This window comes from Aulonocara sp. 'chitande type north' Nkhata Bay, linkage group LG15 (genome assembly GCF_057382095.1).
Source record: "Aulonocara sp. 'chitande type north' Nkhata Bay isolate Kocher_YH1m ecotype deep benthic linkage group LG15, A_spYH_male_GT1.1, whole genome shotgun sequence".
Lineage (NCBI taxonomy): Eukaryota > Metazoa > Chordata > Actinopteri > Cichliformes > Cichlidae > Aulonocara > Aulonocara sp. 'chitande type north' Nkhata Bay.
Window position 1 is genome coordinate 41,391,991 of NC_141358.1, and position 70,554 is coordinate 41,462,544.

At 41.6% G+C, this 70,554-nt stretch overlaps 5 protein-coding genes across 9 annotated transcripts in view; 2 read left to right on the forward strand and 3 right to left on the reverse strand.

The window, feature by feature from the left end:
* The first annotated feature begins 806 nt into the window (after positions 1-806).
* LOC147313731 (uncharacterized) lies at positions 807-5,053 on the forward strand. Of its 2 annotated transcripts, none has more exons than XM_086264830.1 (4): positions 807-895; positions 1,082-1,138; positions 1,225-1,376; positions 4,593-5,053. In XM_086264830.1, exons 2-4 carry the CDS (start codon positions 1,104-1,106, stop codon positions 4,904-4,906), a joined length of 501 nt encoding a protein of 166 aa, XP_086120956.1. In that variant the 5' UTR covers positions 807-895; positions 1,082-1,103; the 3' UTR covers positions 4,907-5,053. The 2 variants fall into 2 exon arrangements, with proteins under 2 accessions (XP_086120956.1, XP_086120957.1); XM_086264831.1 differs by having other exon boundaries at positions 827-897; positions 1,085-1,138.
* Positions 5,054-6,938: 1,885 nt separating this feature from the next.
* LOC147313732 (calcium/calmodulin-dependent protein kinase type IV) lies at positions 6,939-30,901 on the reverse strand. Its single transcript, XM_086263502.1, has 11 exons — positions 30,043-30,901; positions 27,095-27,173; positions 26,670-26,732; positions 24,247-24,329; positions 23,060-23,132; positions 16,370-16,460; positions 15,378-15,452; positions 14,238-14,313; positions 13,800-13,926; positions 13,064-13,216; positions 6,939-12,474 (listed from the first exon to the last, which is right to left on the reverse strand). The coding sequence occupies exons 1-11, from the start codon at positions 30,147-30,149 to the stop codon at positions 11,962-11,964; spliced, it is 1,440 nt and encodes a 479-aa protein (XP_086119628.1). The 5' UTR covers positions 30,150-30,901; the 3' UTR covers positions 6,939-11,961.
* A 1,796-nt stretch (positions 30,902-32,697) lies between these two features.
* fam174c (family with sequence similarity 174 member C) lies at positions 32,698-35,567 on the forward strand. The gene is made up of 3 exons (XM_086263503.1): positions 32,698-33,131; positions 34,540-34,662; positions 34,960-35,567. Exons 1-3 carry the CDS (start codon positions 32,872-32,874, stop codon positions 34,961-34,963), a joined length of 387 nt encoding a protein of 128 aa, XP_086119629.1. The 5' UTR covers positions 32,698-32,871; the 3' UTR covers positions 34,964-35,567.
* A 5,825-nt stretch (positions 35,568-41,392) lies between these two features.
* On the reverse strand, positions 41,393-44,017 carry LOC147313734 (T-cell acute lymphocytic leukemia protein 1 homolog). Its single transcript, XM_086264704.1, has 3 exons — positions 43,887-44,017; positions 43,468-43,532; positions 41,393-42,659 (listed from the first exon to the last, which is right to left on the reverse strand). The coding sequence occupies exons 1-3, from the start codon at positions 43,925-43,927 to the stop codon at positions 42,226-42,228; spliced, it is 540 nt and encodes a 179-aa protein (XP_086120830.1). The 5' UTR covers positions 43,928-44,017; the 3' UTR covers positions 41,393-42,225.
* A 5,998-nt stretch (positions 44,018-50,015) lies between these two features.
* kdm4aa (lysine (K)-specific demethylase 4A, genome duplicate a) overlaps positions 50,016-70,554 on the reverse strand; it is a 20,928-nt gene continuing 389 nt past the window's right edge. Inside the window, exons 1-22 of one of the 4 annotated variants that reach the window (XM_086263505.1) lie at positions 70,312-70,466; positions 68,333-68,497; positions 67,504-67,679; positions 67,303-67,417; positions 66,476-66,669; positions 66,124-66,173; positions 65,013-65,116; positions 64,756-64,893; positions 64,411-64,646; positions 62,943-63,229; positions 62,156-62,574; positions 61,671-61,770; positions 61,305-61,489; positions 60,126-60,330; positions 59,596-59,672; positions 58,307-58,362; positions 57,551-57,659; positions 55,654-55,842; positions 55,377-55,547; positions 54,222-54,341; positions 53,746-53,838; positions 50,016-53,645 (exon numbers count right to left, since the gene is read on the reverse strand). In XM_086263505.1, coding sequence (XP_086119631.1) covers positions 53,505-53,645; positions 53,746-53,838; positions 54,222-54,341; positions 55,377-55,547; positions 55,654-55,842; positions 57,551-57,659; positions 58,307-58,362; positions 59,596-59,672; positions 60,126-60,330; positions 61,305-61,489; positions 61,671-61,770; positions 62,156-62,574; positions 62,943-63,229; positions 64,411-64,646; positions 64,756-64,893; positions 65,013-65,116; positions 66,124-66,173; positions 66,476-66,669; positions 67,303-67,417; positions 67,504-67,679; positions 68,333-68,470 — 3,303 coding nt within the window. In that variant the 5' untranslated portion in view covers positions 68,471-68,497; positions 70,312-70,466 and the 3' untranslated portion in view covers positions 50,016-53,504. Of the gene's footprint in view, positions 53,646-53,745; positions 53,839-54,221; positions 54,342-55,376; positions 55,548-55,653; positions 55,843-57,550; positions 57,660-58,306; positions 58,363-59,595; positions 59,673-60,125; positions 60,331-61,304; positions 61,490-61,670; positions 61,771-62,155; positions 62,575-62,942; positions 63,230-64,410; positions 64,647-64,755; positions 64,894-65,012; positions 65,117-66,123; positions 66,174-66,475; positions 66,670-67,302; positions 67,418-67,503; positions 67,680-68,332; positions 68,498-70,311; positions 70,467-70,554 lie in introns of those variants that run through there. The other 3 variants (XM_086263508.1, XM_086263506.1, XM_086263504.1) reach the window with 3 other exon arrangements.

Below are 70,554 nucleotides of genomic sequence, written 5' to 3' on the forward strand. Positions count from 1 at the left end.
CGTATTTTCCTGTAAGCTGCTATAACATGAAAATTTCTTTCAAGACAATCTTACACCATTTTAAAAACTCAGTACAAGATGGTAATAAAATTACAAATGTGTTTGATGCAGAGCTGTTATACTTCTGGTGTTTTTTGTGTTTGTGCTGTAAAACAAAAATCAAGTGAAATGTTAAATGAAATGTTTAATCACACGTAGTCTTTTAGTTTTATTTGCTCTGAAAGTTTTTGTCCTTAAAGTCCCCAAAGTAATTTTAGTATGTTTTATGTGAAATATTTTAAAAATACTCATCAACTCTTTTACTTGAAATAGGAAATAAACATTCAACATCAAGCATCTCAAGAAAATTATAATCAAAAACGTAATTGCCATAGTTACAATCAGCGCTGTATTTATTGCCAGTCTCCTTAAACTGTCAGTAATCTCTTGCATCAGTTACATTTTATTTAAATGTAACAAAGATCATATGTAACTTGAACTATATTATATTATATTATATTATATTATATTAGATTAGATTAGATTAGATTAGATGTTGTGTTACAGTGTATCTTTATGGGAAATGTTCAGCTAATAAATCATAAAAACAGTGTTTGTGAACATGCAAACTGACGGTTTCACTGGGATCTTATTTAGGGTCCAACAGTTGAATTAAGAAAAAACTGAAAATTTCCTGTTTTTCTGTCCTTCACCAACTGACTAAACCAACGGTCGATGTGATCCAAGAGCAGTTTCTCTCCTCTGGAGACTGTTGTTGTTCTGCTCCAGCAGTTTCTCATGTTTCTATTTTCCAGACCCTGAAGTTTCCTGATTTCACTGATGAGAGATGATACGACACAGGAGATCTGTGGGCATCAGAGTGACAGCAGGAACCACGGGGACACACTTATCAAAGGTAAATATCTAAGGTCGAGGCAGCTGAGAAATTAATATCAGTATTTAAGGAAAACGATATGATTTAGAAATGTTCTTGGAGTACCAGACTTTAATCTGAAAGATGCACAGGTATTATTCAACAGCATTATGAGTGGTGTAGGCTTTTTACTTTAATCTTTGTTTACCAGGATTTTTCTCTCTTCAGCTAAATCTTTAGTGGAATCGTCATGGAAACTGCAGTGACTTTCATCATCCTCATAAGGTAAGATGCTGCACAGAATAGTGAACTGTTCCTTTAACACTCACGTTTGTTCCACTGTTAGTAATGGTGGTTTGCTGCTGCTGCAGCTGCTGCACTGTTTGCTCAGTTCCCACCAGACAGACTTTCTCTTTTTCGATGGTTTTTGGCCCTGGGACCCGGCTGGTGGTGCATGTTGATGAAGAAGTGGCTGACTTTGATGCTGATGATGACCTTCTCAACCATCAAAACAAGTCAACAGGTACAGCTCCACTAGACAAACTGCACCACGGTCAGCACTGTGTTCGTATTCTGTTTGGATTTTGAAAGCTTCTCTTTAGAAACTAACAAAAACATGGAAACATAAAACAAGATGAAAGATCGTCTTTGTTTCTTTGTTTTTCCCTTTAGACCAGTATGTCAGGGGTTTAATTATCTGTAGGGGAGACCGGGGATAGTTGTAACATTTTTGACATTTCTGTCTGTAAATTGAAGCTCTTTTAAGGTAGTGGATTCAAAATGTAATGCAAAGTCTGCTATTAAATAGTGCAGCTATTTTCTCTGCAGCACAATTACCCATTGCATGGTATGGCCTCAAACACAAAGAGTGAAATGTTACAATTAACCCCATAGTCTGGGTTAGTTGTAACATATCCTGGGGTGAAATGTAACACAATGAAATAAGGGTACTAACAAAATATTAACATGTAATCTTTGTTTATTCAACACATGAATGCACTTAGAGCCATTTATGTAGCTGTGTGTGTGTGTGTGTGTGTGTGTGTGTGTGTGTGTGTGTGTGTGTGTGTGTGTGTGTGTGTGTGTGTGTGTGTGTGTGACAGAATGCAGAAATCTAGCTTTTGAACATATTCCAACCCCCCAAAAAAGACAAATTATAAAATTTTCTGCAACTGAATATTTCATTAATTTTGGTTGGTCTTCCTTGAGTTTGGCCTCATTGGCTCAGTGGGCATTAGAACCTACAACTCTTGCACCAATTTTGAACATAACAATGAAGCTGAAAAAATGTAGCTGTTCACCAGCATCGCAATTCCATTACTTTTTATCCTGGCTTACCTTGGTGTGGTTTGCAAAGTGCTTCAGAAAGATGAGGAAATCTGTTTCTTGCACCCATCCTGACTTATTTCCACTACCAGTACTTCCTACTGGTCCATCTCTGACACAGTGGTCTGCATAATGTATGTGTGGGAACACAAACAGTGGAGGAATTGTGTTGCCAATGGCATTAACCACATATACAAAAGCGACCAGTGAAGCTCTCTCTGCTGATGCCGTTGCCCCAACTTGTTTAATATAAGTTAAAGTAATAGTGTGGTAACTTGTAACATCTGCATTATTGTTACAACTAACCCAGACTGTTGCTGTTACAACTGACCCAGACTCCTATAGCCATGAACTAGCTAACATTACAGCCAACGGCTAAAACATTAGCACTAAAGACCTACACAGAATATATCCCCATAGACATACAAATAACATAATTCAGGTCTGATGAGTTTAACTGCAAAGCAGATAATGCTATTAGAAATTGAAATAAAGTAGAAAAACGTACTTTTTGGCATACAAATTACTTTTTTTCGTGTTAAATTGTCTGTGTTTGACAAAATGTGCTGATTTTTCACATGTGATAGCAGAACTGAGTTGGGCATGCACAGGATGAGTCACATCATTTGAAACTTAGCCCTGATTGGAGAAATTGGAAGTGTTACAACTGACCCACGTTACAACTATCCCCGGTCTCCCCTATGTTGAGTCCAGGCCTCTCTGGACTTTAGAACTGAAAAACTAAGAATACAATGCCACGAATGGCTTGTTAAATATTTCAGATCATCAAACAACTTTTAATAGAAGACAAAGATAACCAGAGCAAATATAAAATGCAGTTTTTAGATGATGATTTCATTGAATAAGGGGAAAGAGTTATCCAAACCTACCTGCCACTGTGTGAAAAGAAATTTCCCCCTAAACTTAATAACTGCTTGTGCCATCGTTCAAGGTGTTGTGAAGGATTTTGCTCACTCTTACTTGTAGAAATACTTTAATTCAGCCACAATTGAGGTTTTCCAGCATGCACAGCCTGTTTAAGGTCACTTCAAAACATCTCAGTCTGATTTACGTCCAGATTTTGGCCACTTCAAAACTTCATTTTGGTTCTCTTTGGAGCCACAGATTCAGGGGTTGGACTTTGCGGTGAGTTTTGGATCCGGCTGCATAACCCAAGTCTGCGTGAGCTTCAGTTCACAAACTGATGACCAGAGATTCTCCTTCAGGAATTTCTGGTAGAGAGCAGAACTTACGGGTATGTCCAGGAAAGAAAATTGCCCTGAGGCAGCAAAAAAGCCCAAGACCATCACAAAGCAGCCCCGAGACATCACCCCCGCGTTTGAGTCTTCATAGGATTTTCTTTTTATGAAATGCTGTGGTAGTTTTACCCCAGATATAACAGAATACAAACCTTCCCAAAAGTTCGACTTTTGTCTCGAGAGTCCACTGAACACTTTCCCAAAAGTCTTACAGGTGTTGATGTTTTTATTGGAAAATTTGAGATGAGACTGGAAACCCCCCCATTTACAGCGGTCCAGGAGAGCTTTTTCCGGACGATCTGATATCCTCGTGTTGGTGTTGTTCCCTCGTCATCATAAATAATTTTGTTCCAGGTTCAACATTGCAAGTGACCAATCACCTTCTGCTGAACAAACGCCTTAAAAAAATCTACTTCACTTGCGAGAAGAGAAAGCGCCTCTGTAAGGACAATATGTATAATGCTTACTGTTTATGAAAGGAAAGTATCCTGAAATGCAAAGAATTCAAGTTCCTGGATCGGCGGACAGAAGCGGTTTCTCTTCTCGCAAGTGAAATTGACTTTTTTTAAGGCGGTATTTTTCAAAGGCACAAAAGGGGGACATCACAACAATGTGATTGGTCACTTGCAATGTTGAACCTGGAACAACATTTATTATGATGATGTGGGAACAACACCGACACTCGGATATCAGATCATCCGCTTTTTCCACCCTTCATAGATGGAAATAATCATTTTAAAACTATTTTGCTTTGACTTGGATAATCTTAAAATTTATGCAGCTTTGACCTTAAAAGATGTTTTAACATTAATCCCTGAGACAACATTGTTGAACTTTTTCAGTTGAGTAGCTACCACTTCCCCTTCTTTATCTAATAAGGGAAGTTTGAGGGTCTGACACATGTAACTATGCAAAAAAGAAAAACCCATTAAAACTCAGGAAGGGGGCAGATACTTTTTCATGGCACTGTAGAAATCACAGTAAGCAGTACAAAGGCGCCTGTCTGGGATCTGATGTTTGTGTTGTTGTTTCAGTGCATTTTACCTAATAATGGAAGTTTGGAAATTCATCTAAAATATTAAACACATCCATACAGTTCTGCCATTTTCTTCTGTTAACATGGAAAAAAATACTACAATGTTCTTTGTTTCCAGGTTCCTCCAACACGCCGTCTATTCAGTTGTTGTCGTCCGTGCGGCTCTCTCAGCATCCACGATCTGCTCCCCTCCTGGTCTGCCTTCTGACTGGACTAACCTCTCCTCAGCAGCACATCCTGTGGGGCCTGAATGATATGGTGCTGACATCAGTACGCCCTGAGCGGCCATGGAAGAAGTCAAAGCGGGGCTACAGCGCCACCTCAGTGAGGGAGGTGTCAACGGCAGACTGGAGGCTCACATCTTCATACTGGTGTGGAACAACGCAAGGAGGGAAAATGTACAGACAGAAACTCTGCTCAGAGGCTGAGTAATGGCTTGGAGGCCACAGGTTCAATTCCTGGAATGACATTTAGGCGTCCTTGATCACGATTTGAGCTCATATTACTTAAACTCAGTATTTTTCTGATGGGAACGTTTATATAAGGTAAAACAAACAAACATAATTATGAGGAATAATTCATGAAACAATAAAACTGATGGTAAAATTGTATTATTACAATTGCTGTTTCTCAGATTCTCTGCTATGAAGGTGTAGAGAGGAAATCACAGCAAATAATTAAATGAATCCAAAGAAACCTTAAACTGGTATTCTTACTGGACATGATGGTCAGGCTGATATCTTCTGTTTGAATTTAATTAATGGGCAGCACAGTGGCACAGTGGTTAGCACTGTTGCCTGGGTTCAATTCCACCATCAGGCCAGGGTCTTTCTGTGTGGAGTTTGCATGTTCTCCCCGTGTTTGCGTGGGTTCCCTCCGGGTACTCCGGCTTCCTCCCACCGTCCAAAGACATCCACTTTGTGGGGAAAGGTTCACTGAAAAATCTAAATTGCCCATAGCTGTGAATGTGAGTGCGAATGGTTGTCTGTCTCTGTGTCCCTGCGACAGACTGGCGACCTGTCCAGTGTGCACCCCGCCCCTCGCCCTATGACAGCTGGGATAGGCTCCAGCGCCCCCCGTGACCCTGAAAAGGATGCGCGGCAGTGACTGGATGGATGGATGGGTTAATCGGTAACAAATCCAGGCTTTTATACAGAAAGACACACGGTAACCTGAAGCACATATTTCATGTTTCATAGTCATATTTAGTGTGTTATTTAGCCGCAGCATGATGGAACAGTGGTTGTTGCATCACAGCAAGAAGGTCTCAAGTTTGATTCCACTGTGTAGCCAGAACTTTTATGTGTGGAGTTTGCGTGTTCCCCCGTGTCTGTGTGGTCCCATGCAATTAGTGAGGGTAGGTTAATTGGCTCTAAATTGCTCATGGGGGTGAGTGTGAATGGTTGTCTGTGTTAACCTGTCCAGGTTGTACCCCACCTCTCTCCCTGTGGTTTTCATGGTTCAAAGGAGAAAGGGCACGACTTCCACTTGCATTCTCTGGTTGCTTACCAAGTCCTCAGTGTGCCCCTAGCATGGGAAACTGTACATTTTAACACTGGATGACTTCACATGTAGTCTGTACTAAAAAGTTGTAACAAAAAATCAAAGCAATCGATTCTGTGATGTTGAAAACGTCACCGTGCTCTCTGATGCATTTTGTCCTAATCATTGTTGGAAATGTGAATGCAAGAATTGTTTTATATTATCTTTCTATAAATATGAAGAAAAGTTAACAGAAACTCTCAAAACGAAACCTTTGACCTTTCACCCCGAAGCCCGTGAGCTAACTGGTCAACACACAGGTCAGGTCAAACAACAGAACCTGGTCAGGAAAGTTCACTGACAGAGTATAAACGTGGATATACTCAAAGGCATGTTTGCATTTCTGTAGATTTTTCTCTAACCAACAGATAATGCTCAGTGGGTTAACACAAATTACATTTTATTATTAGTCTTTTATTTATCCAGGTAAAAATCTCATTGAGATTAGAAATCTTATTTTGAAGAAAGATCTGTCATCATGGCAACAGAAGTCAAAAATAAACCATATAAGTACATAGCATTTATATTTGTTTTATATTTATATGTTATTTTTTATTTTTTTACATAATTGATTTACAATCAGGTTGCACTGACTCTGTGTAATATCCTGAACTTAACCCATTCCAGCCTCCTCTTTCCTCTTTCTGATTCTAAATCTTTCCAAGGAATTCTATTTTCTGTCCGATTATATTGAAAGCGACACTTGAATTTAGACGCCATGATAGCATTTTCACACTAGAATTCTCTATTTTATTTAAAAGTAGAAAGAGTATGACGAACAAAACGTGTGTATGATGAGCACACTCATTTGTCACCAAAAGAAATACCAGAAAATACCAGAATACCGTCAACACTGTATCCGTCTGTCCTCCAAACGTCTTTGGCTGACAGCAAAGGTGTGGAAAGAAGACCAGAAGCAATGAGTGATTCATATCCTTTACTGTACATGTGATGCAAAACCCTGCCTGAAACATCCTGCAGCAAAAGTTCATTCAAACAGACCTCAGATCAGCTGAGCAGCTGTTACAGAGTCCTGCAGGATTCAAACTCCCTGTTTGCTTCTTCAATCTGATGTGATCAAAGGAAGTTAAATAATACATGCAAAGATACACGTGTAACAGCTCAGACTGTTACACTGTCACTTTATATGTCAGCTGTCAGAATCTTTAAAAAAAGGTACAATTATACTCAAACACAAAACAAATACCATTTACAGTTGTAGCCCCACCCACTTCAACCCCACCCTGCAAATCTCTAACAGGCTAGATAAATAGAAGCAAAATGTTCATGTTCTTACAGAAGCGTATAGATATAAATCAAATATACAGTTACATGCGTTCACCGTGACTGCTAGTTATCCAGTGTGTTCCGTCTGGCAAGAAGCTTTAAACACCTGTGCTCAGGTAAACGTGGCATCCAGCTGTGACACATCTGTCCAACGGAAAACTCGTGCTTTAACTGAATGGTTTAAAGAGGAACCAAATCACAAACTGAAATTCAAATCCAAAATATATGTTTTGTGACTGACAGTCTGAAACTGCAGGTTTGATATTTCCTTTTTAATGATTCATTACTTCCCATGTAACCATGTGAAAACCCGGGTGAGTGGTCTGAATTGAAGAGAATGATTTGATGCATAAATGCAAATATATTTTTTATCTAAATAAAATATGGGACAGCGATTAGACAGACTGTTGAATTTATGAGATGGTAAGCTTGTGATCAGCATGTCCATCCATTCATCAGTTTTCATCAATTGTGGGAGCAGTGTTGGTTACAGCTGTGGGTCCTCTTTAAAAAAGAAAAGCCCTTCAGGAACAAATGTGCTCCTCTTCATAATCTAGGATTTTGTATGGTGGCTGAGACAGAACACAAAGCAGAGACCTTTAGGCAGCTGTAAACACCACAGTTTACTGCTTAATGAGACTTTACTGCATCTCTTCACATTTCTTCTTAAAGTGCTTTAAAATGAGATTCTTTTAACTCAGTTCTGAAAAGAATTGAGTCAAAAGAATCAAAAGATAGCTAAATCACATACCAGATATATGCATTGCTTCAACATATTAATATTATTTACAAATTTGATATATAATGACGTTCATCCAGCCTGGTGTGCTGCAGACATAATTAGCTTCTTTTAAAATAAAAGATTTGATCCTAAAATCAGCAGGGTGTCTGTGTGGGTGATTTAACCGCTGAGAATCAAAGCTGTGAGATATTAGCTTTAGTTATCTTCCAGACATGATGCTGTGATGCAGGTTTGCTGTTTGCAAAGTGAAAACGTCTCGATAAAGTAGAGACTGGACTGGTTTTATGTGAAGCGGTTCACTGTGGACTGAGCTCTCTGCTGAGAAACAACTGGAGGCGGATTCAACTGTAGATGATGTCATTCAGATGCAGTTAAGCATCCTTCTTTCACTTTCAGAAGCACAGTGAGAGAATACTGCATCATTCACCTTACGCTAATGGATGCAGCTTACGAACCAAGCTTGCTAGTGTCAGCTGATACATGAGCTATCCACCCTCTCATCTATTCAAAAAACCAACGTCGTGTCCATTCTTCATATGCAGTACAAGAAAACTGCTTGCCTGCAGTGAGACAAGGAACGAATGCAGAAAACAATGAAGTAAGAGGCATCCCGGCTTGGACATCTTGGCAAGGCTCTCCATGATTTTTCGGAGATCGTGGCCTTGCTATCAGATGCTGATAAACAACATCTGAAGCAGCCAGTTCATCGCGAGCCTCCTGACCAGCCTCACTCAGTGATTAAGCAAACAAATGAATTGCTCTGTGTGAGCATATGTGCGGTCAGTTAAGAGGAATTTCCTGCACTGGCTCGTGATAAATTCAGGACTTGTTGACTAATGAGCTGTGGTGTCGTGAGTGGACATTGGACACATCAAACAAAATGTTTGAGAAACCGCTCGGTAGCCAATGTAGTGTTCTTACAAACTCCTCTAACATCTCCAAAACCTCACAGCGATTAACTACTGTGGAACCAGCAAACAGTATAATGTTTCCTGCTAGGTAGCATACACTGTTGGCTGGCTTGCTTGTGTTTTCTCAGACTTTCTGTTGGTTCTGTCTTGGCCACCATAACTTTAAGTGTAAATGTAAATTGGATCTTTCTTGTCTCATCTCATTTTCTTTCCAGATCTGCATCTTTTCATTTCATTTTGGAAGCCCCTGTACAAAAAGAGGTAGAACGTGTGGTTTTAGATCGGATGAAAGGGGTTTATTTTCCACGAAGGTCAAATTTGGTATATTTGGGAGCTTAAACACTGAACATGTTTCTTAGCGAGTCGAGCAGTAAAATTGTTAGTAATAACTTGTCTAAAACCAAACTACAGTATGTACAGTGCAAATAAGATCGCATCGTCACTGCTGATAAAGTGTAAACAACACAACGTTTTACGAGAAGATCACAAACACGAGTTACTTACCTGAACGCTACACACTGGAGGAACTCTATTTACTCATACAGCTGCGTAATCACGGCAGCGGGTGTCGGCGGTAAATAGTAAAAAGGATTAAAAAACTTTTACAGCAACATGAAAGTCTGAAGCGTCTGAGCGCGCATGCTAAAAAAAGGGATGCAGAAGAAGAAGAAAAAGCCGAGAAATGAAGCTGCGCTCTCTCTCCTTGTCCATGAATAAAGAGCATCCGTTCATGCAGGTGAGCGCCAAGTCATTGTGTACGTTTAATAAAATACAATCAGTCTCTGTCCTGAGCATCACAGGAAAAGTCCGCTTTCTGCGTCAGGAGAAGAAGAAGCCCAAACATAATACTCAAGTCTCAGTTTGTCCCAGAGCAGGACTTAAAGGAAAAGATCAGCATGGATTTCAGTTTCATGTTTTTGTGTTAAGTATGGAGGAAATTCCACCTACACCTGCCAACAGACAGAAAGCATGAACATTAAACCTGGGATAGGATAGAAATAACTGATTATTGCCTCTTTGTGGAAATTGAACGAATTCCTTTTTCTTTTCAATTAGATTGTTAAATGTTTAGCTGCAGTAAAGGTCGGCCTGCGGTGCCACTCAGTTAGAGAATCCATACATTATCTGAATGTTGGACTTGAACTTGATTTTGTTAAACCCAAGCTGTGGTGCAAATCTAAATCACAGCAGGCACAATCACAATCTAGGCCCACAAACAGTCAGCTCTTTGCCAGATCTCACCCAAATGTTACCACAGAAACGCTAAAGAAAAGAAACAGAGTCAAAATTTGATCCTAATTCCTCAGGTACCGGATACATTCATCAAGCCCACATGATAGCAGTCCAAGTCTGTTTACGAGATCTGGGCTGTTAAGTCTGAAGGTGGTGGAAAGTGGACTTAAAGCTAGCTGCTTCTTTATTGCCAGTATTATGCTATGCTAAGCTAACTGTAGGACATGTGAGTCATAGTCAAATTTAGCAAAAGTGTTTGGTGCAAAATGTTGTAATGTCCCTTTAATGTGGGAGTCTGCAAAGACCAAAATAAATGTTTGCAGCAAAAATGAAGCACTTTTTTCCTCCCTGAAGAAAACCTGTCGTTTATTTCTCCGGCGATTAACCTCTTTGATGTTAGATGCAGATTTTGTAGGTGAATCTGGGTTATTAAAAACTCTGTATTAATAAACTGCTCAGTCAATAACTGCATTTAGTTGCAGTAATCCAGAAACTTTCTGGGTGTTAGTTTTTACTTTTCTAATGTGTGCTCCATTAAAGTTTACTTTGAACGCCACAGTGGCCTATTTCTGAAGTTTCCCCAAATCTCTACAACTGAGATAGTAAGTGCAGAGTTAGCAGAGTTAAAAATACTCCTCAATTCATCCTGTCAGAAATGAGCTATTCATCCGTCCCCCACACCCCCACCCAAAAAACACTTTCTTCAAATCTGCTAACTTCTGTAAGCCTGACACTAGGTAAGCATATACTGCCTGTAGCAGATGAAAACATAAAGATTTTGAACATTAAAAAATAATACATTTAAAAAGAAATACAAAAAACAGCAGAAAACAGTTTTGAGTTCTGAGTTTTTTGCATATATGGATAACTTTTACATACGTTCACCTTTTTATTTGAAATGTTAGCCATGTTTAATATTAACAGCTCAAACTGTAACATATTACAGAAAATAACAAAAAATAAGAACTTAAAAAATAATAGCTCCCTTTTGATACCGGTTGTAAGTAAGAAGGTGTGATAACAGACGCCATCGTCCAGTGTCACTGATCGAGTGCTTCATTTTGGTTGTAAACACACACGTCACTGGTTCATTTCTGTGGTAAGACAAATAAATTGTAGCTCTTACGAGTTATTTTATTATTCGAATTTTTTCCAAATATGTTGAGTCTTTGCAAAAATATATTGAGTCTTGCTGATGTGCTGAATAATTCAGAGCTACTTGATGAAGTGCTGTAGTGGGTGAGCTAAATGCTAACACACCCTCCAGTCCAAATGTGCACGGCCTTGATAACTGCTCCCCAGCATGCTGGTTATTTGTCACTGACTTAGCTTAACACGTCCACTGTCTCAGTGAAAATGAGCAAACAAGCTCGACAGTGCTGCTGAGATTGAAGTGCTTAACAGACAATTCACATTTATTACATTTCTTGTGTTTTTAGTCAACCCTCACATAAACGAGTGCTGATGGGGGAAATTATTTTTACTTCTCCTAAATAATCGAAGGCCTTTATACTTTTATACTAAAAAACAGAAGATAAAACACCTGCCCATCTTCAGAAATGTCCAGCGACCCCTCCATGAATCCGTATCTGTTAGCATGTAAGCCAAAGAGATCCCAGACGTGTGGTGATGCGGGTTAAATGTGAGCTGCAGATTTTGGGTTTACTGTAATTTGGTCCAAATAAGTTCATTTAGCTGCTGAAAGCTGAACGTTTTTTACTTCTGTGTGAAACTGAAGCAGAGTCGAGAATTTTTTTAATTTTGCCATGTGATCACTGGCAGTGGGTGGTCTTACTGGTAGGCTCCGCCCCAGATGTGAAGCCATTGCTGAGGTTGTTGGGACTCGGGGGTGAGCCCAGTGTGGGTGTGGCCCCAACTCTGGGGGTTGGCTCTATGACAGAGCAGCTTTTCTGCGGCGGCCGGGGTTGGACCAGCATGCTTTTAGGGATTACAGATACTTGTCGCAGCCCATCAGCGCGCAGTGGCGGTCTGGTGGGGATGGGCCCTGCGGGTATGACATCAGAGCTGGGTAGTTTGGGGCTGTGTGGAGGAGAGGAGCTGAGAGCGTTTGGGTCAGCAGACTTCGATTCAACTTCCTGTGGCAACTGCTGGTCAGGAGGTGGAGCCTCTTTGTCTTTTTGGGTGGAGCATGCAGACTCAGGAGGCGGGTCCTGCTGCATGCTGCTCTGCCTGGAAGCCCCTGAACCTGGAATGTCACAGCTGTCTGTGCGACGCCGCGAACCTTCATGCATCCGACTTGTGGCCACGACAGCTTTCATGGCCGCCTGTCAGCACACAGAACAGTGAGTGAGCATTCAGGATCTTTTAAAAGTCTTTAAAGCAGATTTGTCAACTATGTTGAGTTGATATTTGCTTTCAGCTTCCTCTTCCCTGTTAAATATGTTTCTCTATTACCCTGTCCTGTAATTTCAATAAATTCAAAATGCCATGTAGAAAAAATATGATTTTGTTACCAACTGCCCGCTCGAATGTAAATCCTGTGATTGTTGAATTTACATTTTTATGCTGCACCCAGGCTCACCAGAGCCAGCTTTACTAAGATCTTTACTGACCTCATTCATGAAGTTTGAATCATCTGAAAGCCAACTCTTGGTGGGTGGAATCTGGAGCCCCGGTGAAGTTTCACCTGCAGTTTAACTAGTCTATGTGTGTGTATATAAAAGTTTAGGCCACATAGTATACAGGTGCAGATGCTCTGAGCAGATTTCATTTTGGGCTTTATGTACAAGAGTCATTCCCTAGTTTATCTCCCAAAATGTCAACTCAAATCTTAAAATGACAGAAAAGTCTTCTATGACCTTTGATGCCCACAAAACCAATCACTGTGAAATGAAACTATGACAAAGGACCAGCCTTAAGTTTGCGTCGAGCGTTGAACTCCTGTAGTTTCCTCTGGGTAGTATCCATATGAGAGAACCGGGCAGCTTTGCCCAGCACCCAGGGGTGCTGCAGGGCCTCCCGGACACTGAGGCGCTTGTGAGGGTCGAGGACAATCAGCTTACTGACCTGCGGACAAATCAGACAGGACAAACCGAGGCCTTCAAACAAGTCCAAGTCCAATCTATGAATAAATGTTAAGATTCAAGATGTAGAATCAGGCTCATGTGAATTATCAAGTCATTCACTTCATTCTGAATTCAAATCACACCAAGAAATGGATCTTTAGTCATCCAGAGGTAAAGGCCAAGACAATTTAGTGTGTCAAGTCATTCCATAAATCTCAATATCATTTCAAACAAGTCTCCACTCAAGTCAAGTCTAGTTTTAGTTTAGCATAAGCCTTAGTCGTGTTAGTCGACACCAACCAAAGATCCAACATGTACCAAGCCGTCCAAAAACAGCATCACAAATATACATCCAAGTCCAAAGTGATTCCAGACAAGTTAATATAAAGTGTGAAGTCCCAGTGATGTCACCAATCCCAGTCAATGCCCAGTATAAAGTCTTTCAGGTCAGTTTAAGTTTCTACTACGCTGTCCTGGGCAGCGAGAGTTTAAAACATGTCTGAGAGCTTTAAAATAAAGTGTGAGGTCCTGCACTTCTTCACATTTAACATAAATAATAATGTCAAATCATTGGTGTAACTCACCAGATCCTTAGCATTGAGGGAGACCTCGTCCCACCACGGAGAAACAAACTCATAGTCACAGTTGAGGATGCGACTATACATGTACTGATCCCCTCTTGGGTCGAAGAAGGGCTCAAACCCACAGAGTCTGGGGAAACAAACCAAAGGAAAGAGTCTAGGAAAGGACGCTTATTTTGCCACATCCCTTCTAGATGAGAAACCACAGCAGTGTGTCGGTCTCAGATCCATTTGAAGGCAGCATTAAAAGCTTAATTGCTGTCTGAGGAAAGCAGATAAACAGGATGCAGACTTTCACATTATGTCATTGTGTTAAATGGCTGTCATGAATCAGATGGGCCATAAAACTTATATACTGATGAGAGTGAGTCAGCGATGAATATTTCAGTATATATGTGTGAGTGTACGCTTGGACTGGCAGCAAGGTGTTAATGGACTCACAGGATGTAGAGGATCACGCCCACCGACCACATGTCCACCTCAGGGCCGTAGGCATTTCCCCGCAGGATCTCTGGAGCTGCAAGCAGAGGAGTCTGTTAGACAGCAGATGGCTGACAGAAGCTCTAACAGAGAGTTTTTGAAATCCCACAGAGAACACGCCACAGAGAACACGCCACAGGGAACGCCTTACTGCCCACTCGCATATATCACTGCAACGCAGGTGAATAAACACATCTACTACTGATACTACACCTACTACAGCAACATCTACAGACACCATCCAGAGCGTCAGCTGCCATATCGTCACCACTTTAACTTTCCCCACACCTCAAAGTGCTGCTCATTGGCTGTTACTACACCACCAAGTCCTGCTGCTGTGCCATGTCGTATCACTGAGATTAAAGGTCCCACACTATGCTGGAGTGTTTGAGTCTTCCTCAAACACGATGTGCTGCTGTGGGAGAGACACCATCCAGTCATTCTGTGTTTGGTCCTAAAAATCTGGTGTTTAAACAGAAATCCTCTCTGGATGGTGTTACATGTCCAGTACTACCGTGAGCAACACTGCAGTCGTTTTTGAGGATGTACTAATTAACTGACAACATTGTCAAAAATAGAAGCATCCTGCTCAGAGCAATGCTGAAAAATAATTTTAACGTTGTAACTTCTCATTATCTGGTTGTCCTTCAGCCTTCAGCCGATTAGAAGGATCACAGTGAAAATTGAGAATTTTCACATGACACTCGTAGCACTTCTCCATCACTCTTCTCTCATTCACTCGTTTATGCTTCTTTGCAGTAGTTTGTGTTGTCCTGTTTGTTGTTTCTGTGAGCTGAGTCTTATTTTTGCCATCGACTGTTTGCTCTGAGCCCGGGCTGGTCGCAGCAGATGGCAGCCCCACCCTGAGCCTTTTTCTGCTGGAAGTTTCTTCCTATTAAAAGGCAAATTTTTCTCTCTCTGATTGCCAAGTGCTGTTTATATCGGATCGTTTGACTATTTTGTGCTGTAGGCTTTCAACCTACAGTACAAAGGACTTTGAGATGACTAATGTTGTGTGATTGGAGGCCATATAGATAAGAATACAGTGAGCTTAAGTGAATGTGGTATTCATAGCTACGCTACACCAATTTTTGTACTCACCGCAATACCCCGGAGTACCGCAGACTGTCTTCATGGTCACCTGGTCATCTACGATTTTTGAAAGACCAAAGTCAGCTGTAAAAGAAGAGAATATTTTCTTTCATTCAGACTGAAGCGAGATAAAAACCTTGTAATGCATTTGTTTTGTTCAGTTTCCTGTTTCTATATTAAGAGAAATGAGGGGGTGAAGCAGTGGAGGTGGAGGAAAATGTGTTTTTCTGCAGGCAAGTCTCTGAACTAAAGGAAGGTGTTGGTGGAGAAGAGTTTCACTCGAAAGGAACGGAGGCTTCCATCTGTATCTGTTAGCCGAGGGCTCGCTGGCCATCTGGACGCAGGAGCTCCTCCAAAAATGAACCAAATTCTGAGCCAACAATATGTTTCTGTGAGTTTTTACCTCTCGGACTCAACAAGCTCGAAATATGATGCAGTCACAAGTTTAATGCCTCAAATGCAGCCAAAGACACTGAAGGTTGAGCTGTATGCAAAACCTCAGTTTAAGACTGATGCTAAATCTGTATGCAAATGTTTGGGCTCTCACAGCAAACTCCAGTGTTCATGCATATTTTCAGGGCCACAAGACGACCACGGTTTGTGGTTATTTTAAGAATGCTGATTTTTATTTTACATACAGTATAAGCACAATAGGAGCTGACATAATTGAGATGATAGGAGCAGATTTGAAAACAGTCTTTAGGGCAGTTACTGACATGTTATTTGCAAATGTTTAAAATTGAAGTAAACAAAGCAATAATTTCCTGTTGTTATGAGCCAGGAAACGAGTTTTGTTTTACTTTCATGTGTTTTAGATCATCGATGTCTCATCACAGTCATACTCGGCATTTCCAAACTGCACTGTTTCACCACTGATGATAACAGACAGCGTGGTCGATAATAACAGAAAAATATTTTCCACAACTTGTGTTGGAACATGATAAACTTGTCATTTCATTCTGTTGTATTCAGATGTGGAGGGTATGTAGAGAGTTTGTTACCTATCTTCAGCGGAGCATCCAGAGACAGGTCGGCGTACAGCAGATTCTCTGGTTTAAGGTCACGATGCACAACACCGTTCTCATGTAAATACTAAAGCACAGAGAAGAAAAGCATGAAAAACGTGGGAAAGATGATCCAGTTGTTGCCTCATCAAGCGGAAACTTCCTGGACTGAAAAATGAAGCCAGAGCTTAAGTGCATTTACTCTAATGGCCACTTGAAGCTTGAGGCTGGTCCAAAAGCGAGTCAGTCCCCATGGACTCCCAATTTAAAATCCCCAACTTTGCAGCAAAAATAAACACGTTTCTAGCCTTAGAACTGGAATAGAGCCCAATATCAAAACTTTATCAAGGCGTAGTTTGCATCACAGGGCCATGGCCTCATCTCTTGACTATTCTTGTGGTGATGGTGCCTTTTACAGCATTTTAGTGCAATTATCTGGTAAATAACAAAACGGTGTACTGTTGATTATTCTAAAGGACCAGGGTTTTTTTTGTATGTTATTTACAAATAAAGACAAGCAATCTAGCTGAAAGGGTGTTTTTCTTGTTTCCACAGACGCGCTCTTGTTTTTCTTTCCACAGTGACACACAGTGCTTGTTCATAGGGCGATCTTTGATTGTTGGGATTACCTCTGTATCATTATAGGGTCTTTACCCTGCAATATAAAGCATCTCAGGGTAAATGTTGTTGTGATTTGGCATTATATAAATGAAATTAAATAGATTATAACAGCTAGATGTGCTTTGTTGCTTGGTTTGGAGACAGTGGCACTTTAAAAAGACAGGAAACTGAGCTGGAGGTGGCTACGGTGAAGATTTTCCAAAGAGCTGGATGGACAGCATTAGGAATGAGTACATCAGAGGAACAGCTCAGGTTGAGCAGCAAAGATGTGCGTAGGAGAGATGGTTTATATATAGGACAAAGGATGTTGAAGATTGAGCTGCCAAACAGGAGGAAAAGAGCCACAGAGAAGGTTCACGTTACGGCTTGATGTTGAATCACAAAATCAGTTGCTGACATTGTGAGGAAGTCAAAGAGCCTCCTTCATGCTGGTGAAGGTGTGGGGTTGTAATTCAGAACAGGCAGACGGGCTCTGTGTCGTTTTCCACTTCTGCTTTTAAATATGGATTTCTTTTTATATTTTGTTTCTAACTTCAAACACAACCTTGTAGGGTCTTTACTCAGATGCTGAGAATCTGCTGTTAAAGCTGTTGCTGTGTTCAGGGGCTGCGGGATGTTTCTGTGCTACAGATTAATGCCACTCACATCACATACAACAAATACAACAGTACTGTAATCCTGCCCCCCCACACACACACACACACACACACACATAAAGGGGCGTATGTTTCTCTTGTAGATGTAGGTCAGCTGTGGTCAGTGTGTGCGAGTGTGTGCGTGCGTTAATCCTCTCTGGTTTTAATCTGTTCAGCAGCAGGATGGAAGCAGCTGTTACATAAGAGACCTGCAGCCACTGCACGCTGCTGCCATGTGCAACAACACTGATACTAGCAACACCTGCAACTAAATCAACCACGGCTACAGCAACTCCTGCAACTAAACAGGGTAATTTATGCAATTAATAATGTCACTTGCTATATATATAAATTACTGTAACTATGCCAACCACTGCAACTCATGCCGTACCTCCTACTAGACATGTCAATTACTGGCACTAAAACAAACCTGGTAACTACAGCAACGTATGTGACTTTAAATTAGCCAGCTATGTAACCAAGCAACCCAAAACACTTGCAGCTAAATCTAATCTATTGCTACAGCAGTAAGCCTGGTACCAAAAATCGCAAATCCTGCCAAAGCAGCAACACCTGCAAGTAAACATGGTTAATATCAAAATGAATTAAAACCTTGCAAATATAGCAACAACTTCTGCAGCTAAACCAACAAACAAACAACCTCCTCCCACAGCTAAACATGGTCGTTACCACAACTCATTCAACCTTTGCAACTACAGCAATACCTCCAACTGAGCCATGCTCAGAAACTATATATATATATTAGGGGTGCAACGATATTCGTATCGATATTGAACCGTTCGATACAGTGCTTTCGGTTCGGTACGCATATGTATCGAACAATACAACATTTGTAATTTATTTTATCAATTTTCCTTCTGACGATGCTGTCTGTGTTGAGCGCTCAGTGAATCTGTGTTCGACTACTCCGCCTAGGCTGCACTGTCGAGCGCAGATCCACTGAGCGCTCAACACAGACAGCATAGTCAGAAGGAAGAGCGCAGGGCAAGCTAGCGAGACAGAAGTTAAGCTCTACTTGCAACAGGCAAATTGACCCTCATTCAGTTCTGGCGTTTGGAATTATTTTGGTTTTCATGTGACGTATGACCCTGAAGGTAAGCGAGTCATGGACTAAAGTAAAACAGTATGTTGGATGTGCCATGCAATGCTCAATTACATGGGTGGGAACTAGTGTGTTAGCGCAGTTAGCTCGTTAACGTGTTGGCCGTCTAACCCCATGCACGGAGCGATCGGCGGTACCTCGTTAACGGAGATTTGCCGTGTTGTGGCGTTAAGGTCATTTCAACGAGATTAACCTGAAAGCACTAGTGGGAACACAACGAATATGACTGCACATTTACGCCGACATCATCCTAGTGCAAAGACAAGTGGAAGCAGACAAAAAAAAGCAAGCATGCTACTAACTTTAGCCGAGTCATTTAGACAGCTGTTAGCACGTGATTCTCCTTATGCTGCTGAGAATATAGCCCAGAAGAAGCGGATAGTATAGCTTTTATTTTGGAAAGAGACATTTCTCTGTAATAAACTCTCTTTTCCAAAGATGAGTGATTCCTCAATCAGATACAGGGCTTGCAATATCGCTAGCCCGACGTCCTGGAGCTAGTGATTTTTTTCAGTCGGGCTACCAAAATCTATCTCTTCCCTGCCCGTCGGGCTATTGTAGGAAGGAAAAATATATGTCAATGCTTTTGCATTCTTTCAGAAATGTAGCTGGGTAATTATGTCATTGGCATCGGTGAGCCACTGTCAATATGTGACATATTGAAGTCGCGTTTGAATTTGCGCTTGTTTTTTTGCTTTCACTTTGCAATCGTGCGAACTGTGTATAGAGAGCGACAGCACTGATCTGTGAGTGATGATAATTTGTGCACCAATTCCTCTGACATCGTCTTATTAATCGTTAGCTTACTATGCAAACATGACAAGTGAAATCTCCCGCAGCTTACACATGTGAGAGGTTGATCGTGCAGAGAATCGCTGAGCGTTATGTGAGTGTGTGTGTAAAAGCAGCAGGATATATATTTTAGTTCTGCTGAGCCAAATAAGACAGGTCAGGGTGAAGAAGTGACAGCCAAAGAAAAGCTTACCACAAAACGGAGAAGTTATGACAAATCAGACTATAAGGCAAAAAGAAAGTGCAGCTTTATGGTTTCATGGACAAAAGAATTTCTGTGGCTGCAATATGACGAGCTAAATAACCAGGGCTGCGCATAAGTGGTCCGCAGGTGCGCATTCGCTGTCAAAATAAAAAACACGCACAAGGGTTAGGGTTAAATTTAAAAACTGTACTTTTGAGTTAAAATATATATTTATAATTTTAATAAATGACAAATTAAAAATGCATGAACATTTTTTTGTATCGAAAAAATATCGAACCGTGACACCAAAGTATCGAACCGAACCGAACCGTGAATTTTGTGTATCGTTGCACCCCATATATATATATATATATATATATATATATATATATATATATATATATATATATATATATATATATATATATCTAGTGGGCTACTGGAACAAGAAGGCAAGGGACGAAAAAAGGAGGAGATAGAAGCCACTGACATAAAGACAAGAAAGCTCCTGACCATGCATGGAGGGTTTCACCCCAAGTCCAGCACCCTGAGGCTGTACGCTAAGCGGAAGGAAGGGGGCCGGGGACTGGTGAGTGTCAGCACCACAGTCCAGGATGAGACAAGGAACATCCAAGAATACATTGGGAAGATGGCCCCAACTGACCGAGTGCTCAGTGAATACCTCAGGCAGCAGAAACCCAAGAAAGAGGAGGGAGACGAGGAACCATCATGGAAGGACAGGCCCCTGCACGGTATGTACCACCGGCAGATAGAGGAGGTGGCTGATATCCAGAAATCCTACCAGTGGCTGGACAAAGCTGGACTGAAAGACAGCACAGAGGCACTAATCATGGCAGCACAAGAACAAGCTCTGAGTACAAGATCCATAGAGGCTGGGGTCTATCACACCAGGCAAGACCCCAGGTGCAGGCTGTGTAAAGATGCCCCAGAGACAATCCAGCACATAACAGCAGGGTGCAAGATGCTAGCAGGCAAGGCATACATGGAACGCCATAACCAAGTGGCCGGCATAGTGTACAGGAACATCTGTGCCGAGTATAACCTGGAAGTCCCGAGGTCAAAATGGGAGATGCCCCCAAGGGTGGTGGAGAATGACCGAGCTAAGATCCTGTGGGACTTCCAGATACAGACGGACAAAATGGTGGTGGCTAACCAACCGGACATAGTGGTGGTAGACAAACAGAAGAAGGCGGCCGTAGTGATCGATGTAGCGGTTCCGAATGACAGCAATATCAGGAAGAAGGAACACGAGAAGCTGGAGAAATATCAAGGGCTCAGAGAAGAGCTCGAGAGGATGTGGAGGGTGAAGGTAACGGTGGTCCCCGTGGTAATCGGAGCACTAGGTGCGGTGACTCCCAAGCTAGGCGAGTGGCTCCAGCAGATCCCGGGAATAACATCGGAGATCTCTGTCCAGAAGAGCGCAGTCCTGGGAACAGCTAAGATACTGCGCAGGACCCTCAAGCTCCCAGGCCTCTGGTAGAGGACCCGAGCTTGAAGGATAAACCGCCCGTAGGGGCGTGCTGGGTGTTTAAAATTATCTCAACAGTATGTTTATACATCAACAGTATAAACACATCAACACCTGTGTTGGGTCCCCTGAGTTTGCCTTGACAGGCAGACACGCCTCTTAGCCTGAGTGTGTTTTGCATTATGCTTACAGAAAGAACCGCAGCTGCAACAAAAAGCTTCAGACGATCATCAAAAGATTGGGATGTCTCATGCTGGCGATAATGACATGTTATTATGATTCACTCGCTTCTTTAATCAGCTCATTCTGTGTGTCTGTGTTCAGTACAGTGTTGTATAAGCATGTCAGTGAATGCTTCTTGGTTTTGTATTAAGCATAGCACGCTGACCTTTAAATATGATTTCTTTGCCACTTCAACATTTGATCAAATCTGTTGAGAAACAGGAAGATTGTGATTCATCAGTTGGAGGAGGGCTCACGCCTACACGAGGAAAAAAATCCTCTTCTGAATGGCAAGATAGCAGACTCCTGTTAGAGCCGTATAATGTTTCTGTGCTAATGAAATGTCACATCTAGTTCTTTCAGATAAATATCAGCTTAATACGTTTCTAGTCAGCCTGTGACCAAAAAAACGGTAAATTAGCTCCATCAGATGAGGATAAAAGCCCAACACCTTTGACAGTGTTGATTTAATTTTACATACATTGCCTCTACGGATTTGACGACCTGCTCTCCATGAAACCTTTCAGATCTATAAACAGACTGTTTAAAGCTGAGGTTTGGTGTGAGGCTGCACAGACTGAGCAGAGCTGGTGGGGGCGAGCAGTAATCTAATGAGCAGAGGGGTGGATGGAGGTAAATGATCCACAGACAGCAGAGACGCTGCAGCTGATTGATCAGAAGCAGAAAACCCAGACAGAGCTCAGGTTCCCAGACCTTCTTCCATTTTAAGCCTTAAAATAACAGCAATTACTGCATGTCAAAAGAAGCTAAACGTGGAAACTACTGCAACTGAATTAACGACTACATCAAAAGAAGCACCTGCAACCAAACATGGCAATTGATGCGACACTGTAACTAAACATAGCAACCACATCAAACAAACAAACTAGTGGAATGACAGAAGCTGGAAATAAATATGGCAACTACTGCAAAATAATGCAGCCAAACAACTACGCGTCAACGGAGGAAACTGCAACTAAACATAGCAACTGCTGCAACCACACCAAGCAGTTACGAAGTATAAAGTATAGCAACACCAGCCAAATAGATCAAATTGAGCCTCAATGCCAGCTGTCAGCAGCTACTCTAAATAAACCTGCGACTACTGAAAATGTGATTAAGCATCACTACTGTGCAACTAAACCAATTACTGTAGTATCAGCAGCACCTGCAGCACGGAAGCTACTGCAACCAAACAACAACCATGAAACCAGCTACTGCAGTGGCAGCAAGACCTACAGCTACACAAGGAATCCACTCCAACTAAGCCAACCAATTTAAGCAACACATGTAACCAAACACAGGTCAAAAAATAAGCCTCTCCTGCAAGTACATCAACTACTGTAACAAAGGCAGCACCAGGGATTAAACATGGGAAGTACAGCAACTAAACCAAACAGCAGCTAAAGCTTTGGTTTTAAATTAATAACAGCAGCATTTGGGCCTGTAAGGGTTATTTATAGGCAAAGAGTCTGTTTTTGTAATTCCTCTCAGGATTTCTGTAGTTCCTCTCATTGCTCGTAGCCTGTAGAGGCCTTTGTTTCCACAATAATTCAATTTTTTATTACAATTTAATAAAACGTTGTCAAAGTCAAACCAGACACTGAATACAGCATCTTACCGCCACAGCCTCCAGAATCTGCTTGATGACATGAGCGGCATCTCTCTCACTGTAGTAACCACGTTCCACAATCCTGGAAACAAAAATACAGTCAAAGATAAAATGACATGAAAATCAAGAGCAGCATCTCTTTATCTGTTCTCTGATTGGTTACACTTTACTAATGTACGTGTTTGTCTGGTTCGGTTTTCCAACAGAGATGTTGGAACAAGCTGTTAGTTCTTTCATTCTCTTTGACTTTTGCATCTCAGTTTGGAAGTCTCAGGACAAAATGAGCAAACCGCTGTAGCTGTAGCTGTTGTAGCCTGTAAAAATGGCAACTTATGCAGTCAAAACAACCACATCACATTACACCAACAACGCCACCGAAACACAGCAACACCTGCTTCAACTAAACATGTTAATTTATGTAAATGACCAATCGCTGACACGGAAACTTCAGTAACACCTCCAGTAAACATGACAAGTTCTTTAATAACAGCATGAGTAACTTAACACAGGGGCCTCTGTGCCCAAACATAGAACTTCAGTTACAGAAACGTCTGTAACCGGACACAGCAACTCCTAAAACCCCCAAAGTACAGCAACATCTAACCATGGCAACCACTGCAACTACAGGAAAACTGCCAAGTTAAGTGATTGGTTCATTAGCAGGAATTGTGCTCTTAACTATAGCAACCAAACATCACAACTTTTGCAGCAAAACCAGCCTCTGCCACTACAGCCACACTGCCAACCCTGAACAAAACCATATACCAAAAATAGACGATTGCAACTTTCGCTACTCCACCAATCACAACAGCTGCTGCAGCAAATCTAAACACACCAACTCAACATCTGTAACTAAACATAACAACAAAATGGATCGAGCCAAACTCCACTATTCACCATCTCGATCAACACCTGCAACTGACCAACCAACACAACTGATGCAGCATGTGCAACCACTGATGATACAGCAATGCATATACCTACACACACCACTGAAACTAATGTAACAAATGCAGCACAGCAACTACTGCCATTACAACTGCACAACAGCTACTGTAACTGAACTGCAGACTACAGCCCAACTTGTAATCAAAGATTTCTCAAACTAAGCCAACCAGTGATACTTTCAATTAAACACAAAAACTACAGCAATGTCAGTAGGACAGCTAAAGCAGCTAATGTGAGTGTGTACGTACCGGTCAAAGAGCTCTCCTCCAGTCACCAACTCCAGCACCAGAGCAATGTCTGTGTCTGTCTCAAAGATCTCCTTCAGCTGGATCTGAGCCACAGGAAAGCACAAGAAGCCAGAAATATATTAAAAATGCATGAGCGAGTACTGAGAGTCATATATGTAAATAACAATGTCCATATAAAAATAGAACTTCTGTGGGACTGTTGTTATTTGCTCAAATTACTGGTAATTGAATAATTCACTGTAAGAGTGCAAAAATGTCCAGTTTTGTCAAAGCCATTGGTGTTCCTCAGTGACACATGAAGATGTCGTATAGAATAGCATCCTGGGTTTGGTTGTGTCATTCCCAACTCTAATGTGAACGATATAAGCACAATCTTTTCCTAAACCCTTTCAGGATTTTAAGTGTCTGAACCTACTAATTATCTATCAGCGTAAAACCTAAACCTAACCTAACTAAGCACTTTATAGAACCTAATCTTAACCAAGTTGTTCCTATTCATCCATCCCTCCATCCAATAATTCATTTCAGGGTGGATTAGATGTTAATTAATACAACTTAATCCCAGCCTAGGCCTGTAAACCTTTTCAAGGATCCTTCAGAGCCTAAACCCAGCCTTTAAAGCCTAAGTAGCTTTTAGTGCCAAAGCCTAACCACCAGGTAAACAACAGGCACTAACTGAAACTGCACTAATAGTGAAGGCAAAACCAACTGATTCTGCCTCTGGTACATAAACACTCAATATCACTTAAAACATGCTTGAGAAGAGCAAACACTTTGAAGTATTTTTGAACTTTCCAAGCAGGAACATAGTAACGAGATTTTTTTCATGTTTCCAGTCATCATTGTCCCAGATTCAACAAATAAAGAAACAAACATGAAACAGACAATAGACAGTTCAATACTTAAAGTACAATAAAAAAAGCACACACATCACGTACTTTGATGTGGTGCAGTTTATCGACCTGCTTTTAAAATAGTACTAAGAAAAGAAAAACAGAACTGATGCGTCAGTCTTGTCTTAAATAAAATATTAGAATACATGCTATAGCTTGCATACTTGGTAGATGAACTCTGGGCCATGCTCAGACTGAAATAAAGTTGAATCTAAATTCTTACAAGCTCATAAACAAGTGTTTTAGCTCACATTAAAGGGTCGTGTTTAAAATCAGTGATACAAAGAAAAGAGAGATTTATGGGGAAAATTTTAGAGTCGACTGAAAATAAGAGAGATTATTCAGTCACACCAGACCAGGTGAACATGAACAATAAAAATGAACTGATTTATTCTGCATATTATAAATTAAGTCATTAATTCATGTCCTGGCAGAACCCGAAGTGTCTGTTTTGGTGTTTTCTTCCATATTTTCATATTTTGCACTTATTTCAACTATTTGTGACTCACATGAATGGACCAAGAATAATTTCTCAAAGTTGTCCGCTGGACATTCTGGACTTTGTTTACACTAATTCGATTAGATGTGTGGTCATCTAATCGAATCACTTCATCACTAAATCACTTTAAGCATATTTGCACTGCACAAGACACAAATGTGGACACTGGACATTTATATATATATATATATATATATATATATATATATATATATATATATATATATATATATATAATTTTTTTTTTTTCTTCATACATTCTTATATATTTCTATACTGTGTATTTGTGTATTGTGTATTTTGTTGTACAGTTATTTTATTTTCAACTTTAATTTTTATATTTTATCTTATTCCTTCCCAGTTAAATTTACCCTTTTTAATTTTCATATTTATTTCTTATTCATAGCCTTTTCTTTTTTTCTTTAGGTCACGAGCAGTTGTGTAAGCATTTCACTGCATATCGTACCGTGTATGACTGTATGTGACAAATAAAATTTGAATTTGAATTTGATTTGAAAGTTCACAACTCTACAACGCTTTTATCCAACGACATTAAAAGCTGGAGGAAAGTTTTGATTAAGTAATACATATAAATATTCTACGAGTGACCTGACTTGAACTAGACCGCTCACAGTCTGGGAGCTTATTGGCTGTCATCTGATAGATCATTTGGGGTCTAGTGGATCTCTGGGCTAAGACTTCCATTTCCACCCATCAAATAATTCTTTACAAATGCAGGTCCACGTTTAAGTTTCTGATGGTTTTGAAAATGCATTTCAGAAAAACGTTTACCTGTTTGCAGCCAAATGGAACCAAGGCTGGGTCCAAGAACAACCCAATTCCCACAGACTCCCTTAAACAAGCATCGTTACAGCTCGGCACAAAACCTAGTTTAGGCACTCAACCCTCTTTTCCATTCAGTTTAGTTTCATTTAGATAGTGCAAAACCACTCAAAGTGCTCTATAATGTAGGGTAAAGACCCTACAGTTATAGAGAGAAAACCCCAATAACATATATCGCATATACTTACAATGTTTGGGTGAGAAAGACGCAGCAGAACGCCGATTTCAGTGCGAACAATTTTCTTGTCAATCTGCAACAGAAGAAACATTATCAGAATGGACGGATTTACCCTTATAAGTCAAAATATAACAAATGTCTTCTGCTGAAACAGTGTTACCCTACAGATTTTTGAAGGTTTCCTGTATATCACAAAGATATTAGCAGCAGATCCGTCCGGGACGTTGGATTGGTAGCCACCAAGAATCAGAAGAACCCCATCAAACACAGTTTGGCAAACCAACACTTTGGCTCCTAGACTTTGACTTGCACTGTTCTAACTGGACAGTCTACGTTATTTTCTTCATCATTTCTTGCTAATAATGTTTCGACTCATCTGTGCACATGTTATATATTGTTGGACTGCTAAAGTCTCCATCATGCTGGTTCACTGACCGTTTTCTTGAGGACTTTGACAGCGTAGGGCTTCTGGGTCTGTTTCTCCTCACAGCGATACACAATAGAAGTCGCTCCTCTGGAAGGAAACACAAAACAGTTAAACCTGAACACTGCAAAGACCTGTGTGTACAACATGGAAACCAGTCTGAGCTACTGAAAAGGAGGAACTGAGATTCTTTAATTGGAGCCAAACAGGCACTTGAACTAAGTACTAAAATTTAGTTTCATTTTCAGGAAACACTGATAATTATTCTACTGTATGAATGACACAACATTTAGACTTTTTACTGGTTCCTGCTGGTACTTAAATGTTGGTGCAGTGAAAAAAACCCAAGAAACTAGTGTTTGTTCCACTGAAGGGCATTCAGACATGTTCCACTAGACCGAGGTAGGCAACTCCAGGCCTCGAGGGCCGGTGTCCTGCAGGTTTTAGATCTCACCCTGGGTCAACACACCTGAATCACATGATGAGCTCATTAACAGGCCTCTGGAGAAGTTCAAGACATGCTGAGGAAGTAATGTAGCCATTTGAATCAGCTGTGTTGGATCAAGGACACATCTAAAACCTGCAGGACACCGGCCCTCGAGGCCTGGAGTTGAACACCCCTGCACTAGACTATACGACGGAGAATTAGGGCCACATTAAGAAAAAAAAAATGAATGTCCATTTTTATATTAAAGTCAAAATTTCAAGATTAATTTGAAATGCGGAGATTACAGTTGTCATGTAAAGCCAAACATCTGCCATGGCTCCTGTTCCCTCTACAAAATGCCTCGTGTGGATGAGTTAGTGAAACAAATTGATCGTTGTGTCTTGTTATACCGCATACATCCTCTTTATTGCACGAGGGTGTAACCATCAATATTCTCACAGCTGTCCACTGCCAGCCATTTCAACTCTTCCAGGTTTGTGTGGGGTTTTCTTTCTTTACAACCCCCACCACACTGTTCTTGTGCTAAAAGAGAAATAATTTCTCTTTTCAAAATAATTTCCTTAATTTTGAAGTACAATTTCACGACCTCATCTACACGAGGCTTTTTATAGAACTACAGCAGCTGTGGCAGCTCCACATTTTACACATCTCACACATTTCTCTCAAAATAGTATTTTTAAACCAATTAACATAGAGGCCTCGAATCTGTAGGTACTTTTGGTCCTACAAGAGGAAGTCCTTGTGTTTGAAACATGCACAACGGGTTCATCCATCCAATAATGCCCCAGCAGATTCTGCAATAGAATCTGGCAGTATGAAACTCAACTTATCTGTTACTCAAATTAAAAAGGTTTAGATAAGGTTTAACAGCTGGTGGACGTATACAAAAAAAATCAAGTTGAGTTTTTATTTGAGATGTTTTATTCCCATCTTTTCTGTTATGAGTGTGCTTTTTTCTTTTCACACCTGCCTGTTAAAGTTAGACTTAAGTTAGATTATAGCTGGAACAGAGTTGGGTTTCAGTTAGGATTAGAGTAAGATTACTTAAGGGTAAGTCCAATTAAGACATGGGATCACAACCACAACTCTGTGTGTATGTGTGTGTGTGTGGTTAGGGATCTGGTATTCTGCCGGGACAGATGGAGGAAACAGATCCATCTGAGAAGCAACCACAGACTCTCTCTCTCTCTCTCTCTCTCTCTCTCTCTGGCTGGTCTCCATGGCAACAGGACACCTGGTAATAGAACTGGTGGCGGCATGCTCACACGTTTGATTTCACTGCTGACATCATTTTCATCATTTTCTGCAGATCTGCTGTCAGTGTTGTGGGTGTTGGTGTTTGCTGAGATAACAACAAACACAGTGTGTAAATACACACAGTCCACCGCACGCTGTAAACATTCAAACAACGAACAAACTGCCCGAGCTCCAAACAGTCTGCACGACTCATCTTTGTTGTCTTTTAGCTCAAATTCCATGTTTGCTCTGACTTTTTATGGTTTTTAAACATGAGCCACCCAGACTGGCAGACACTGAAGCGTCAGAGCATCTGGAGCAAAAGCACAGCAGTATAAATGTACAGGATTAAAACTGCTGCAGTCAAAGTAGAGACGTGTAAGCTAAATGTACTTTAAGCAACCGAAGTACTTATTGATCAATGCAAGACATTTGAATGTATTTATTTCTATGTTGTCATTTTTTATGTTTCAAAATATCCACATCAATACTGACTTGAAAACCTGGAAGATATTAATATGATTTATTAATAAAAATCTGTAAAGTGTTCAAATATATTAATAAAATGTTTGACAAACTGTATTGTAAATTGTTCAAAAAAACTTGTATCGGCAAATGGAAATAATTCCCCTATCATCAAAAAGTAAGTATGAAATTGGATAGATGCCAGTACAATATTCCAATTTACCACCTAGATAGAGCTAAAAGCTAAATAACCAAATCAAATACTAGTCTTAAAAATGCAAAACCTCTTTGATAAAAAATATACCTCATTTTGAAAATCATTACAAATATGTATAGATACATACACCAGATAGATAGATTATACGCGTGCACCAAGCACGTGATGCAGCTGTGTTTTACTGTTATCAATATTTTTAACAACCTTCACTTAAATCTGCTTAAAGTGGCGCAGTCTGAAATCTTATATTGGTTACACAACGTGAATGTGCAGACAGCAAGATGCTGCGCATAAAACACATTTTCACTCTGTGATTACACAAGAAGACAAAGATTGCTGACAACATTTTGACACCAAAGCTCAAGCTTCGTTTTCTTGCTTCGGTGTTTCCCGTTAAATTCCAACAGGAACCAGTATTTAACCGGTACCTCATTCAAATGAGTAACTCTGTAATCCACGGGATGGATTATAAAGTGTGGCCAAAGTTAATCCTGAAGGATCACATGGACCCCTCATGCAGGCAACTTTGGCCCAATGAAGTGTCCATATGAACTCATCGGTTTTCCCCTGCCCCCCCATAATGTGGTCCAGACCTGCCCAGCTCCGAGCTCAGGGTGTAGAATTCCTCCACAGTCCCGTCCCGCCTTGATCCGTCCACCCAGAACTCCACCGGCTCCGAACCAGGCCGGGACGTCGGCATGATGATAGCAGACCTCCCCCAAACCAGCACCAAGAAGACCGGGACCGAGTCAAAGATCACACCAGTTCCGGGACCGGTTCAGACCGGGCCAGATGTGACCCGATCAGAACCAGGAACAGAGTAATCCCGATCAGATCTCAGATTTAAATCCAGCTCGGTAAAACCCAGATTAGAGTCACGGAGGGGGGATGATTCATGATCCTGATGGGCTTTAATCCAGACCAGCAGGGGGAGGAGGAGGAGGGGGATCCGCCTGCTCCTTCAAACTCTCAATCAGGACCGTTTATCTGTGAGGAAAGGGCAAAAACTAAAAGAAGAAAACAAATACACCGAACCCCCGGTGATGAGCACGGCTCTTTAATCCAGACTGAAGCTGGAGCCGGGATCCAGACGCTCCAGGTCCAGATGTGTCGCAGCTTCCATCGGGCCCTAAAAACCTCTCAGACGTCGGATCAGCTCAGTCCATCACCATCCTCCCGGGTTTAGGCTTAGTACCTCCGTGTTTTCACTGGCAGAAACGGACCGTCCGTCTCTCCGGAGCGCAGCAGCCTCCCTCCGGAGATGCAGCCCACAGAGCCACCACAGCAACACCGAAGAGCGGGTACGTGTCGGGAAACAGACTGCGAACACCGGGGTGAGTAGGTGGAGGGTGTCAGCGTTCGATGCTCAGGGGTCTGATTCCCGGGTAGGGCTGCTCCAGATGTCTGATGGATCTGCGGAGGGAGAGAGATGCTGCTGTAATCTCACAGCCCCGCCCCACCGCCACCCCGCAGACCAATCACAGCCCCGCGGGGGAGCCGAGTCGCACTCCTATTGGACCACCATCCTCTCAGTCACCGAAGTTCTGTCAGCAGCCTAAATACAGAAATAACCTAAATACATAAATGTACATTAGCGTGACATGTGGAGACTTTGATTCTGCGCGAATCAAACCACTCTTTCACACGTGCCCAGCGCCGCAGAAGCACAGCGCTGACACACTGAGGTGCTTCCTTCTTTGCATCTCATCAGTTTCTGGTCAGGTTTTAACGAACAAACAGGAGACGCACTCCACAGCTTTATTTGCAGTTTGATATAGTGTTGTGCTAAGGATTATTATTGTTTCTAAGATAACCTCTATATTTCAAAGACATCATACTGTGGTAACCTTGCGGCAACAGCTTCCTAACTTAAACAAGCTGCAGGACTTTTATTTGAGCACTCCAGAGGGTGCAAAAATTAAAGAGACATTAAAAATATTATCAAACTGAATTCCGGGACTCCATAAAGATATTTGTGAACATGAAAGGATGAGTGCACAACACTAAATACATCATTATCTGAAAAGAGAAGCCAGTGAGAAATGCTTTAAACCTGCAGTCCGTCTAATATCCACCAGATGGCGCCTCTCCTGATTGTACAGAAGTCCACAGTCAACTAAAAAAATTGTTAAACTTTTGGACTGATGAATGATAAGCATAATTCCCTAACATTTGTTATGTGGAGTTAGTGATTTACTTTTTGCTCTAGCCCACTCTGCTCTGATCTGCTGGTTGTTGTATTTTAGTTGCCATCAGCAAAGTTGCAGAGTGCCCTCCAGTGGAAAGAAGTGTGCATTGTCAACATCCATACCACGATTGTCTCTTCTTTACTTTTAAATTTTTTCTATGTGTCCTTATTACGTTGATACCTATACGTCATCAATTACATGAAAATATCGTCTTACCAATATTCCAGTAAAGTAAATAGAATATACAAAAGAAATACCAAACTATTTAAAATACATCAGGTGGTCTTAATTATTTTCAGCCTCGGTCGTTGTGTCCTTGGGCAAGAAGCTTCACCCGTTGACTGGTGGTGGTCAGAGGGCCCGGTGTCGCCAGTGTCCGGCAGCCAGGGCAGCTGTGGCTACAATGTAGCTGCCATCAGCAGTGTGTGAATGGCTGAATCTACACTTTGGGGTCCATAGGGACAAGCGCTATACAAATACAGACCGTTTACCCTCTGTGCGTGTGTGCGTGTGTGTGTTTCTATCATTGTCACATTTGATTAAACAAATAAAAACTACACTGTAAACAGTATAAAAGTTCGCATGAACCAGCAAGTTTTTAATACAAATCTCTGAATTACATTCAGTGACTCAGACAACAGTGTGAGAACAGTGACAACAGCTGGTTTTGTATCCTTGTTGTGTGTCTGCGTGTCTTTATACTCATCAGTGATCAATTTGTGTTATACTGGTTCTTTTTGAGTCCCTTTGTAGGTTTGTGAGATAGGGTAAGATATAGGTTACATTATTTATCCTAGAACTTGTTACAGCAGCCTATTAAACATAACGTATAACAAATAAGCTTAGATGAAGTATAAATGCTTAAAAATAAAATAAATTACAATCTAAAACACAAAAAAACTTTAGCGTCCATTTTTATATTTGTATAATTTTTAAAGTGTTGGGTTCATGGTGTATTTTGTGGTACAGTGCTGCGTAAACCCCGCGCCTCCTTCTGCGGATTGGTTTGCAATGATTGGTCGGTGAGCGGTAACGTGCGGCCCTACGACTGCGACTCCATCTTTGTTGTGACGTCGACCCTTGCTGGACGTAAACTTCCTTGTTGGGATTGTCAACAGTGTGGCGGTAGAGTTTAGCTAACGCTACGTGTATCTGGGACTCTGCTTCCGAACCGCTTCGAAAGTCGTTAAGCTTCCTTTCTTATTTTTTGTTTTGAGAGTTTTCAAATATAAAATGACTTTTTATCGAAGTCTCTCAGCGGTTCTTGTATCGGTATGCTGGGTTCTCTTGTCCGTGGCGGAGGAGGTGAAGAACAGCACCGAAACTCGTAGAACCGCCGCGACGAACTCCAGCAGGGTTAACGCCATAAACGGCACCAGCAAGGGTCCGCTTAATACCTTCAACGTGGACAGCTCGATGATCCAGAGGGCCCTCTACGTCCTCGTTGGCATCACTATAATCGGCGTCCTCTACTTCCTCATCCGAGCCGTGCGGTGAGAACTACAATTTAATTCAGGATCAAAAATCATTGCTTCTTACAGTCGCTACGCAGTCACAATTTCGGCCTAAAATGTCCAAAATAATTAGAAATATTTACGGATCAGGTGAAAGCCGAATTGAAGAGCACATTTTCCAGCTTCAAAAAATCACTTTACAGTACTTCAGTAACTTTTGAGAAGCGAAGAAAGTTTAAAAAACTGGATTTATGAATGGAGTCTGCTGATTATAAGGTGCTGCACGTTTATTGTTAGCTTTTTGACATAGATTGCATTCTCGGGGTACACGGTTGTGTATATTACTGTATCTGACAAGTTATTAGAGAAATCCAAAAGTAAGAATAGAGTAACATACATAAAGCCGAATTCCCTCCATAAATCTAACAACTTAAAACTTTGTATAAGCTGTTTTTATGTGTTGTAAATGACTATATATAAGTCCTGCATTATGTTTTAGTAACCATTTTTAGTTCGGCATACACTCCAAACTCCTATCACTTCTCTCAGTGTAACCGTTTCTGATAACAGGAGGTGGAACTTGGCCTCTCGTTTCATCCGACGTAGTCTTTGGTGAGAAGTACGTTTTTAATTTGAAGTCAGCAAACCTGCTCCTTACAGACGGAGACTATGCAGTCAGAATCGAGGGCCAACTGTCACAATAATTACAAATATTTACAGAAGCCAAACGGAGGCTCCTGCAGTTTTAGGAAGTCACGTGAGACACATTTACAACGTGTCCTCAACTTGAGAAGCGGAGAAACTTTAAAACTGTGAATAGTGGGGCTTAATGTTTGTCCACATATGAGGATTGGCAATTTCTAAACTTACACTAGAGCAAGCCTTTTAGTGGCCACTCTTCAGTCCCGCCATTAGTTTGTCAGTGAGTCAGAGCCAGTTGGACACATTGTGTAACCTCAGTCTGAACTTCATCAACCTGAAGGTTTAGTGACAGGCTGCTGGCCTTTGGTCTCTCCCATCATTTAAAGCTGTGGTGTTCATATGAAATCACAGGTTTGGTTCCCACCTGAGTGATGTCACACCAAACGTCATTGTAAATTCAGTCGTTTTAAGCTCTGTCTCATATTAGCGATGTGACACACCTGTGCAGAGTGTCAGTCATGCGTTTGTGTGAAGTTGCTGGACTCACTGTGTGGTTCAGGAGGTAACACTTAACACTAATCCTGGTCTACCAGTGTCTCAATTTGTTTTGGCCATCACTTGGCCTTGTTCTGAGTTTAAGTGCCTTTACATTAAGAATGTCATTCTCCTAACATTTCACATTCAGTTCATAAATATCATAATTCACCCGTGTTTTTTTTTAAAGTGCTGTACATTACAACTACCTGTTTGGAGCACAGTGGCGTCGAGTTAATAGTAAATGTCTGTTTTGTGATGATGTCGTCAGGCTGAAGAAGCCCACCCACAGAAAGAAGTATGGTCTACTGTCCAATGAGGACGATGCTGTGGAGATGGATGCGGTGGACAGCGACGAGGACGACACGCTGTACGAATCTCGCAGCCTCCGCAGGTCAGAGGTTAACAGGCAACAGCAGTAACGCTGAAATAGAACCAGAACCTGATTTTAAGGCTAATACCAGTAAAAGTTTATTTTTATTTTTTATCTGATGTTCATCAGCAAAAGTAAAAAACATAGAATCATGAAAACACAAAGTTGTCAAAACAATAAATAAATACATTTGATTATTTTGAATAGTTTGATTATTTAAATAATCCAGAGACGCTGACTGGAATTGTTCCAAAGTCTGAACTTTGCTGACTTTGATTTACAGTCAGTCTGATTGGTGTTATCTTTGTCTCTGTTCAGATGAGTCCTGGTCTTTGTCCTCTGACGGATCAGCCCGTATTGATTACAGATTGAGAGAGGGTGGGAGAAGTGACCAACGACTTGCTGAGACAAGTGGAAATAACAAACAAACTGACCAAATAGTCACTGAAGAAAAATGCCAAATCTCAGCTGCTCAAGGAAGATGAGCAGAATAATCAAATTTTTGTTCTTTTAAATGTGGTGTCGGATGAAATGCAGACATGACGGATCAGTGGATCCTCATGAGGCCAAATGTTCCTTTTCTGTTCGTTACTCCTCTTAATATTATTTCAGAGTGTTTTTCTAAGAGTTTATTTGGTGTGTTTTTCCACTCTGAGCTTTTCTGCTCTGACTACATGCTTTATACTACTGCAGACTGATGGCAGGCAGCAGCAATGGTGGTGTGAAATGCTGCAATTGATCAGGATTTGTTGTCCTGACAGACGGTCAGCCTGCCCTGAAACAGTGTTTCACATCGGCTGTGTTGAGACTAAAAGGGTGAATGTGAAGCTTTTGTATAACTCTGATTCCTGATGACATTTTTTTCTCTGTGGACAAGATTCACACTTCTTAACAAAACATTAAAATCTGATTTTTGAATATAAAAAAGTCTTATCATCTGTTTTTGTTTTTGAACATGAGTCTTTATTGGCTACTTTATTTTTTATCATGTCGTGTCAGGTGACATGATATGATATAAAATTAAAATATCTGTAGTTAAAAAAAATGTGCTTACAGTATTGGAAAAAATAATTTTGTAAAAGCGCTGCAGAAGTGAAAATACATGAAGTAAAGAGTACATGAAGTTTTAGTAAAATATGTAAAAATGTTGTAACCATAAATATAAAATATTGGAAAATACTTTTGCCAAGCAAAATACTTCTGGAATATGTAAAAAATAAATAAGTTATTATTTTTACCAAGTAGCTCTTAGGTCCTAAATTAGAAACAGGGATGGATGAGGATCTCAAAGCAGCGGCTGAGTCTGTGTAACTGCTTGTTTGTTTTTTTAAATAATTTAATCATTACTTAGAGGGCTTGAGCTTCAAAATGAAGCTGTAGTAGCAGGCGTTCACCACAAGATGTCGCCAGTGTTACTGTTTCAAACATTAAGCTAAAGGCAACGTTAATAGCAAAGCACCTGTCGTATAGGGATCATATTAGCACAGCCTGAAACAGAAAACTGAACATCAGAAAAAGATCAGATTTGAATGATAACGCGGGACAAATATTATGAATGAACATCCAAAACAATCTTTGCAAAAGGTATTCAAATAAGGAAACAATCGAAACAACGTTAAGCAAAGTGTGAGAAATACTTCATTTTATGTATGTGTACACACACACACACACACACACACACACACACACACAGGGTCACCTGTCATAAAATTAGAAAACACAAACAATTCAATTTTATTTATATAGCGCCAAATCACAACAAAAGTTGCCTCAAGGCGCTTCATAGATACAGAGAAAAACCCAACAATCATATGACCCCCTATGAGCAGCACTTTGGTGACAGCGGGAAGGAAAAACTCCCTTTTAACAGGAAGAAACCTCCAGCAGAACCAGGCTCAGGGAGGGGCGGGGCCATCTGCTGTGATTGGTTGGGGTGAGAGAAGGAAGACAGGATAAAGACATGCTGTGGAAGAGACAGAGATTAATAACAGATATGATTCAATGCAGAGAGGTCTGTTAACACATAGTGAGTAAGAAAGGTGACTGGAAAGGAAAAACCCAATGCATCATGGGAATCCCCGGCAGCCTACGTCTATTGCAGCATAACTAAGGGAGGATTCAGGGTCACCTGGTCCAGCCCTAACTATATGCTTTAGCAAAAAGGAAAGTTTGAAGCCTAATCTTGAAAGTAGAGATAGTGTCTGTCTCCTGAATCCAAACTGGAAGCTGGTTCCACAGAAGAGGGGCCTGAAAACTGAAGGCTCTGCCTCCCATTCTACTTTTAAATACTCTAGGAACAACAAGTAGGCCTGCAGAGCGAGAGCGAAGTGCTCTAATAGGGTGATATGGTACTACAAGGTCATTAAGATAAGATGGGGCCTGATTATTTAAGACCTTGTATGTGAGGAGCAGGATTTTGAATTCTGGATTTAACAGGAAGCCAAAACAGGAGAAATCTGCTCTCTCTTTCTAGTCCCTGTCAGCACTCTTGCTGCAGCATTTTGGATCAGCTGAAGGCTTTCAGGGAGTTTTTAGGACTTCCTGATAATAATGAATTACAGTCGTCCAGCCTGGAAGTAATAAATGCATGAACTAGTTTTTCAGCATCACTCTGAGACAGGATATTTCTAACTTTAGAGATGTTGCACAAATGGAAGTAAATAAATTGTTGTAAATAAATAACTTTATTTTGGTATCTTAATAAAAACTAATTTGCTTTTCTGTTATATTCAATCAATAAACAAATTGAAAAGAAATCACCCACAAATCCTCATGTGGAAATAATTTTTTTGTCACCATAACTGAAAGAATTTTCTCTCCCTGTTCTTCCACCTGTTGCTGCTTTGTTACTAAACTCACTGAAAACAGGCTAATTCTGAGATAATAAAACAGGAAGTGGCGATTTTTCCCACCTCACGGTCTGTCGGGGTCACTGATAGCAGGGTGACTGCTGAACTGCCACTGTAACAAGCTAATGATGAGTGGGCGTGGTGCTGAAGACTGATAAACGTCTCAGCCTATCAGACGGTCCCCAGAGAGACCACAATAACAACAGTACAACTCAACAGGTCCCAGAGGAGCAGAGGGGCGTGTTTCAATTAGAGAAAGCTGAGTATATGTGTGTGTGTTTGTGAGATGCTGGCTTATCCTCGGTTCCCACCTTAGTCTCTCTGTTTTCACACAGTTTATCTGATCAGGTGTCAATAAATCTGCTGAAGACCGTCACTAATTTTAGCTAAATCAACCTGCAGTTATTGTTCACCTGTTAGAAATATGGCTGCACCTCCAGTTTCCAGCAGACACTGTGATAGTGGGAAACATGACATCAGAACAGCCAACTAAATAGACAGATGTAAGATTATTGTTCTGAGCATCAAGGGGCAGTTTCAGAGCCAGATCGAGCTGGATCAAAGGTTTCTAAGAGGGCGGAGCATGGAGCCCAAAAACACTTCATGGATCCAAAGCAGGATCCGGAGGATAAAGGTGACATCATCAGAAGTCCAATACATCAAGTTGTGTTAGCTGAGAGATTAAAAAACCAAGACCCAACTGGCTGACACGCAGTGCTCACTAACTGCTTACTCAAATGTACTCGATTGAAGGATCATCAGCAAGTGTGAACACATGTATAAAACCAGATGTTGACACTTTGCTGGCCTGCAATGCTCAGAGAAACTGCAGAAAACGGATGCATCTCAGACTCAAAACTGTGTCTGAACAAACCACAAGACTTCTGGAATAATGTCCTTTGCAAAGATGAGGCCAAAGTGCAGAGGACCAAGTTTGGTGAAAAGCAAACACAGCAAACCAGCACAAACACCTCAATCCACCTGCCAAGTGGGGTGATGGACAGGTCATGATTTGGCTCTTCTTTTGGAGCCACAGTAAGGTTGTCACATTGGCCCAAACTAATGCACCAAGAGTGAAATGAAGCTGAGGCAAACTGAAGTGGACAGAGTGCAGATGATGCAAGAGAATTTTTAATCATTCTCTGCTGTGACTCCACTTTAAATCTAAATGAGGTGATGGAGGAATCCATCCTTTAGAGCTATGCTGTATCCTCCGGTTTGCGTATTTTTGGAGAATGATTCATCCTGAAGCAGATTAATGAGCCTCAAACCCACCTCGGAGCTTTGAAAGGGGGAGCTGGTTTTCAGTGGACTTTCCTCCACAGCCACCTGACCTTAACCCCACTGGATATTCAGGAGGAAGCCAAACAGAGAAACAGTGGTGGGAACTGAGGATGAGCCGATATCTCTCTGTCACAGACAGACACACACACACACACACACACACACACACACACACACACACACACACAGAGCTCTCTAATTGAAACACGCCCCTCTGCTCCTCTGAGTTGTCCTGTTGTTATTGCCATCTCCCTCAGGGCCGTCCGATTGGGTGAGATGTTTATCAGTCATCTCCTCAACTCATCATGGCCTTGTTACAGTGGCACAGTGACAGTCTACTCCGCCCCATCACCCCAACCCCCCTGCTCCCCAACACACAGACGCACACACACACAGACGCACACACACACACACACACACACACACACACACACCTCCACAGTGAGTTCAGGTGCTTTGCTGTGTTAGAGCACTAATAATGCTGCAACAAAATTTGACATTGAACTTAATTTAAATAATTTTTTTAAAAGAAAAAAACATCACATGTTACAATATAACAACAAGAATGTTTACTTATGCACTGTTACTTTCAAAACAGTATTTCAAAACATATTTATTTTCCTTAGAAAGAATGAATCATTTATATTTACACACAATAACAGAATTATGTCAGAACAAAATGACCATGTTAGATATTACGATCCCCTAAAACCTGTTTATCGAGCTATATCCAGAGCACAAACCTCTGCTGTGCAATGATGTGCAAACTTTATAAAGATCAAAGGTTGTAAAATCATGTGAAAACTGAGAGTTAACTTCCAGTTTATGCACAATAGGAAAACCCAAGCTTCATCAGAAAACCCGTCCATCCATTCTCGTCTCCGTTTCGGGGTCGTGGGGGTCTGGAGCCTATCCCAGCTGTCTTAGCCAGTCTGTTGCAGAGCTAACACACACAGACAGACAACCATTCACATTCCACCTACTGGCAATTTAGAAGTACCAGTTAGCCTAACCCCACTCACTGCATGTCTTTGGACTGTGGGGAAGCCAGAGTGCCCAGTAGTGATGGGATTTCCAGCTCTTTTTAGAGAACTGGCTCTTTTGGCTCCGAACCGGCTCTTCAGGTTGTTTTGTTGCTTTAATTAATTTATTATTAACAATAATATAAAATTATGCACAAAAGGAATTACTAACGTAAAAACAAGTGGTTTTATTTATATATGTTTATACATAAATATATGCGGTGGCCCCTAGAGACAAAACACGTACAAACTCCAAAACACATTTCTAGCATGAACTGAACTTCCAAAACAGGATCACCTAAATTACACAATTGAAATCATGAAAGCATGTGTGTATTGTTTGTGTATTTATACACAAACATTCATATATAGTCAAATAATTAAAAAAAAAAAAAAAGTTCATTTACCTGTTATTACCACACACCAAATCTGGTCGTTGGTACTTGCTGGCTTGTGTAGCCACAAGATAACAAAAGCTCAACACTGCCCCCTAGCATCCTGGAGCACTTCTTTTGTCTTTTGTACGTGTTTTGAGTTTGTATGTGCTTTGTCTGTAGGGGCCACCGTAAATATACTTTTATTTATTCACTCCACATAAAATGTAATAAATAAATCATATAATACAAAAAACAACTATTCACATTTACACCTTTTAACTTTTAACTATTTAAATTTTCAGCTTTTTCCTTTTACAAATTTAAAGTGAAACAACACAAAACACTGCAAACCACAACACAATTAAATATAAATTATAATATGAAAACAAAAAGAAGATGCATATTCTCTGTCATATGGGCCTGCATGAATAAACTTTCTGAATCCTTTATCATCTGCAACTGAATATAGTTGTGGATGATTACTATACCTTTCTAATGTGACGTTGTTGTCCCTGCCTCTCTTTCTCTCTCTCTGGCTCTGTTCCTGTGCTACTGAGTGTAACTACCGCCCCTCCCCCCTCTGCCCAGCGTAAAGCACAAGGCTCGCGTGCGGAGTGAAGCGGAAAAAAGTGCGAGAGAGAGAGAGAGAAAAAACCCCACGGCTCGCGATAAGGAGCCGGCTCGCGTCGTTCAAGTCAAAGACCCGGCTCTAAGAGCCATTTCGTTCACGACCGACCCATCACTAGTACCCAGAGAGAAGATGCAAACTCCACAGAGAAAGGCCCCGGCCATACAGTGGAATTGAACTTACCACCTTCTTGCTGTGAAGCAACAATGCTAACCACTGCTGCCTCTTGAGAAAACATCATGCAGAAAAAACCCAACAGTAATCAGTTTAGATTTGAAAAACAGAATTGTTGATGGTCACAAAGCAGCAGATGGATATACCAAGTTATCACAGCATTTCTGTTAGAGGCATCGTCAAGGAGCTCACATCGGCCCTCACATCGGCCCTCACAGTGCAGAGCAAGTGTGGCAGAAGCAGGAAGAGAAAATTTCAAAGACTCTGGAAAGAAAACTAGTGAGCAATGTGTCTAAAGACCCCAGACCTCCACTTCTGCAAAAGAGACACCCTTAAGTCAGACTGAAGTATGCCGAGGACTTCTTGGACAAAGACTATATGAGTATGTGATGATATCAGTTTATTGCAGCTCTTCACTCAATCATCAGGTGCAAATTTAGAAAAAAATAAATGAAGAATTTATGATAGTCTTGCACGAGTGAATCAGCAGGTTGTCATTAATGAAGAGGAAAAGCATCAGTTTCTCTGTATTTTTATTTCTCTGTATTCAGATATGAGCATCACACCTGCGCATCATCACAGATTTCATCAGTAGACAAAAAGACATTTTTATTAACATTAAAATCACCAAAGGTTCCTCATGAAAGAACCTGAATCTGGTTACTGGTTCTTCTGCTTCATGGCAGAACATCACCCTGAATATCAAACATAAAACAACATGGAAAGCACACGTCTAATAACACTGATACATGTGAATATCACATGAACTTTTTTCATTAGTGAATTACTAAATGCAGAATAATTCATATTTATGGATAATTCCATGTGTGCTTTTAAAGCTACCAGCCATCACTCTGTGCTTTTATTTAGCTACACTAACATCTCAATCATGTATTAAATGGCCTTTAAAATCCACATTTCCCTTTCACTCTGTTCACCTCACTGAGGAAGAATATCATCAGTTTAACCCAAAACATTTACAATATGAACAGATGTTCCCAATGCCAGTACGTCTGACCTGTAATCATTTATTCATGAAGATCAATAATTCATCTGTCTGCTGCATGAAGTGTCGTGTATCATTTTTGTGATTTTCTAAAACCAGTCAGAAATAATGCAGAGGCATTGTCTGACAAAAAGCTTGTAAACGACGAAGGTTTCTGTCTTGTTAGTGTTCCCTGTTTACATCTTTGTGTTTGAGCCTGAATCAGCTGACTGACGACAAACAGCAGAACTGGAGCACAGGAGCATCAGTCTGACCCCAGACTGCAGGGGCCTTCACATCTGGAGTGATGAAACAGTCTCAGCTGATCTCTGCTCGACCTGCTCAGCTGTACCTGCTGGTACTGGAGCTGCCTCTGCTCCCCCATCAGCCCATCAGAGTCTCCCTCTGATGAACTCTCGCAGGTGGAGTTAGGTGATGGTGTCCCCTGCAGTCTGTCCTCCTCCAGCCTCACAGCCTGGCTCTGTGGGGCCCCGCTGAGGTCTTGCTCAGTCAGTAGATGGTCCAGAAAGCTGATGTACCTGAGGGCGAGGCGTAGGATCTCGTTCTTGCTGAGCTTCCTGTCTGGGGGGTGGGTGGGTATGAGACGTCGCAGCTCTGCGAATGCACCATTCACGTTCTGCTGGCGCCATCGTTCTCGACTGTTGGTGAAAATCCGACGTACCACTCTGGGACGGGTACCTGAGGGGAGAGCAAAGAAGGATCAGCTGGAGAACCACATCTAAGGATGTAAGGTTGGGTACAAAGTAGCTGAGTGACCCTCAACTGGTGACAGCACAAGCATGTGCAGTGACAAAAAAACAACTGTTTTGTTCTAGTAGGAAAAATCTAATAAAAGAACCAAATAAATAAAAGAGACAGAAGTGAAGGAAACAGAGACGAACACCTGACAAAGACTGACTCACACTAAACACACAACATGAAGACAAGGATTACAAAATACAGGTGACGTCAGAAAAGAACGAAGAAGGGAAGTGGAAAAAAACTGAAAGCTGCATGAACTGGAGAGGGAGAAACAGTGAGACAAACAGAGGAAAGACGGGAAGCAAAGAAGAGAGAATCTTCAAAAACACAAGGACAAGGATTCACAACTGAAACCACTGAACAGTGGAGAGAACACGACACCTTAAACAGAACCACGTGAAGAAGAAACACAATCTCACTCTGTCTGTAAAACATCTTTTTATGCAGCATCATCGTCAAGGTTTTATCTTTAATAGAAAGGAAAACTGCGAAGCTTTTTACAAATTAAAACAGCCCTCTTTCATCTTATAGGATACTTGTCTGATTTATTTATAATTTACGGTTGAAAACAGCTGCTAGTATTGATAACCACTTATAACTGATAAGTGGACCTTTTGAATGTGATATTGTTTTTCTTAAATGCTGAATTAAGTAAAGCTTAATGCTGCTAAGATGTCTTTTGTCAGCTCTATAGAAGAGCACACTAACATGCGTGTCTCCATATCTGGTGATGCAGTGAACTCACCCTCAGTGAGGTTCCTCTCACACGGAGCCGCTCTGAGCTTCAGGGCGATGCGTGGATCTGGATCACTGCACACAGACACACAGACACGTTGGTGAGGAGCAGAAAAATCCTCCTTGGTGATGAATTATGGAAACTCATATTTTATTTTAAAAATGGTTTCAATAGAATGCAGATGCCAGCAACATGCTGAAACAAATGCACCATAATCGTTATAATGGCGTTCTCCCTGTCTTGTAAAACTGTGTAAATACCGCAGATCAAAAAGCCAATAACAGGTAATAACTGCGGCTTATGTAAAACAAGCAGCTTTTTAGTGCAAACACATTGACTGTTGTAAACTCCAACATCTATTAATCTTTACAGTAACAAAAATGGTTGTTTTAAGCCGTTTACAGTTCATTAATAAACGCCGGTCTCACCTGCGGAAGGTGTGGCGGTCCTGGACATCTTCGTGCAGCATGTCTCTTGCGAACAGAAGCAGCAGAAGTGAAGGAGACTGGTGGCTAATCGGGGTTCAGTTGGCAGTTCGGGCTCCGTTGACCTTCCCTCGGCTCTGTGGAGAGTCAGTGTCGGTCGCCTCTTTTTATATCCACGGACCCTCCCACCCCCACCTCCCCGTGTCCCGGCGCGTCGTTTCCTCGGAGCCCCCTTTGATAAAGACAGTCCCATTAAAGTCATTAAACCCAGGGTCCCAGGAAGCAGCTCTCCAGGGACCTGCAGGGTCCTTGGTCCGCCTCCCCCCCTCCCCCCCTCTGTAGGAGTCGTGTTTTCCTCCGTCACGACTCCACAGCCTTCGGCGCCACCGCTGCCAGCCGGACCCAGTACGCACAGACCATCAAGGCTGGTCCTGTGCTAAAACTTCTCAGTGACTGAAACACTAACTGAAGTAGCCTACGTATTGAAGTAAAACCAAACATGCCACATATGATTCATCGCCATATGACTGTTTCTGTTTAAACTGTCTTTTCTTGGCAGCTCTGGGGGTTTCTCGCTTTTGTTTGCGGGGTTAAAAAAACTGAAAGTCTCAGACTTATTGTTGAGTAGCTTTGATGCGCCTCTCAGGTGAGCCGAAATTTTAAGGGGAATTTTTATTTTATTTATACACTCCTCGGAAGTTCTATCTGTTCACATTTCTGCACCAAAATACGTTTACAGCTATTATAGGACACGTCAGTAAGAGGGAAACGGCACGATTTAATAATATTAAGAAGACTTAATGAAATGCTGGTAAACTGGGATTCTGTTTTAATCTTTGCCAAGCAGGACAACTTAAAAATCAGAGACAAAGGAGGAAAACATGCTAAATGCTCACACTGAGCCATGTTGTCCAAGGTCAGTTACAAACAGGAATATAACGTCTTCAATAGCATCAGCCTATAAAAGTAAAAATGTAACTGTTTTCATTATTGATTTATTGATCGATCAGTTTCTGTACGTGGCTAGACTGCGCAATGGGAATTAAATTCAAATTCAAATTCAAATTTTATTTGTCACGTACACAGTCATACACAGTACGATATGTAGTGAAATGCTTGGACAACTGCTCGTGACCTAAAGAGAACAAAAAAGGAAAAGGCTATGAATAAGATTGGAAATAAATATGAAAAATTAAAAAGGGTAAATTTAACTAGGAAGGAATAAAATATAAATTAAGGTTAAAAATGAAATAACTGTACAACACAAATTAGAATGAAGGGTAAATTTAACTGGGAAGAATAAGATAAAATATATAAATTAAAGTTGAAAATAAAATAACTGTACAACAAAATACACAATATAGAACTATATAAGAATGTATGAAGAAATCTAAATATAAATAAATATATACACAATAACAGCAGCTGTACAAGTATTAACCGGAAATGAAGAATATAGTGACCAGTGTTGTGCAAAACCAAAGTCCAGAAAGTCCAGTGTGTGTGTAAGAACTGTATGTGTGGGTCAGTACTGTGTGGTGGTGTGATTGAGAGACCGTATCGCCTGCGGGAAGAAGCTCCTCCTCAGTCTCTCTGTGTTGGTCTTCAGGGAGCGGAATCGCTTTCCTGACCTCAGCAGAGAGAACAGTCTGTTGTTGGGATGGCTGAGGTCCTTCTTATTGGTGGTTGTTAAACTTCTATCAATCGCCTTTTACTTAATTATCTTATAATTTGTATTTATGACTCGTGTGCAGCCGGAAGCGTTGCAGGTGTCGTGTGGTTCCAGCTGAGCAGTTCTCTCACGAGCTGTTAGACTCGTCTATCTGATGTTTGACGCCATCAAACGGCCGCTTCGCTTTCCGTTAAACGTCTCTACCTGCGCCCAGGGGTGCCCAACTCCAGGCCTCGAGTTCCGGTGTCCTGCAGGCTTCAGATGTGTCCTTGATCCACTACAGCTGATATAAATTACCAAATGACCTTCTCAACAGGTCTTGAATTTCTTCAGAGGCCTGGTAATGAACTAATCGTTTGATTCAGGTGTGTTGACCCAGAGTGAGATCTAAAACCTGCAGGACACCGGCACTCGAGGCCTGGAGTTGGACACCCCTGCCTGCGCCGGAGGCTGCGAGGTGTTCAGACAGACAGGTGAGGAGATGTCTGCAGTCAGGGAGGTGACAAAGTTAGGCTGAGCCACAGACACACGGCAGTGAGACTCGTGATTAAAAACCTGCACGAGTTACATCCTTAACTATCCACAAACATTAGTGATTAATGACCATCGTAGATTAAAACGCTTAATGAGGACTATTGCAAACAATGTGCTTTTATTTTTTATGGTGTTTATTTTCATTAAAGTTTGTAGAGTTGATGTGGAGGTTAAATAAAATCAGCTGTTTGAATCTCTCTAATTGTCTGTGATGATGTGGTTTTTGTTTTGTCCTTTATTACTTCCATTATAAATCTCAACTTCTTCCTTTATGGAAGAAAGTTTATTTTTATGATGCTTTTTCTGGTTTCAGTTCACATAAATTAATCTGTGTTACTTCTGGTCTGTGATATTTAATTGAGTGAAATAAAACGTATCAAATGCAACTGTGTGAAATAAACAGGAATGCCGTTCATCATAATGATGACATCTACTGTTTGCTGATAACTCGTATAAATGAAGTCATCTCGTTTCAGAGGCGGAAATTTACTGAGCCACAGGAACAGCTTCAGAAACTGATTCAGGACTTTGAGCATATCGTTTCTTTATCTGGCTTCTCTTAGTCTAATATTACCAATCACATGAAACTGGTTATGAAATTGATTAGTCGTAAGTAACCCACAGCGCCTACACACTGTCACATGACCCACATCAGCTGGCGCGAGGTCCCTCTCCTGATTCGCTGCGTCCCCGCCGCGGCAAAGATGCCTTGAGTTCGGCTGCGCTGTCTGTTATTTAACTGCCTTCCGTCGTGCAGTTTCCGTATTTGTTTGAAGTGTACAGATGAAGCTATGGATGAAATATTGTACTGTTATGAAATGTCCTGTCTTTGGATTACGGAAGTATTTTTTTCCCGTCGTGAAACTGAGCCCTAAAGAGGAACTCCTGAAAACTGACCTTCAAAAGGAAATGAACAGGCATTTAAAAGTCTTTTGCACAGCGATTGCAAGCAGTGAAATTAATTGTGGTACATGTATTTATCCATGTTGTGTTTTGTATTTGTTTTGTTCCACTTCCGCTTTTTCCCAATTTGTTCAATATATTTTTGGTTTTCTTTGACAGATTTTCTGTGTCTGGTCTCATCATTCACACCACCTGGGCTCCATTCTGTGCATCAGTCAGTTACATCCACCCGCTGCATATATAGCTGGACTGGTGCTTTTTCGTTTTTATGGGCCGATGTTTTGTTGTTTGTTTGTTTTGGGGTCTTTTTTGTAACGGCATAAACAATGAAAGGTGGTGGATTGGCTAATTGGTCATGATCGACTCTGGGCTGGATAGATTACAGCCGATGAGGTCGAACTTTGAAGTTTCGCATTGAGCTCAAAAGGAGCAGTTTGTCCCGGACTTCAGCTGGAATAGAAAAAGACACAAAGCTGCAGTTATTCTGTCTTTGCGCTGCAGCTGCCTCCTCTCCTCTCATCCTCTCCTGTTTCTACTTCAATCATGAAACTGATCAATGATCAGCTGATCGCTTTTCTCTTGTTTGTTTATCGCCCACTTTGCGCCAGAAAGAGGAAACCAGCGGATGTCGCGCTAAACAACAGCAGCACCTTTAAGCTTGATCAGCTGTTGTTAGAATTGATTTAATATTAATTTCTAGTATCAGCTGATGTTTGCTGGAGCCACAGCTGTAAAGCTGCTGGTCATGATGTCATGCTCAAAAATGTTTTGTCTCACTCTCATTTCTTCTTGTTGCGTGTTTAAGCTCTACTTGGAACCTTGTTAAGATCCAACCATGCAAAATCTGATCTATTTATTAATGTTTTTGTTGCCATTTTTCAAGTGGTCTTTAATGTTTGATCAGGACTGAATCAAATTTGATGTGTAACAGCGCCATGTTGTGGCCAAAGAGAGTAGAAAAGAACTACCATTGATGATCAGGTGAAACAGAAGTTAAAGACAGTAGTTATGGACACTAAAAATGAATTAAGCATTTGTTTTATTACCACGATGGTCAAAGGGGAAGAAGAGTGAGCTATCAGCTGGGCAGTGGTGGATAAAATTTGGCCAGTTTTAACCCAAAGCCCACAACACAAACGCACATACCTGTAAGAATGACACAAACAAACCTAAACAACTGTGCAAAACGGCACCAATAAAAAGGTCAAAAAAATAAATTTGACACAAACCTGTAAATAAATAAAATCTGTAAAATATATACATCTTTTAGGCTTTTCCAGAAAGTTAAAAAATAAAAGAAGCGTTGGCTTAAAATAGGCTGGTTGCCAATAAGTGTTATGAAACTGAGTTCAGATTCACTCTGCAGAGGCGACAGATGTGTCACAGTCCAAACACACCACAGTGTGAGTCCGAAGAAGCTTTTCTCTGAGTGAACGCAGTGCGCGTCTGAGGTTGTAAGTGAGTAATTATATATCAGAAATAATAATATATTTAAAAACAGCAACAACAACAAAACCCACTAGTATGTATTGTAAGTGTCACCTGGCAGTTCGCTGGTGATTGGCAGAGTGGGTGCGTGGGGTGAGGTCGGCGCTCTTCTGTGGAAAAATCCAGAGGCGATTAACGCTCTCTGGTGCGAGTGGGTGTATTGTTCGGTAAGAGACTTTGGATCACTTATTGTTGTAGGTGCCGATTTTTAATGCGTGTTGTTGGACTTTTTTAGTGTGACCACGAGTTTTAATGGAGGAATTGATCGACTGCGCGCAGGGAAACCGATCGTTGGTATATTTGTTTGTTTTAGTTCTGTGATTTTTGAATGGTTTAATAAAACGGATATTTTATTTGGTAACATTTTAAACCATAATGTTGTTTTTCAGCTGTTGTTGTGCTGCCTCATCTGTCCTTTTGTCGTTCTTTTCATTGATTTGTAATTTTGTTTTGGTCCGTGCAGCCTTAAAGGCGGTTAATGCTTGAGAGTGAGCCGTGTGAGGACTAACCTCTCTTTTTGTTTGTGCCACTTCCTTTAACATCAACACATAGCGCTGATTCCCAGCTGTGCTGAGACCTGGATTGTTTGCCGTCTCATGTGCAGCGGGGATATCAGCAGGATGTGTTGTAAGTGCCGTCTGGAAATAACTGGGAAAACTATGTTTAATTAATGTAACAAATTATCAGTTTATTTCTTTGCCCCTTTTATTCGGTACCTTTGTCCTCGGTTACAGTATTTTTCCCTCATGCGCGGTATTTGCACAGAGGTGGAGCCGCGCATGGACTCAGACTGACTGGACGCAACATTGAGCAGTTGCACCCTCTTGTGGCTGAAGTTGGTATTACATGAAAGTGCCCTTCTAACGCAATGAATTCGCTTCAAATCTCAAAAAGCCAAATCTGATGAGCTGCAATCTCACTCACACTGAGCACCTTTAAACATATGTTGGTAGAATATGACATGCCAGCATGTTTTTGCACTCTTACACCTCTGAGTTAAATTTATTTTCTAATTAGTAATTTTATTTGACTTTTTTTTTAGTTTCAGTTAATTTCTAGAGTGGATTTTATTTGAAACTGTTTAGTTTTACTTCAGTTTTTATTAGTTTCAGTCTCTGTGATGATTACTGTAAGGAGGGCATATATCAGAGGCAAAATAAGGAAAACCAGTGCAGGTATTATACTATGCTACAATATTCAAAATACTTTATTTTAGTTACTTTTAGTAGTAATAGTAGTTTTTATTTAACTATAATAACCAGGCTCTGATATTAACATAAACGTCCTTACATCACAGGACAGGAACCTGCCCGAGGACCTTCAGGCTTTAAAATTTGAGTCTGAACTTAAGTGAAAGTTGTTGGGTCATTGGACGTTCAGCACAAAGACAGTTACATCTGCAAACTCAGAGACGAGTATTGGAAGCGATTTGTGACAGAAGGACAGCAGCAAGAGTGAAGGGGAAGTCATTTAGTAATGAAACAGGAAACGGCTTACCTCAATTATATGGATAAGATCAAGACAGACAACTGGTGCTTAAGCAGATTTCTTTACTGAAACGAACACATGACTTTTTACAAAATGTTTCGATGATAATCTGGAAGTATTTTCATATTTTCCTTCAAGAGGAGACGACGAGAGTGGACCGGTCTCTCCTGTGTCGACAGGTAACATCTTAAAATGACATTTACACAGAACAGCTTTTACAAAACAACAACAAAATAGAATTGAAAGAAAATCCCGTCCCCACTCGCTCTCGTAAAACTCTTTTGATAGTTTCTGAATAAAACAAATTCATTCTGCACCGGCCTGATGGAGACGAACTCTGTGACGCCCGAGGCTCGGCCGGGAGGAGGAGGGGAGCACACAATCCATAAGACATCTTATAAATGTACAATTAACATTCTTAAACATTAACAAATTTAGCACACAGCTGTTCAAATGTCCTCGCAAATTTAAATAAAAGTGCAAAGCACAGTTTTCAGTAGGAGAGAGAGGAAACAAAGCGCATTAAAAATCCAAATGGACTCTTTAAAATTCATCTCTATAGTGTAGAAAAAATAGAACATACATCGGCAACCTTGACGGCTGCAGGGTCACTGCAGACTCTTATTAACGCAGAGGCTGCTTTCTCAAAGCACCTTTAATAAATAGGCAGGTAAAAACATGAAAAAGCGAATTTCAGTTCTGCTAAATGTGAAGGAATGCAGTTAATGACAAGGAGGCAATTTCAGTGAGTTAGATGGCACCGCTCCCAAAGAGAAATAGGTCATCAGTTTCTGTATCCTGCAGCCGGGAATGCTGGGAAAAGTTACAGGGAGATTCTTTCAAACAGCATCAAAGTAAAATCCTCTGAAATATTACACTTATTAGTCTTTTCCACATACAAACTTTACGTGGTCGTGTTGCTCAAGTATATTTATTGACAAATTTAAGCATTGAATTTATTTTCTTGCCACCTGTACTGGGACAGTCCTCTCGCCCTTATAAGAAGTTCAGCTGCTACGGTTCATCTTGTTTTCCCTTCCTGACGCCTTCACAGGGTCCTTGTTGTACTAAATATCAGTGCGCTGCTCCTCCACAGAGGATGTCACCCTGCTGACAGACTCCAGCTTTGCTGTTGGACTGCAGCTGCTGACGACCTACTGCAAGCTGAAGGGACACCAGAACCAGTAGAAGGTGTACTGGTTCATGTGCCACTACATCAAGCTCACTGAGGATGTTAGAGCTGAACGAGGACTACCAGCTGCAGTCCAATGAAACCAAAGTCCACCCACAGGAAGAGGCTCTTTGGAGAATCAACAGACTTCACTGATATGTTGTTTATTTGTCCCCAAGTACTTGTAGTGGAAAACATTTAGTTTACTGCTGTTACTGAACTCGAAACGCCATAAAAATGCTCACGATGTGTCTAAAACCCGTCAGATTAGGAGTCGTCTGATCAGAGTAGAAATACAGGTTATTGACAGATTTAAGGCAAAGTTTTTGTTGGTACTGATTAAGTCTCGGTACAGAAACTCGGGCGTTCCAGCTGCACTACAGATAAACACTGAGGTTGCAGTTTAAAATAATCTCCTTGTAACAAGATCGCCTGACAAAGAGGTGATCAGAGTGTCGTTGGACTGAACACCAGTCCAGATGTGCTGGAAGGTTTGCCAGTGAGAGTAACTGTGTAACCTGCACTGTGGCTTAATAGACTCCTGTTTCTATTGGGTTAAAGGGGGGTGGGGGGGGTTGGGGATTTTTCCAAATGTCATCATTGGGAAATTTAATTCTCCAACTCTGCAAATCATTTACATCTGTGGATGCCAAATGGAAGAAGATCAACCGATTGGCTAGTTTAGCTTGTTAACGAGTGATGAATTACATTATGCAACAATGTAGCCCCGAGTAAGAAATCTGGCGGTCAGCGAGGTCTGATCACCTGCTTGTTAAAGTGAACATTTGCCTCGGTTCAGGCTTCTGTCACAGACGTCACAGATCAACAGTTTCTCTAAACCTTTAAAATACCATCAGGACAGCTTGAAGAACCTTCTAAGGTTGGGAACTGTCCCGACTCTTCAACGTCACTCCTGCATCTTTGAAACGCTATTTAAGGAAACAAATGGTTTCCTCTGACCACAATCTGTGGTAGTACATGAGCCTCACAAGCTGGAAGTCTGATGGTTTGTGGCAAATTTGCACATTCTTATGAAGTTGATCCACTTTTAGTGAAGTAGGGGGTGCCGTTCATTCTGTAACACTGTGGCGCTGCTGCGTGCAAGCAAGTTGTGTTCAATTAGATTAGCATGGCAGTATTTCAGTCTAACCTCCTCAAAGTTTGAAACCCGGCAAGTTTCAGGGGTAAAGTTTTTAAAAGCTCAACTGATCTTTTGAGTAACTGGTAGAAGAAGAATAAAGTTAATTCAGCTCTTCGATCAGACTCCTTAAATAATTAACTGTAAACGTTAAGATGTTTGATGTCTCTGCGTTTCCACTGCTGCAGCTAACAGCAGGTGTGAGCCGTCAGCTGATTCTGAAAATACAATCGTTTTGCAATAGTTTCAACTCTAAACACAAAAACCCTCAAAGAAGCTGCTGCTGTCAGCAAAAATGGAAGATTCCTGCACTTAATGTTAAACATCTCCATAAATGACCTTTAAGACGAGAAGTATGTCTGTGATGCTCGTTCTCAGCCTCCCCCCTCAGAAGCTGCCTGCCTTACTGCTGTGGCCCTGGCTTCAGTGACGCTACCACATATTTAAGAACCAGTAACTGGGGAAATATTTCTGTGAAGGAAATCTTGGCGTGCACATATAGCACCAGCCCCTTCCACACGCCTTCCTTCAGTAAGTCCAACTGTTGGAACAGTTGAGTGTTTTGGTTTTTCTCTACTGTAGAGAAGAGAACTGGACCAGTGGCAAACACAGGATGTGCAGTCAGGCGTGTTTGTTCCTGTGCTACAACAGTCGAGTGTAGGGTAATAAATCATCAAGTGAAATTTAAGAGTGAACATTTTGGACGATGCTGGTCGTTCTAACGAACTCAGACAGTCAGAAACTGTAAATCTGAGCGTATAAAAAGTTGCTGACCTGTTACTTGCCGGGCTCAGTGTATCACAGGCACTAATGGTAAAGGACAAAATGAAATAAAGCCGAGTTTGCTTTAAGCTTAGATCAACACTAAGGAGACTGAAATGTTTAGAGCAGATTCAAAACCTCATTTTTTTAAATTGGCATCTTTGTGTCAAAATGCTACTTGACTGATGTAATGCTTTTTGTTGTATTGCTTCCTTCTGATGCGTGCTGCCGGGCGTGGATTCAGCCCGTCTGTGGACTTGTGTGGAAAAAACTGAATGAAACAATACTGCAGTTTCCTCGACTTACAGACAGGAGAGGAAAAAAGAGAACAGTCCAAAGCGGGTCCTGAAGGAAGTCATCTGGAGCTACACTCTCTCTGCGGCTAGCTGCTAAGTTAAGGTACAGTGAGCACAGTTCAGTCTGTCAGTGCTGCTGGTGAGTGGGTGGGCAGACAGGAAGTGGCCGTTACTCCATGATGGCTCTGTAGATCACAGGCTCGATGTAGTCCCCCCTGTAACGGGAGTTGATTACTCTCTGTCTCTTTGACTCCTGAATGATTTCCTTCTCCTCGAAGATCCCGTCGAACCTCATGTCCGATGCTTTCGACTGTAAAGAGATGGTACCGTCACTGAAAGTGCTTCTTCATTTTGATGAACTTCCAAGTAAACTGAAAGGAACACTGAATGGGACAGACGGGAGAACGTACCAGTCTGGTTTTAACTCTCTTGGGGAGTTCTTCATCCAGACTGTAGACATCATCTCTCTTGGCTGTTAGTTGTGATCCGTCCTCAAATTCCACCTGCAGTCCAGAAACATTGAGTCAGGACACAAACAGATAACAACATTCAGCTTGTTGAACAACGTCTTTGCAATCTGCTGCTGATTTACTAGAAGTTTCCAGGAACAGCCAGAAGACGACTGCCTTTAAAGCCGAGCAGGTGACTCGTTTTATGTGAAGCTGTAAAGCATTTTGATTTCTTCCTACGCGTCCAACCTACTCTGAAAATATTCCCCAATCAGAAATACGAGGCATGAAGGAGATGTGCTCGCCAGCGAACGCATCCTTCCTTACTGGAAGTCAGAAATGGTTCCCGCCTGCGTTCCCGTCTCTGCTGTTACACACTGAAGAGTTTTTTCTTTACATGATTAAAAACTGGAGAAAGAAGACAAAAAAAATCTTACCAGGTACATTTGAATGACGTGAGCTGCCACAAACTTGGCCCCGTACACCAGGCCGTCCGTCCATCTCACCTGAACCACCTCACCCTGCGGCGGTGGTCCAAGCTGAGCGCAGTCTCGGTTCTAACAGGCAAAAAACAAACCAAGTTCAAAGAAACGTGAAAGGAGGATAAATATCTGATGCAACCTGACATGAAATATGGCAGTGTCAGCTGTTCTGATGCTCGGGTCAAGTGTGAAGCACTAGATGATGTTTGGATTACTCCAGAGGCTTATAATCAGGAACTGCTGTGTAACATGACTGTCAAAGGTGTGTGGTGGCTTTAAGGCGAGCACAGGTGGATGAACTGTCTGCCTGCAGGGACAAGCTGTGAAAATATCCCAAATATAGTGCAGGGTTAAACCGCTGCCGTCTACTGCAGTGACACACGCTGTGGATAACTCAGGGTGTCGACGTGCATTTACACGTCTGAACAAATGTCTGCTAAAAGAAAGCAAACACACGAGCATCGCCTTTGACATCCAGCACAGTTTGCTTCATATTCATGGCTCATACCAGCTTCACAGTCTCACAACGAGTGGTTGTTGTTTCACAGGCTAACCAGGAGGCTGCCCAGCGTCTTCATCATCTTCATCATGACCACACCACTGTATTACACTGGCAACATTTCTGAATTTAAGGTTTTTTTACGTTAACTTCCTTTAAACAGTTTCAGCTTTGCCGGTTTTAAGCTAAAACTGTTAGCTAATCTCTGCGACTCACTGTTTTGACGCTGGGATGTTACTGCCAACTAACTGCTGTACAAAGTCGACATCTAGGCTTGTTTACAAGGATACACAATATATGGACACTGGGTCCCTTTGCCACATGAAACCAGCCTTTACAAACACCTGTGAACGAGCTAACGGCTCACTGGCTCTGAGCGTGGTACAGTAATGGGACGCCATCGCTGCAGCGAGTCAGGTTGTGAAGAGGGCGGTTCAGCCTCTCCACACCAGCAGGCAGCTTATTGGAGACAGCTGATGGACATTTCCTCACATTAAGTTTATTTAAATTCTGTGTGGTCTCCTTTATTAAAGAGACCACTCCCTGAGAGTATGTTTAACCACTTTGTGTTCTTTACAAAATGAAAAGACGTAGAAGGTAGTGGAACGTACCACGATGTCCTCGGGGAAAAGGTTATCGCTAAAAGAACCATCGTCAAAGTTGACCTCGTAGAACGTCTCTTTGGACAGCTGCACCACGTCACACTGGTAGTAGCGCCCATTCTTGTGCTTGCATATGACCTTCTGTCCCACGGTCAGCTCGTGCATGGCTGCCTTATTGCGCTGTCAAAGGGAAAAAAGTATTTTTATGCGTGCGACTGCAAACGGCTTCATAAATCTGATATTTGGGGAAGTTTGGGGTATAAAATAACGTTTGTTTGTTTTTTACCTCAATCTGAGCGGGACCTTTGTGTCGACAGCAGGTAACGTGTACCACAAACGGCCATTCATCTGGCTGCATCAGCACCCCGGCGGCCTGCGCACAGGTGGGGTGATAGGCGGTGGGGCAGCGCCCGTGAGAGCACTGCACGCAACAGCCGGACGCCTTCTTCATCCGCTTCTTACAGTAGTAACATTTCTGTTTGAAGTGAAAGAAAATTCGTTTTAGTCTATGAAATTATTTTTTATTAACAAAACTTCAAGGAACAAACTGCCCTCATACCAAGTATTAAATGTACCTGGTAACTCATCTCCAACATCTTCCCTCTTCTTTCACACATTTCCATTTCAAACATATGAACAGTTACGGCCACATCAGGGACACTGTCGTGTCACTAGAAGCTCCCTTGTACTTGGTATTTAACAGCAGGAACTGTCTGCAAGTACGCCATAAAATTAGTCCCCCCTAGTATCTTGGTTCACATAATATCCTAAAATCAGTAAATTGGTTGATAACAAAGTGACGCTGAGCAGGTGACATGAAAGCACTACTACCAACATACAGAATTCATCTTATGTGCCATCATGTTAGGAGCTACACTGTCAGGAAATCTAAGATATTTTAACCTCTTTAGAGTTTAACCGTAACACAGCTGTTTTTCTGCTATCTCGAACAACTGTACTGTATCTAGCTGCATCATGACTGTGGAGGGGCGTGGTCTGCAGTGCTGCTGCAGGGGAGGCGGACGCACCTGAGCGGCATCTGCAATCACACCTGGCCAGCTTAAAGTCTGTACTGGGTCCTGTCTGTTGTCAATGTTGTTGGTGTGTGTGGCTGCAAAGCTGCAGCCATCTGTGTGTCACAGCAACCGTGCAAATAAAAGTAAATGCTGAAAAGCATGAATGTGTGGGCAGGTCTGCTGTGGGTCGTTTCCAGGGGTGCCAAAACCCAGGATGGGGGCACGCCCGACCCAGTACTGGGCCAGCCAGGAGAGGAGCTGGCCCAAATGGGGACCACGTGGAGGGAGCAGGTGGCAACAATGGGAAGAACTGCAGCTTAGACTGGGTCCTGGCCGACGCCACCCACACCCGCGACCCTCGACTGTGTGGGAGTGCACCCGCGCCGGCCCCTAGAGTGAGACCAGCCAACCTGTCTTTGCACCTGTACCCACTCCTCGGGTAGGAGCGGCTGGTGCCCGGCAGTGGCCCGACCCGGTTTCTTCTCCCCGAAGGAGGGTAGCCGAGCAACCTCCACCCCCACCACCTACCCAGCTGGGGCCAGAGGACGAGGCGCACGAGGGACCTCACCCGCCGGAGATGGAGGTCGGGGCGTGCGAGGGTCCTGCTAAGCCTGAAGTCGGCATGCTGGCCAGACCGGCCTCACCTCCACCAGAGGCCTGCCCACCGGCCGCCCGCCAACCCGTCTGGGAGCCTCGGCTCACGGCCACACCGCCACCTCCGGACCCACCTCGTCACCAGCGCCGGTGGATACGCGGGCGACCACCTGAACTGACACCTCCCTGTCGCTGGGCCAGAGTCCAGACGCACCTGAGCGTCATCCGCAATCACACCTCGCCAGCTTAAAGTCTGTACTGGGTCCTGAAATGCTTCTAATCACAATCTGTAGCAGACGACTACATAAAGAAACCCGTGTCACACTTTTTAGTGTCATCTCTTCAGAACAACAGTGTTTCTTCTAAAGAGATATAACTAATGATAAACTGCTGTCATCTGTGTAGAGGAAGTGTTAGACGTCCTAAGATTTCAGCTTCTGTCTCTGTTCGTGACATTATTTGTACTTGCTGGTATCTTTGTTTTGTTCACGTTGTTTGTTTGGAGGCCGCACTTTCACTCTAATTAGCAGCTTTCAGACTCGAATTTCCTTCTTCATAAAAATGTGAACTTACCAGTTTGAATCTCTGCAGTGGGATCCCACTCAAGTCCACAGGACTTCTTTCTGTGATGTTGACAAAGCGTGCCTCCAGCACAGCAACCGCACACAGCACGTGTACCCACCTGCAACACACAAACACACCCCCACAAAGAGGTCACACCCGACCACAGGCAGCATCAGTTTGATGTTGTTTGTTTTCTTCATCTGTTTTTATGGTTCTAATTATCCAAGCAAAGATACAGCAAAATGAATCAGATGGCAGGGGAGTCAATTTTGTGCGCATCATCACACAAAACAATGAAGTCAAGTCCATTACTGAATCACACCCACGTTTCCCCACTTACACTTTACTTGCAGGCCGTCTAGATGTAATAAGGGCCTCCAGGCACCAAGATAGCAACTCATTTTAACATTTTAATGTTTTCTTTTTTAAAATAACCGTCTCACAGACTGACAAAATCCCCACCTGATTTACTCAAGAATAATCCCCTTGAATTTATCTTTCAGTTCCTGCTAACATGCACGCTCTTATCCTTCCAATTTCATGATTTCCTACCACCTGGCTTCTTGGCCAGGCCCTGAATGATATTCAACTTCTTGCGGAGACAGAGATCTCATGTGGCTGGTAAAAGCTACCTGCTGCATTTTCTCTGACAGAAAGAGAGGAAAATAAAACAAGAGGATTTCTGTTTCTAAGAACAGAATTTAATCTCGAGATGCACCACATGATCAGATGTGCTCACTCACTAATGTATCTTAAATGACTTACTTGTTATTGTTGGCTTTCTGCAAAGCTCCGCCCCTCAATGAACACAGGCAGCAATTCTACAAAAAAGAGCGAGATGATCAAAATGATGAAAATACAGAACATCTGGTAGCTAACATCTAAATATGGATTTAATAAATCAATGTCTATGATGTGGTTGGAGATATCAAACACAATGTGTCTGATCTAAAAGTTTATTCAAACACGTGGGAGGTAAAATTAGGGACCCAATGGATCTGTTCAAGTTCCTCACTGTCACATTACAGCTTAAGTATTCGTCTTTTACATATTAATGAACATCTGTTACAGTCAAGTCACATTAAGTTCACACAGTTGTGATGAAGTCAGCCTGCAGCAGTTTCAGGTTCTGTCACAGCAGAGCTCAAGAAAAGGTGCAAACCTGAAAACGACTGCACACACACTTCTTCCTCTCCGTGATGAATTTTTGAAACACTGAATTTATTTTCTAAACTGTGATGAACGAGGCAGTTAATTCAGTGTTTAATCACATGATCAAACATGACAACCACACATGTAGGCAGAAATATTTCAATCCTGATGAATAAATAACAAATACTCCATCTCCCTCTGTCTATATATCGTCCCTGCCTGGGGACGGGACGGCAACGGGGAGCCAGGATGACGGGTCAGGGGGGAGATAACTGCTTTATTTGTGTGTGTGTGTGTGTGTGTGTGTTGTATTCATAAATAGTAATTAGTAGCCTAATCCTTTCTTCATTCAGCAACCCTGCACTACCAAAGTGTTAGAGTATAAATCTAATGGACTCAAAGCAGTCTCTCCTTCGAGTCTCTATTTATAATAATGTGTTTCATGCAGTGGTGCATATCAGTACATTATCAAGATGCAAGCTAATTATAAACTGATGTAGCATTTAATGTATCTGATTGTTTTAGGCAAGTAATCTTTTGCTTGTAACTCCAACGGTATCAAATGATCTGCCTACAAGTTGTAAAAAGTGACGTTTTTCTTCTCTCTGGTGTAGAAAACAGGTAACTGTAAAACCATCACATCTACTAAATTAATATAATTCAACACCCTTAAAAAAAACACTACACGTTAATTAATGTAATTCATGTTACACGTTAATGGTGCAAATAGTGATTGTGTAAAATATCTTTTCATGATTTGGAATGTGGGACTTGTGAAGAAGCAGGATGGACAGTTCCACTTTTAGAAGCCGTTAGGAAACAAATCCCTTGACTACCAACTGGATTCATGCTAACTTGCACGGCTCGATAAAGAGTAAAAACAGCCACAATTATTGGCTGACCTCAGTCATGGCGTTGGCCTTGCAGCGTGCACACTTCCACTCCTTGTTCACACTGGCTGGATCGACACCGTAACAGGCTGGAAGATAGAAATGCAAACTTTGAGACGTCAGTGAAACACTGAAGAACTATGAAAAGCTTTAATGATTCCATTTTTATAACATGATTAATAACTGATGATATGATAAATGCTGTGTATGAAATGTCCTCTGTTTTGTTTGGCCTTTGCATCGGTTCAAACTCGTAATGAAATGATTACTCAGGAGCGTAAAAGACTTCATATTCTATTTTGTTCTTTGAATTTAATTCCTCGTTGTTCTCTGGTCATTTCGATAAACTATTTTGAAACAAAAATTCTTCTTCTCGCTGAAACATCATTTGTGCGTATAGTGGTCACACTTAAAGACTCGTTTTAAAGCAGGAAAAGCCTCTGATGAAAACACTCATATGTCAAACAAGGCTAGGTTAGATATAAACTAACACTCCTACTTGAAGAGTGCGTGTGTGTGCAGGCGCACATGCGTGTACTGACATGCATGAACTCTCACGCTGCACTGTGAGCAACTGATGAGGAGACTGGTTCCATCTTCTTCCAGACGAGGAGTGACCGGTTGCTCTTCACACTCAGCGTCGTCCTCTGTGGTGGTGGTGAAACACATCTCAGGAATCAGAGGTTTGGTTCGCATCCGCTCCCCGGCCACCACCACGTGCGTGTCGATGCTGTTCGCACACTCAGTCTGACAGCAGTCACAACAAACACATGTGGACTCTGTTAAGAGTTGCTGTTTGTCTCTCGAAACACACAATTTACTGCTTTCATCTTCAGCCGCAGAGGTTTAAATGCTCCGTAATCTTACGCGCCCTGATTAGCTGTCAAAAATACTATTTTTGGAGTCGCTCCATATTCAAACCTGATTATGATCAATCAAACATCTAAGAAGCAAAACAGTCACACATTAAGGTACAGCGCTAATATTAGCAGACTGGAAACCAGTACTGAAGATGAGATGTTTGTAGGATGAAAGAAGGGAAAATAGTTGAGGAAAAAGGTAAATATAGATGATATGACACGACATTCAGTCTATGAATGGAACGTTTGAAGATTTCACAGATGACGGACTTTTGTTTAAAATGGAAAATCTGGAGTCTGTTCAAGTTTGCACGAACAGCCATAAAGAGGATCAATGCCAAGTACGAGAGTTGGACTGGACGAACATATCAACGACAGCCCTAATTTTGGGGGGGAAATTAGTTCGTCCATGTTTGAACTTCTGTGTTGTAAACGGGCAAATCAGTCCGTGCATGATTACATTGCCCATCAAAAAGTCTGCGCGTGCGCGAATGTATCGCCCATCGTCGATTATTGGACTGACAGGTGTCGGTGGGAAATCTTTACATATGGCCCGACACTACCAAGTGCATTCATTGAATTCATGTAGATGCAGTTTGGTAAATGAAGTTGCCGTGAGGCTGGATTTACTCTGTACTGTGATGTATCAGAAGATACAGTCTGGACCAATTAAAACAGTGTAAACTTCCCATGATGCAACTGTTCTGATAAAAATCCCTTTTAGCAAACCTCACCTGGCTTGGCTCATCTCACCAAAGAACACTATATTACTTGCATGTTCAGATGCTGCGGGGGCCTGTACCATATCTGGTTTTGTCTCGGTGGACTGGTGAGGAGCAGGTCTGCTCTGCTGCGAATTACCTGGTGGTACGTGTGGAAGAGCAAACAGATGGAGCAGTATGGAGGCTTGGAGCCTATTCGCTGGTTGTACTCCCTCTCTTTCTTCAGGTTGGGTGGCCTGCTTTGCCACAGGTGAGCCAGAGGCTTGGCCCAGCCCTCACCCTCCACACCCCCTGCCTCCACTGGGGGCGGCTCTTCTGGAGTCTCTGAGGCACAAAAAGCAAAGACAACACATTTAGCTAAAACAGCATTAGGAATGACAGAGGCCTGGTTTGTTTAGTTTCACTAATCTAATTCTGTTATTGGCTTTGAAGTCAAAGGTGGCTTAATTACCTCTCAAATATAAACTACATGCAGATAATGGGACCTTAAAGTGTTCAGACACACCTTCATCACTCATGCCGTCTTTTATGAGTGGATGGTGTCCTGGAAGCTGCCCAAGGTCAGTCTCAAAGTCTCGAAGTCCTGCCATCGCTTTTGCCACCTGCTGGAGAGAAACAGCATTTTCAAAAGGCCACACAGCTAGTTTGCAGTTGATCATGTTTGCACCATATATGCATCATTCTCCAGAGGCCTGCGCCTTCATCATTTTAGGGTGTTTTTATATTAATAATATCTGAGCATGAAAGTAAAAAAGGCTTACACACCACTAGATGACGAGACTGGGCTGCACCAGAATTCTTAGTTAGCGATGGTATAGTTAAAGTAATGCAGTCGTGGAAAGTAGCAAAGAGTGTTGATGGCTGCATGTATGCATTTGGACAAACACACGAACCAAAGACTGGAGAAAATGTTTAGAACAGTACAAAGATCACACATCTTGGAATGACAAGGCCAGAAAAGTGCAAAAACTACAGCAGTGGGTAACTTACAATGTTAAATACATGTCCACTCACTGCTTTGCCAACATGACAGTTGTCCTCCTCGGTTTCATGGTCGCTATCCTCACTCGTCTTCTCCTCTCTGTACAGCACTTCTCCGTCGCCGTAGTCTCCTTTGGCATAGCTGTGGACGTGCAGGACGTCTGCGGGACTCAGCGTCCTCTGAAACACTTTGCTGCAGCTGTTGTCCAGTGGAGGCTCCTCGCTTCCAGCGGTCTCCTCAGCGCCCAGAGAAACCACCTGGTTCTCAGTGGACTCGGGAGGAAAGACCTCCATAGCCACCACGCAGTTCTTCTCTTTTTTCAGCGGACTTCGTCTGTTTGAAGTTTTCTTGGCATTGGCTTTGGACTGAGCTTTAGGCTGGGGTTTGGTCCCTTTCTCCTTCTTCACCTCCTTGACTTTCACTGTGTCTGAAAGAGATTCATTGAGATACACAGACTAGCACTTTGCCCCCAAACTTTTACAGGACATGGGTTCAGTGTACCACAGAGTCTTTTTATAATCTTCACTTTATTTCACATATTCAAGTTATTTTTACTTCCAATAGTGTTAACATGCTGCACAGGTCATAAACAAGAGGTCTTTAAAATTTTAATTGTAAGTGGGCTGAAGCAGTTAAAAGTAGTCTAACATAAACGCTGTAATTTGATTATTTTAATAAACATGTAACTTGGATGCTGGCGTGACCACAGTGCACACGTCTGCTGTTGCTCACAGTGGTCCAAGTGTCGGCTCAGGGAGTTTGTGTGAGGGAACATTGGTGTGAAGTCTGAGGTACCTTTTTCTGCCTTGCTGGTCACTTTAGTTGGAGACTCCTTACGTGACAGCTTGGCCTTCTTTGGCTCCACCTCCACCTCCTTTGGCTCCACCCCCGCCTCATTTGGCTCCACCTCCGCCTCCTTTGGCTCCACCTCCGCCTCCTTTGGCTCCACCTCCGCCTCCTTTGGCTCCACCTCCGCCTCCTTTGGCTCCACCCCCGCCACTGGCAGCTCAGGTTTGACATCTTCAGAGGCTTTGACAGCTTCAAGCTGACGTTTAGTCCCAGTGTGAGGCTCTGGACTGATACTTGGGAGAGCAAATCGAAGACATGTTGGACAGGACTCAAAACTAAACCGTGTTTCTCAAAGACTGCCGCGAACAAACTAACAACTCCGAGTGAGGCTGACATTAGAGGTGGGAATCACCATACAACTCGCGAAACGATATTATCACAATACTTAACGCACGATACGATATTATTGCGATTTTTTAAAAATATTTTGCGATATTTAAATTCTGCACATAAAGGTAAACTTTATCAATATTCATTTTATCTAATATCAAAGTCTCACACTCAGTCTTTCTCTCATTTCAGTTTTATTGTTGACAAACTGAACGGTTTGTATTACAGTCTAGTCCAACTTAACTGAATGCAACCATCTGGTACAATTACAGCTATTCTGAACTATGCAATTTATGAAAACTATGCAGCCCCTTCAGCAACTGAAGAATTTGAAAGTAAATTTAAAAAAATATAACTTTACATTAAATAAAAAAGTTTTAAACTTAATTAAAATAAAACATGTCTTAAATTAAAATAAGTAAACTGTCATGTTTATTGCTGCCAAAAAAAAAGTTAAACACATTTGGACAGTGAAGGAATGTCAGGATTCTTGCTCAGAAAAAGGATCAACGTGCTCTGAAGTCAACATGCTCTGACTGCAGAGCATGTTGACTTCAGAGAAAAAGTTGTTTGTAACAAAATATCGATTTCTGCTGTCCCTGTATCGATACATTATTAGCAAACAAAATATCACGATACTACACAGTATCGATTTTTTCCCCCACCCCTAGCTGACTCCAAGTGAGGCTGACATGTGAGAGCAAATCACATAATCTGTCACAGCCTATGCTCAATCACTTCTGGCAGAGCCTAAAGAGATTTGTGTCAGTGCTGCTCCTCTGAGTGGAGACAGAACCACCTCCGTACTGGAAACAGTCTGAATCACTGCAATCTTTAAGCTGAGAACATCTGCAAATCTGCAGTGACTCAAATTTTCATCTTTATGGTGGATGCATGTTTTAATTCAACTAATTAGCTTTAGCTGATTATTGTTATTGTACTTAAAATTGGTTTATATGCCATATAAATAGTTTGGGTAAAGATTTTGAGCATTTAACAATGATTTATTACGACCGGTTCACATCCGTATCAGAAAACTCCGTGAATATAGGAGCAGTGGGTTAGTAGTGACTATAAATCAGACCTTTTGTCCTCCTGGACAGCAGTGTTGGGCTCCTCGGATGGCACCTCAGCAGGACTCTCCTTTGAAGGTCCGATCTTTTTGTCTTCTTTCAGAAACTCGGCGGCCTCCGGCGTGGGCTTGGAGTGGTCGATGGGAGCGTTGTCTTTCCCTGCCTTCCACAGCTTGTAACGTTCAGGTTGAAACTTGCGTACAAATACGTCCATGGAGATCTTCACCATGTCCTGCCGGCATGAACACTGAGAGGAAAACACTCTTAACACACTACGAAGTTGATAAGAATTCACTTCATTATAAATAAACCAGCTGTGGAGTTATACTCAGTGCCGTTCAAACGTCGTTATGTACCAGCGTTGCTTGTTTGCCGTAATCGATCCATCGTTGAGTGGCAAAATTAGTTGACTCGGCGCAGTTGAAGCCGTGGTTGAAACCAGCGTGATAACCAAACGGGAACGTCACGATGAACTGCCCGGCCTCCTGAGTGACCTGAGTCGAGAACAACACAGATCAGTATAAGATGAATGTTTTATTTTATTTTTTCTGCTTATCTGTTCATCACCATTTAGTGTTGCATGTAAGACAACGCAAATTAAATAAAAGATTACCTTTTCAAATGGTATGCCATATTTTTTCAGGATGAATGGTGAAATTAAAGTCATCTTGTGGCGCAGGAAGGCTTCACAGCCCTGGACGTTACCTGGAAAGAAACCTGGAAACAGGATCTCATCAGCAGCGGTGCAGTTGGGCCTCGTTGGCTCTTTTTATTTAAATGGTTTAGTGTAAAACAGTTATGTGGGATATGTAAACATCACTGCCGTTACAGTCTCTGGGGTGCTTTCTGAGTGTACACTGGACTTCCCCTTTCATACGGCAGTGGTAAAATCGAGCTTCTTTCACCTCAGGCAGCTGCAAAAATAAAGCCAATTCTTTCGCGGCAGCACTTTGAGACAGCGATCCACGCCTTTGTTATCACTCGGCTGCATTACTGTAATGCACTTTATATTGGGGTCAGCGCATCATATATTACTCAAAATGCCGCAGCTCGTCTTTTAACTGGCACTTGAAAGTTTGAGCACATTTCCCCTGGTTTAGCTTCACTTCACTGGCTGCCATTTCTTTTAGGATTCATTTTAAAATTCTTTTATTTACTTTTAAAAGCTCTCCATGGCCTAGCTCCATCTTATCTCTCTGAGCTGCTACAGCCTTATACACCCACCCGCTCTCTCAGGTCAGCTGATCAGCTGCTCCTGCATGTACCCAGGACTGGGCGTAAACTTAGAGGAGATCGTGCTTTTGCTGTAGCAGCTCCAAACTGTGGAACGAGCTTCCTTTAGAGCTCAGACAGGCCACTTCTTTACCTGTTTTTAAGTCACTCTTGAAAACCCGCCTCTTTACCCTGACCTTTGACACCACGTGAGATGTTGGTTTTTATTTTTATTTCAGTTGTTTTTAGGTGATTCGATGCCGTTTTATCTTGTTTTTGTTTTAATTTTATGTTTTATGTGTTTTATTTATTTATTTTGCTGTTTTCTGTTATTCTATTGTTTTAACTTATTTTCTGTACAGCGCTTTGTTCCTGTGCTGGGTATTTTAAAGTGCTTTAGAAATAAAATTGGATTGGATTCATACATCTACACATAATAAGCTGAAGTCACTTCAGGCATCGACTCTGTGATCAAGCAGCTTAAAGACAACAATAAGGGTTCTGTCACCTACCCTTGGCGAGCCTTTCCAGACGTTTCCCTTGCTCTGGTGAGACGACGTACCTAAGAAGTAACAAACGTACAGAAATACTGAAAAAGGTGATTGTGACGTTTACACCAGAGTCAAAAATGCTCCAATCGGTGGATGAGATCCCTGCTTCACTTTAAGTAATAACTACATGAACAGAAACAATAACTGAATGTTTTCAACAGTAAATAAACAAACAAAGACATTTTTAAAGGATTTTTCTAAACTGTTTTGTAAACTGGCTGCTTTGGCAAACAGACTTCTGCTAAATACAAAAACTAGATATGTGTTAATATTCACTCGTTCAAACAAAGGTGAGGTTTGTCAGTGACCCTACCAGGACTTTGGCTCTCCAAAGTGCAGGTAGTTGATGCTATATAGATCCATGTCTTCTGTGTGCCACGCAAAGGCGCTCTTCCACATCCCAAAGTACAGGTAGGGCGTGTTGACACCCGTGATCTTGATGCCACTCTCATTCTCCACAATGTCCAGGATAGTGTTGAGACGACCAATGTTCCATTCAGTCACATCCTGCAGAGGAAGGATTCACACAGGCTGCAAGTCAGGACGACTAACCGTATGTGTGAAACTGATTTACCTTTAACTGATCAGGAAAACTAAGGAATGAAGAAAGATGTGAGTTTGTGAACATAAAAGTCTCTTTTTTTAATCTATGAGAACAACCGCATCCCAGTTTATCAATTTAGTAGTGCAGCTAGTAACAAGCTAGCTCCAGTGTATAATATGTGGTTGTATTTTCCCATCAGTTTGCCTCAATTCTATCCACACGTTCCTCCACAGATTCTCTCTTTCCATGAGAGATTACAATTCGTTGGACCCCAGCTGGGAACGGTAATCTTTCTGATCTTGGAGTGCCAGACTAGTCCGAATCTGCAACAGGTAGAGCTGCTTCATTTGCTCTGAGCTCACCGAGGCTGCAGAACAGAGACGGCAGTCAAGACACTGAACTTGAAGATGGGCGCCGGAAGAGAGGTTCTCTGAGAGCCAGCTGATTCTATCGCTCAACGATTTATCACAAATACTCAGGTAATAACACTGGCACAGGAGGAATGTGTAAACTACATTTTTTAACAACCCCACCTGTCTACCACAAACAGAATTTAATATATTTAAGTTCCATGTATGCAGCCTATCACCACTCACTGGATCGTATAGCGTTCCACTGACATCAGCACCGTAAAGTGGAGGGTTAAAGGTCAGGTTCTTCCAAAACTTCCTCTCCAGCTCGTCAAAATCCACGTATCGTGGGCTGCAGAATCTACAGAGAGAGATATTCAGAGAAGACTGAGCAGAGGTCACAGTCGCTGAAACCCATTCATGCAAACTTTCATTGAGTAAACTGACTTGTCCATGTTGGAGGTCTTGCGGAAATCATGGACAGTCATGGGCTTCTTTTGGATGTTGTACTGTGTGAATAGTCCTGACTGGCCGGTAACCACCTGCTGGATGGGAGCGGGAATCACCAGGTCATCGATATCATCATAAGTCTTTCTGGGTTTCCAGCCTTTAGGAGGAATAACCTGCAAGGAGCACAGATGAGAGAAACTCAGGGCAACAGCAGAAGGAAAATAGTGAATTTCTGGAATTAGTATCACACTGAATTTCTCACCCCTTTTACATATTATCATTGATATTATTATTATTTAAAATACATTTATCTTCCTGTCTTAAATCTTTTTTTTTTTTTTACATATTTTAACAATTGATGGAAATTGTGTAGACAGATACCGTTGTGTGTATGTAAAGATGACACAGGAAGTACGGCTATGAATCAGTGCACAAGTTATGTTATTTTAATGAGTGACTTTACAGGCATGTTAGCTTTAAACAATAGCACAGGAGTCTCAGACTCCTCTTACATCTGCCTCTTCAGAACATTTATATGGCAACACAAATGTTATAAGCGACTATTTAAAGTAACTAAAAGGATGATAAAACTCTGAATATGTCAACATTGAACACGACCAGTTAACCTAACTTCCTGTTAGGTTCATGTTTTCACACTAAGAGCAAACTTTCAGATGTGATCCTCTAAACACTAATGAACAGGAAACGACTGGCTTCTGACTTTGTGCTTTGGTTCAAAAGTCTTTAACAGCTGTGGTACAAAGACATTCGCAGCGTTTCTCTGCTCTGCTAAACAAAAAGTGACAAAAAGACAGAAGCAACTTACTTTTGCCATCCCAGCTCTGTGCGCTCCTTGTGACTCCATAAAGGCAATGTAACGTCCAAAGTCCTTGAACTCCTCTTTGGAGGGGGTGAATGTCATCACCCTGCAGCCCACACTTTGGGCTGGCGTGTCTGTGGTCATCTTGGGAGTGTTATTGTGACCTCAACTCTGGAAAACATAAACACGATTATGTCTGTTTGCCTGACAGTTAAGCATACATTCAGACAATGCAGCACGCTTAGCATCAATGGAGCATCTGTGGGAGCATCCTGGGAGTAACTCAGTTTCTTTGTTGTGACTTGCCTTTAGCTGATGTTGCTCTTTATTAACGTTAGTTGCTATGCATTTTTTTTAATCATGTGCTCTACATTCATATACACACAAAGTGAAAATCTGCACAGCCTGTCAGTTAAGTACAGGAAACCATTCAAGCATCTTCTATCATATATTCTAACTGATCTGCCGCAGTGATCACAAACACCACAATCAGTGACATTCACCAGATATCCACCATCCCCACAGGTTCACAGTTCCTCTTTTAAGTCTGTGACCACGTCTGAACCCCTCTGTGCCATTTAACAGACTTAACTGATCATCTCAAACACACTGCCAGGTGATAAAACCAGAACATCAATTTTTTAATACAAACTTGAAAAAATAAAAACAAAAAAAACCCTTAAACTTAGCAAGTTTAAAAAAAAATCACTCTGTGTAACTTTGGAGCCAGTTTCACTTTTACATTACAAAGACTAATGTTATCTATGATAAAACCTAAAACCTTCTGAAATCAGCACACAGGAAACAAGGCTGCTCAATTACAGCAAAAACAATGATTTTGGTCAATTATTTACTGTGATAAGTCATTAATTTGTCAAATATCCAGTTTTTATGGCCTTTGAAAAATTTCTTTGTTTGTAGATGATACCCTTTAACTTTAAAGAAACGTCAATTAAAAAAACTACATAAATACATAAAAAAGTCAAGCTCACAGGGACTGATTGTTGCCCGACTAGTGGGTGTTTTGACCACAAAGGCCGTTTCGCAAGAGCAACTGTCAATACCTGCTGGCCCACAGCTTCCACAGTGGGATCTCTCTGGGTGCAGACAAGGCCTAAAAAAGGCCCAGACAGCAGCAGACTCACACACCTCAGGAGAGATGCTTGGTCTCCACACACAGAACTAAGTAGAGCTGAAGCTAACAAGCAACCAAAATGCTTTCAAATATAAACACACACAAACATTAATGATGCTACAGATCCTTTCTGCAACTTTTACTTCTGAAAATATTGCGTTGACCTGAGGCTGTATCTGGTCTCATTTTACTACAAAGACAAAACAAAATCTTCAAATGAATATGAAAAAAAAAAAGAGTAATCTTATCCTGATTAGCTTGTTTTCATAACTGTTAAAAGCCATAATCATAATTCAAATTAAAATCTCTACACAGGATGTAATAAACCACAACCTCATAGCAGTGCTGGGCACTACAGTTTCAACAAAGGCACCACGCCCACACCCACCCAACAATTCGTGGGTCTAGAAATAAATGCTTATTTGAGACTTCTCGTGATAATTAATTATATCAACAAACACAGTTTCGGACATATCACCAAGTTGAACTATACCAAGCATCGCAGCAATAACTTCTGTGATTTTACATTATTGTCTGCTTGTGAACATTTTCCTAACTTCATGAAAACTGAAAACCTCTCCTCAGTCAAAAGCACTCCCAGCAAAACATCCACCCAGACTGGGACCAGAACATAAACACACGGATCCCAAACACCATCTACAGCCTCGTTTCAGGTTTGTGAATTCAAAAAAAACTTTAACCAAGCCTCCACCTTTAGTAATAACACACAATAAACTATATTTGATTAGTTTATTCTTTAACAGAATAATAACGTAAACTCCCGAAGTAATTAGTTTAACTAAACATTGTGTATCACAAAAATCGATTTCCGATTACACACATACTCAACTTTTAGCTAAAGGCAACGCTGCACTCTGTCTTAACGGACTTTACTGGAAGACTCGGAGATCCTCTGTGATTGGACACAGTCCCGACTCAGTCTTATCTTCGGCATGTGATTGGCTCAGCAGAACGTCACTCACACGTGGTAGCCCACTTACAGCGCATCTCCTCGGAAAAATATTTCGCTAGTCCGCTAGCTAAAATGCTATCTGCAGCATAGCTTGTTCTGCGACCCGAGAATTAAAAGTTA

Bases quoted from the DNA above. Each gene is read 5' to 3' on its own strand.
- LOC147313731 (XM_086264831.1), top strand. From the start codon at position 827: ATGATACGACACAGGAGATCTGTGGGCATCAGAGTGACAGCAGGAACC. The intron at 1,139-1,224 runs GTAAGATGCTGC...CTGCTGCTGCAG, and splicing joins ACTTTCATCATCCTCATAAG to CTGCTGCACTGTTTGCTCAG. The intron at 1,377-4,592 runs GTACAGCTCCAC...CTTTGTTTCCAG, and splicing joins CCATCAAAACAAGTCAACAG to GTTCCTCCAACACGCCGTCT.
- LOC147313732 (XM_086263502.1), bottom strand. From the start codon at position 30,149: ATGCCGACGTCCCGGCCTGGTTCGGAGCCGGTGGAGTTCTGGGTGGAC. The intron at 26,733-27,094 runs GTCAGTGAACCA...CTTCTGTTGCAG, and splicing joins TCAAAGTCCTCAAGAAAACG to ATTGACAAGAAAATTGTTCG. The intron at 14,314-15,377 runs GTGAGTACAAAA...CTCTGCTTGCAG, and splicing joins CGGTACTCCGGGGTATTGCG to CTCCAGAGATCCTGCGGGGA.
- fam174c (XM_086263503.1), top strand. From the start codon at position 32,872: ATGACTTTTTATCGAAGTCTCTCAGCGGTTCTTGTATCGGTATGCTGG. The intron at 33,132-34,539 runs GTGAGAACTACA...TGATGTCGTCAG, and splicing joins TTCCTCATCCGAGCCGTGCG to GCTGAAGAAGCCCACCCACA.
- LOC147313734 (XM_086264704.1), bottom strand. From the start codon at position 43,927: ATGCTGCACGAAGATGTCCAGGACCGCCACACCTTCCGCAG. The intron at 43,533-43,886 runs GTGAGACCGGCG...GTCTGTGTGCAG, and splicing joins GACCGCCACACCTTCCGCAG to TGATCCAGATCCACGCATCG. The intron at 42,660-43,467 runs GTGAGTTCACTG...CTCTCCCCTCAG, and splicing joins TGAGAGGAACCTCACTGAGG to GTACCCGTCCCAGAGTGGTA.